The following is a 72,089-nucleotide window of genomic DNA, read 5'->3' as shown; positions in this document are numbered from 1 at the left end:
CAGTAGAGAACGATCATATGAATTTAAATTCTGATTCTCAAACATAGCGACTTTGCCAAACAGTGAACATTGATTTGTTTGATTTTTAAATTCCTGCCTCCAAACTGGGATATTTGAGGAAAATGAATACAAAGAGAGCACTGAGAAGACGGCCTTACCTCCTGTGGCTTCCAAGCATAAGTCTGCCTTTACAGTCCCACTTTGATCAGCTTGAGGTTTCCTCCAACTGTCCTTTTTCTTCATGCTCCTTAGTCTACCACTCCTGGATAGACCAATTCCAGTGTTTCTGAATGTGTTTATTTTCAGAAGGGAGGCAGCCTTTAATTTAGCAAGGACTAATGCAGAAGTCCAACAATCATCCAGCAATCTCACACTGGATATTCAGCCTGATTCCAGGCTCACTAGTACTTCAATCCTCATGCCAGGGAGCTTTCACTTCTTCAGTGAGTTAGTAGGGGAAACCAGCCACCCCCAATCTTAGTCTAGGGACTCTATAACAAGTAAGTGGACAGCTGCTTACTCAAACCCATTGCTGCAACCCTCTAGAACACTTCTTAGCTTAGCCTGCTTGTAAGCCTGTCTCACAGCCCCTTCAAAGGTTCCTCATGTGTACACATCTTTGTCTAGACTGCTTTTCTAGCACTATCTATTACTTACATGGCTGTAGGAAAGCCTCCTCACAGCTCTCACTCTGGCTTTTATGCAGGAGCCTTTCTTTTATTTGCCTTAAAGCCCATCACCTGGAGAAGCACCTAACAAGGCACAGGTGATGGGCCTGTCCATCCGGCAACAGGCACATTCTAAGTGGATTTGTTTAAGAACTGGAACAAATAATCCTGTGCCTGTTTACACAGATTTGCCTAGTTCTACTTGTGATTATATTACCTTGGTCAACTATCTCAAGTGGACGGTTACACACCTAACAAGGTCCTCCAACGCATAAGTCAAAGTGCCACCCCAGCAGCAGGGCTTTAGGTTCAATTTTAAATTGAGTGGAATCTGCTTTCATATAAAGAGGGGGTCAAGCTGCAAAATATGGTCCCAGGGCCATTGTTCAGGGATAGTTGGATCCAACCCATTTCTAGTTCTAATGATAGAGCTGTGCACTGTCCCCTCACAAGGGAGAGACTGATAGAACCAAACAGTTGAGGCTGTGGTATAGCAAAGGAGACAAGAGGGTTGTATTTTTTTAAGAGCAAGTGCTTTATTCTCTTTTTAATTGCAGCTGAGCATAAATCACAATACAATGTTATGCTAAATACTATGAAAGGGAAATTATTACCAGCACTGAATGATCATTAGTTTCTACTGCTGTAGTTAAAAGCAATTGAATGCAAAAGTATTTCACAGAACAGTACTTTAACTGTACAGTGCTGTAACCAAAAATATTTCTTGAAATTAAAAGGTGGGTGGGGAAAAACCATTTATCAGCACAGAAAAAAACCTAACCTTATTTGCTCTGTTTTGTTTCTATAGTATGGAGAGTCTGATTCTGTAAGCTGTAAAAGGAACACCAGTCAGAGGCAGGTATGCCTAGCTCCTACATAATGCTTTTCTTACAAATGGGGAAACTGAGGCAAAGAGATGCAGTGACTTGCCCATGGTCACTGAGCAGGCCAGTGTTAGAGTCTCCAGATTCCCAGGCTAGTGCTGTGTCCATGAGTCCAAGCTTCCTCTAACTACACATTATTATTAGACCATTTTTGAAGTGGTATAAGTATAACATTACCTGCAATAATTCACATAGAACATTAGATGGACAAACCATTTATAAACTAGACAAAATTAAATCTGCAGGGATAGAAGTGGCCAGATCTGGTCTGAATTGTCACAGCTCAGTTGAAGTAAATAGCGCTATGCCAATTTACACCACTTGAGGATACAGCCGTGAGCTCCAAAGCAGGAGGAGTAGAGCAATTGTCAACTAGTACTTTGGCTTAGTTTGGATAATGATCTGAAGTTGTGGGTGTTTCTCCAAAGCTTTTTCAACTACCTGAACTTCTTGATGTTGCAGATTTGGGCAGGAATGCTTCAGTAAACAGCTTCTTATTAGTATTGTGACACCTATCCCTCAGCTTGCTCCAGCAATACTGCAAGAAAAGCTGCTCTTATGCTTCCTACCAATGAAACTAGGAACTGAAGAAGTGTACATTGCCTTGGACACTGGAGCAGTCCATGGAAACATGTTTGCAAGGATCCCAAGAGCCCTCTAGAATATAAATATCCAAACCTTCACTTCCTTAAGTTTTGTGTGTGTGGCCTTGAGATGACACGAGAGAAAAGAAATATTGTTTGATTCAAGTACAAAACTGGGTTGCAGTTTATTTTCTTGGATGCTGAAGTCAAATTATTGTTCTAATAAATCTCTCTTTTGATCGCAGGATGAACCTGTGTCTCAGTCACTTAGTATCCAGAGCAGCAGTTACTCATTTTGCATTTCTGTAGCAAGAGAATTAGGACGAAGATCTATCTGAAGCAGGAAACATGATTAATGAATTTAGGGGAGAACGGGAGTTAAGTGGGTCATTGTGAAATGATTAGACATACAGAGGTGATGTTCTGGAGAAACTGTACCAATGACATGCAGCAGCTGGGCTAATTAGTTATATCTTTTCACATGGATTTATGAAATCAAACTGCTTAGGTTCACGGTAATGCTGGGAAAGGACTCATCACTGTCTATAGAGTTTAACAACATTTGACAGATGATGGGAGAACAACATACTTTCTTCGATGCTTCTTTTGGGCCTACAGACAGACTGACAAAGAGGACTGATTAATTCAGACTGCCTTTCAAGAAGTATTAAATATATATATATATATATATATATCACAGGATTATGTAAGATGCTTATGCAAAGTGCCTGAGGCAGAACTAACTAGAGAGTGTAAAACATGCTATGGCACAAGAAAATAAGCTATGTGTTTACTTTCTTCTCCAGTCTGTCATTGTAAGCTGGCAGCAAAATAGGCCAAGTTCTGTGAATGCTAAAGGGCTTCTCCATAGGAAGATCTATGATAGAGTCAGGTTACAAGGGGATATTTGTTCTATATAAGTCTAAACTAAACAATGTAGATCCAATTGTGCTCCCACTGGTGTTTTTCCAGTTATTTCAATGGAAGTAGGATAATACCCCTATGCTTGTGTATTATTGGAAAAATAAACCTCATAATGTGGAACTTTGCTGTGAAAGATTAATGTGAATCAAAGTGGTTAGACTCCTTCTGTGACAGTGCACTCCATATGATGTTGTTATGAAAATATGCTAATGAGTGTGAATATAATGTAACTGGAATATGTTTCATGTAAAAGGTCTCTTGTAAGATATCATTACAAAGCTTATAATCTACTGAGTGTGTTCATCCTATTTGTATAAATGTATCATTCTTGTATCTGAAACTAGAAATATGAAATATAATTCTGAAGTCCTATTGTAACTATGCAAAGTGTGGGCTATTAATGGTGGCTTGGAATCTTGATGGCTCCCATTAACCAGGACAATTGGTTGTAAATGTCTCTGTTTACTTGTAAGTCTTCCTGTATACTGTGTGCTGGCAAGTGGGTAATGAAGTCTTACAGTGACACGTGATCATGTCACCTGAACTGGAATCCATCTTTAACCTGGTGCTTTCCATTTAGAAGGAGGGGTGGGAACCCAAAGAGGGACAAAGGATTCCCACCTTGTGCAAAAGATATATAAGGGGGTGGAACAGAACAAAGGGGGCTGCCGTCATGAGAAATCCCCTAGCTATCACCTGAGCTGGAACAAGGACTGTACCAGAGGAAAGGATTGGGCCCAGACTAGAAGGCGGCTAGTCTGTCAAAGAAGCTTATTGGAACATCTGAGGGTGAGATTTACCTGCATTTAGTTTCCTACTGTATTAGGCTTAGATTTGCGTGTTTTATTTTAATTTGTTTGGTAATTTACTTTGTTCTGTCTGTTATTACTTGGAACCACTTAAATCCTACTTTTTGTATTTAATAAAATCACTTTTTACTTATTAATTAACCCAGAGTGACTATTAATACCTGGGGGGGGGCAAACAGCTGTGCATATCTCTCTATCAGTGTTATAGAGGGCGAACAATTTATGAGTTATAAAACGGATTTATTTGGGGTTTAGACCCCATTGGGAGCTGGGTATTTGAGTGCTGGAGACAGAAGCACTTCTTAAGCTGTTTTCAGTTAAACCTGCAGCTTGAGGGGGACATGATTCAGACTTGGATCTGTGTTTGCAGCAGGCAAGAGTGTCTGGCTCAAACAAGGCAAGGTACTGAAGTCCCAAGCTGCCAGGGAAACTGGGCTCAGAGGTAGTCCCAGCACATCAGGTGGCAGTTCCCAAGAGGGTTTTTAGTGATCCAACCTGTCACACCTTCAGCCTGCAAGAACCCAAATGTGGCACAGAAATAAAAATAAGTCTATAAAAGAAATAAATCTCTGCGCACACACATAAAAGAAAACAGGAAGAAATATACAGCAGAAATCTGCAATTAATGTTGTATTTATTTCCTTACCATATATACTATTTTCTTTAACTCTGTTTAATTGGGGATCTAACACAGTCAACAAGTTGTCTGTGTCCTCCAAGCTGGGACCCCACTGGGCCACCCAGGCAGAGGATCTGGGATTCCCAACTCAAATCTCTGCATGATTTTATTCAGCACTATCCACAGATTGCCAGGCTGGTTTGGGGGGAGAGAGCCTCAAATCTCTGTGAGATCCAGGAGATTGTTTTCAGAGAAGAGTCACTAGCTCCTGCCTAGGGACACTCAAAGAAACTGGAAGATCCATGTGGAATCAGCCTTTCTATGGACACAGATTATTGCAGGGGTGAGGAGAAGGATTATTTTAATCACTCCTTTTGCCCCAGAAAGTACTTTTGAGTTGGGGAAGGGGTCAAAATTCTGATCCTCTGAATCATGAACATCAGGAAGGAGACAGAGGATATGGCCAGCAATGACCAGGTATTGCCACTATCTTGCAGTCTAGTGGGACAATTATGGGACATAACCCAAAGGACATGGGAAGAATCCTGAGAGCAGCCAACCCCCTTCTAAAGCTCTTAAATCAATGAGTCTTTTATTCCACCCAGGCCACCACATCTCAGCACCAGGAGGAATGGGAGGGGCTCATATGTACAGCACATATGCCCCAAGGGGCAGACTAGAGAGCAGAATCCTGTAACCAGAAGCCCCCCTGCAGTGCAGACACCAGTCCTTCCAGCTACAGTCCAAGCCAGGAGTTTGGGGGAGACAGATAACGCTGCTTAGTGTCATCACACACAGTATTTAAATGGGAGCTGAGAGAACCACAAGGGTCTGCCTATGCCCAGTAACCTCTGTACAAAATCCTGGATGTTCATCACAGCTAAATCCCAGCTCTTCTGTGCCTTAAACTTGCTACCCACATCAGTCCCACAGGAGAAGAAGGAGGGGTGCCCTGTAGGTCTGACGAGCTATCTTACTAGGAGCTGCCCATCTAGCCACATTCACTGGTGTGGCTGTTTCCTGGCTGCAACATTAGTCACTGGAGGCCACTCAAGGAGAGGTCTCAACCTCCCTCCCTTCCTCTTCACTGTTGCCAAAAGCCTTCCTGACCCTTCAGCTACAGCCACCTCTCCTGAACCTGCCTGGGGCAATTTTTGAACATGAGCGTCAAACTGGGCCGTGATGGATTAATGAGTCCAGAGGCAGAACAGCAAGAGAGGAGGAGGCAGGAACTAAATAGAAGACTCCACTCTCTCTCGTGGGATTGGAGGAACAGTCACTGCCTTAGCTAGGTGAAGGTGCTGGGGGCAAGGGGGTCCATCTGAGGAACCCTGTTGTTTTGGGGAGATAGAGAGATAGAAAATGTTGCTGATTTGGGGAGGAGGGTAGCAGTTAATCCCACTCCAGTCCATGCCCAGAGACCAGCAGATCTCACAGGTTCTTGTCCTCACAGCTGCAGGGAAATATCAGGCCCTCCAACCCTTCAGACAGATGCCTGAAGTGCTACAGGGCTTGTACTAGATTGGAGAACTCAACCTCCTAGAGCCCATACTCCCTACTGCAGGTACCTTCCGTCTCACTGGAAATCAGGCAAAGAAGAGCAGGTAGGAAATTATCTGATGAAGGGGAGATACCAAACCCTTGGCATTGACAGGAGCATGGAGCTACTCTGGGAATCCCTGCCCCATTCCTTGTTCTTTGATTTTCTGTCCCCATCCTTCTCCCCTGGCTGTAGGGTGCAACTCCAGTCCTGGTCTCTCACCCTGGCACAATCCATCCCCAGAGTGTCTGAGCCCCACACAGACAATGGGATTCTTTTCCCAACCCCACCTCAGAGGAAGGGAACTATTAAAACCCCATCTCACAGACAATGAGGGTGATTAAGTGATAGGTTCTAGACCCCACCCAAAAACCTGGGGGAGAGCTGGGAACTGGATTGTGTCCCACTCCAGTGCCTTCCCCACAATGGCAACTTCACCTCTTTCCCTTTATTCTCCCCTCTCCCTTTGGCACTTCTTTTATGGGATTTTGAGCATGAAATGAACAGGAGCTTCTCCCCATTCTGTGTTGCAGGCTCTGGGATCTGTCCTGTCCTCCGACATGTGTGCAGCGCGCAGCCAGCCCAGCTCAGAGAGGAGTGAGGACAGGTGATCTCATCAAATCAAACCAAGAATTGCTACATCTCAGTGATGTTTAGATAGAAGACATCTCCACCATTGTGGAGGCAAGACCCCTTCACTCATGTGGGCAACTGGGGCTCTATGGATGGTGATCAGTCCTTGCTACATAGAGTGACTGGGAGCTGCCCCCATCCCTGGATCTCAGCCCTGAGATACAGACATCTTTATCATTGTGCCATCCTCATTTTATGACCAGGAAAAGTGTCCTCAGAAGAGGTGTCCTTGAACCTGTTGTTTCCTATAGTAGATTTCAGCCAATGTAGAGATTATTGTCTGTCATACAGTTTCTCTGATGCCCTTTCCTGCTCTCCAGCAGGACAAACCGACTGCTGGGCTCCCAGGATCCTGCTTTCCTGCCATTCCAGGGCTGAGTGGTAGTGCTTGTACTGCCTCCATTCCCACCATCAACTTCTTTTCCCATGGGAATCTCCAGAGAGAAATATTGCTGTGACGGGTTGGATCACAGAAACCCCCTTGGGAGCTGCCACCCGATGTGCCAAGACTACCCCTGCTTCTGTTTTCCCTGCCAGTTCAGGACTCCAGCACCCCGTCTTGCTGAATCAGACACTCCTGTCTGGCTCTAACACAGACCAAGGGTCTGAATCACTTGTCCCAAAGCTGCAAGGTTACCCAAAAACAGCTCACAGGAGTGTGCTTGTCTTTAGCACTCAGATGCCCAACTCCCAATGGGGTCTAAACCCAGATAAATCCGTTTTACCCTGCATAAAGCTTATGCAGGGCAAACTCATAAATTGTTCGCCCTCTATAACACTGATAGAGAGATATGCACAGCTGTTTGCTCCCCCAAGTATTAATACATACTCTGAGTAAATTACTAAATAAAAAGTGATTTTATTAAATACAGACAGTAGGATTTAAGTGGTTCCAAGTAGTAACAGACAGAACAAAGTAAGTCACAAGCAAAATAAAATAAAATGCGCAAATCTATGCCTAATCAAACTAAATACAGATAAGTTCCTCACCAGTTCCAGAATGCTCCCTTTCACAGGCTAATCTCCCTTTAGCCTGGGTCCAGCAATCTCTCACAACCCCTGTAGTTACTGTCTTTTGTTTCGGTTTCCTTCAAGCATCCTGGGGGGGTGGAGAGGCTCCTTCTTTAGCCAACTGAAGACAAAATGGAGGGGTCTCCCCCAGGGTTAAATAGACTCTCTCTTGTGGGAGGAGACCCCCCTCCTCCCTCCTATGCAAAGTCCAGCTCCAAGATGGAGTTCTCGAGTCACCTGGGCAAGTCACATGTCCCTGCATGACTCAGTCTTTACAGGCTGAAGCCATTGCCCACATGGAATCTTGCATGTCTCCGGGAAGACTTCTTATGTGGATTGGAGCATTCCAAGATGCATTGTTCCCTGATCAGGTACTTAACCTGGCGAATTCCTTCCTAAAGAAGCTGACCAAATGCCTCCCAAAGCTTACTTAGAAACCAAGCAAGCATACAGACCATATTCTTAACCTCAAGTAGAAAATGATATATATATGTACAAATACGATGAATAGATATAGTAGACCATAACCTTTACGGAGATATGTTACCTGGCACAGGCAGCACCAAACATATTCCAGTTATGTCATACATACATTTATAAGCACCCCCTCCCCATAAAGCCTTATGGGGTACACTGTCACAATTGCCTCCTCTTGGAGCCAGTAATTCCACCCAAACTAGCCTCATCTGAGCTGTTTTGTTTACCTGGAACTGAGGGCATCTTTTGAAAGTCCTTTGTGTGGGAGGGGCAGAGGAAAGAGACTGAAACTCCAGCAATTTCCCTGGAGAACACCAACCTTTCTTTCTGTGGTCTGACTGAGGTTCACCAGCTGTCATAGAAACAAACACCAAATGAGAGCTGTAGATTTTCCTGATGTGCCATGTCTTCAGGGGGCAAATAAGTAAGTAAAACTACACTTATATATACATACCTTTGGCATTGGTAGGGATTGAACCTGGGCCCTTCACCACCAGCAGCATAAGCACAGAGTCTGTCTGATAGCGTAAATAGAAAATGGAACCTCAGCTGAGGTTGCTGGACACAGAGTTCAATCTCTTACCTGCTGTGGGGGTTGCTAAAAGAAGTGGTGGCAATGGAATTCGTGATGGGAGGAGGAGACATTGGGAGATATGGTAACTTTGGTGGCAAGGAGGAGGAGGAGTCTGAACTGGGCATGGAAAAGGGGAATGTCAAAGATCAATACACATAGCTGACAAGTGACTGAACAGGCAACTCCTCTGTGAGAATCCTACAGGCTGCATAGTCAAGTTTCACTGTGAACCTCTGGGAGCCATGTAAAGAGTGTTCCGTTGAAGACCGTAATCTTCTCTAGCAAAAGGGTTCTGTTCTCCCAGGTACTCAGCTGCTGAAGCCCCCTTGTACAATGTAGAATCATAGGACTGGAAGGGACCTCCAGAAGTCTATTAGTCCAGTCCCCTGCACTCAAGGCAGGACTAAGTATTATCTAGACCATTCATGACACGTTTGTCTAACCTGCTCTTAAAAATCTCTAATGACGGAGATTCCACAACCTCCCTGGGCAATTTATCTCAGTGCTTAACCACCCTGAAAGTTAGGAAGTTTTTCCTAATGTCCAACCTAAACCTCCCTTGCGGCAATTTAAACCCATTGCTTCTTGTTCTATCCTCAGACATTAAAGAGAAACATTTTTCTCTCTCCTCCTTGTAATAACCTTTTGTATTCTTGAAAAGTGTTATCCTGCACACACACACCCCGCCCCCAATCTTCTCTTCTTGAGACTAAACAAACCCAATTTTTTCAATCTTCCCTCATCGGTCATGTTTTCTAGACCTTTAATCATTTTTGTTGCTCTTCTCTGGACTTTCTCCAATTTGTCCACATCTTTCCTGAAATGTGGCACCCAGAACTGGACACAGTACTCCAGTTGAGGCCTAATCAGCATGAAGTAGAGCGGAAGAATGACTTTTTGTGTCTTGCTTACAACACTCCTGCTAATACATCCCAGAATGATGTTTGCTTTTTTTGCAACAGTGTTACACCGTTGACTCATATTTAGCTTGGGATCCACTATGACCCCCAGATCCCTCTCTCCAGTACTCCTTCCTAGGCAGTCATTTCCCATTTTGTATGTGTGCAATTGATTGTTCCTTCCTAAGTAGAGTACTTTGCATTTGATCTTATTGAATTTCATCCTATTTACTTCAGAGATGTTTGGTAATGGGTGGGAGGATTCACCATGTAGGTATGCAGCACCTGTAGTGTCTGGAGTCCCCCTGCAGTTGTGACACCCCAGGCTAATCTCCCACTGACTGCAATGACAGTTTGTCTTGGGGAACTAGCAGTTCCTGCTTGGCAAACAGAGAAGGTGGTTACCAATTATTTAGACAGCTTCTTTTCTCCTTGTCTGTTCTTCTCAGCCCTCTGGTCTGTCTTGGATTCCCCTGAAGCAAGGCCTCAGTTGCCTAGAGACCCCTCTGGTTCACAGTCCTACTCGAGCCCACGTAGCAGAGTGCTTGGCTACTCTGTCTAGCAGCATTGCTTCTTCAAGTGTCAATTAAGGAATCCGAACCAAGTAATTTAATTTGCTTGATTTTTATACTTTTTTTCCTCACAGGAGTCACATATTTTAAAAGCATGCCCAGTGGGCAGGTGGTTACTAATTTTTACCCAATTAATACTTTAGGAGGAGACTGCAGAGTGGTGCCAACTGAAAATCACCCCACATTCACTCCCTTATCAATCATTCATTTCCTTCAACAGGGTCAAGATGCCCCAGTCAGCCCATGCTCCACTGGGGATGTTCTACGCGTATTGTTTGCTTTCAAGTGGACATATCTGCTGACTCAAATATCAGTATTGATCATACACACCACATGGAGCCAGTCAGTTTCACCTCCGGCATCTGCCTGATGCTAAGAGAAGGATTCTGCTCCCAGAATCCTCTTCTGCAGTTCAGTCATGTCAAGCCATGTTCTCACACCATTCATTCAGTATGGCCATCCCAACACTGGTGCCTGTGTGCAAAGACAGACAACGCTGATATTTTTATGAGGCTAACATGAGGCAAGTGCAGCTGTAGCCAAAGAAGTAAAGAATATAAGTGAAAGACCAAACCTGGGCCATATGCTGAGCTGCTGCAATCAACTTACCACAGCCAGAAGAGAAACGATAGGAACTCTCTGAAGTGTCTGGCAATAGCACTGAGAAAATGCAGTTTGGCAGCCAGGAGAGTAGAAATAAATATGAAATGAGCTTTTTTCCCCATGTGATGAAGTGTTTACAACTTGTCTCATTACTATCAAACTAAACTTTAAAATATCCTTCTATAATTTGAGGGTAGTCCATAAATATAAGAGGTCACTTTAGGAGCTTGAAGTCTCAGATTCAATCGCTATGCACATGCTTCTATCATTTGAGCTCAAACAAACAAACTCCTTAAGTGGTAGGAGTAGTAAGCTGTTATCCCCTTTGTGGCCTAACTGCCAGAGAGGGATGTGACAGATATGGCAATTTCCTGCAATATCCTTGAAAACCCTTACTGAATTAAGTTTAAGTGTCTTTGGGGCCATTGTACTAAATGCAAAGTGTACATATTGTTGAGGGCTGGGATTATATGTGACTTGAGTCCTTGACTTTGCAACTTTAATAATGTTCTTTTAATATAGATTTTTCTGGGTAATATACATATTTAAAATTGTCATGTGCCATCAATCTCTGGCAATTATTTTCTTGCTCTGTAGAAAGGGAATAGGTAGCTGAAATTTCTCTAAACCAGCCATTCCAGAATTCTAGTGTTGGAGACAATTAACAATTGGATCCAGTCATACAGGCAACTCACAGCTATTTGTAGAATCACAGGATTTTAAATTGCAAAACCAGGTTCTTATCCAGACACAAGAAATACAAAACTGTTAACATAAAAAGAGTGTAGGAATTTTCCACAAAGCAGTGTCCTGCTGCCAGGCCCACCAACAGGGGGGCAAAGGGGGCAATTGCCCACAGGCCAGGGTGATTTAAAAGGACCTGGGGGCCACTGCCGTTGCTGCGGTAACAGAGGCAGCTGGGAACCCTGGGCCCTTTTAAATTGCCCCGGCGGGCCGCAGGATGCCTAGGCGCATGAGACCACTCTGGGCCCCATGCTTTGGGGGGGCCCCATGGGCCAGCTTGGGCAGTCCTGGAAGTGACAGATTCATCACTTCCGCCTTGGGCCCCGCCCCCACCAGGGACGGCCCTGGCCCTGGGGCTCGGAATTTCTGTAGGTGGACCTGCCTGCTGGCATGCCACCTCCTCCATTGATGTTGTCAGATCCCAGAAACTAAATGGGGTTGTGACCTCTACGCCTTTGCACATTTGCCCTCCGTCCCCTCACAGCACCATCTATTGCTGCTAACTGGTATGGCATAATTGGCTGCAACATACATTCTACATTGGCTACAGCATACATACAGCTGCCCTGAATGGGTGGCAGACTTATCCAAATGGCAGTGGGGTAGTCCATTCATTTCTATTGTGAGATGAGCAGCCAGCACTATGTTTGCTTACTTTTCCTCTCTGTGTCCAATAATCTCACCAGAGAATCACCTCCATATTTATAGAAACTGGGTCATGTCTCTTCTGTCCCATGAGAAGAAGGCATATTCAAGCACTATTTCAAATTTGGAAGGGAAGTCATGTACCTTTTAAAAACAGAATACTATGTGAGGCTCACTGTAGAAAAAATAGTAACAGTTTTCACCCATTGTGGGAATTTCCAACAGAAATTAGGAGGTTATTGGCCTCTGCCAGGAAAAGGCAAGATAGGTCTGTTGTTGCATCATTGCTGAGGCCTATCAATTCAAGGAAAACAAATTTCCTCCTCTAAAAACTGGACTGTCATAATTGAACGAGCTAACTTATGAGAAAAAGACAGTTTCCACAACTAGGGAAAATATGGAGAGAGTACGGTCAGAGTCAGACATGTACACACAGAGAAAATATTCCCCCCTCTCCCCTTATTTTTCCATATGTATCAGAGAGCTTAATTGAAATGCAGACTGTCTTTAGGAGAATCTAAGTGAAAGAGGCTTCTTCTGTGCTAAACTCAGCCTTCAGTCTCCGCCAACTAAAAACAGAAAAACTGGACTTCCACCATGTGAGCTTTCCTATATACAGTTCCCCAAAGAACCTGGCTCACTCAAACTTCACTATAAACAGCAGCGTCAGTCTAGTCCTTCAGAACTACTGCTTGATTGCCTTGGGCTGCACTGTATTAACTACTCTCTGGCTTACAGTTAGGGCAATGCAAAGGCTTAGTGCTTCGGGGAAGAAGTTGAGAAGATATTGTATTTAGAGCTGGTGGTTGTTGTGTTAGAGTCGTGCCTTACTGAAGAGAATAACACAATGCCCTATATTTGGTATAAGAGGGTTAGGAATATTTGTAAGTGTGATGATGGTATTATTGGTGTTTAAATACTAATGAGAGCTCAATACATGTCAGCATATTAAATTATGATGATGCAATGTGAATAGAAGAAACTGTTTACTCTATAACCTATCGGCATGTTTCCTATACATCTAAATCATGACGATGAAAACTTAGACAATATCATGTGTACATATACAGGAGTTAAACAGCATGAAAAACCCACCAACTGTGCAAATATGGTAGGAAACCAGGGTGGGAAATGGACCAAAAAAGCACCTACATTTTCAAACCTGTGACTAGATGTTTTGAGTTCCCAATTTGCTGAACACTTGTTCTCTAACAACAGGCCTGTTTGATGCATTTGGAACCCAAAAATGGAGGCAATTGGAATTACTGGTTACCAGGGCTGTCAATTAATCGCAGTTAACTCAAGTGATTAACACAAAACAAATTAAGTAGATTAAAAAAATTAGTCACAATTAATTGGTTTTAATCTCACTGCTAAACAATAATAGAACCCCAATTTAAATGTATTTTTGAATGTTTTTCTACATTTTCAAATATATTGATTTCAATTACAACACAGAATACAAAGTGTACAGTGCTCACTTTATATTATTTTTTATTACAAATATTTGCACTGTAAAAAAGATAGAAATAGTATTTTTCAATTCTCCTCATACAAGTACTGTAGTGCAATCTCTTTATCATGAAAGTGCAACTTACAAGTGTAGAATTATTTTATTTTCACATAACCGCACTCAAAAACAAAACAAGATGAAACTTTAGAGTCTACAAGTCCATTTAGTCCTACTTCTTGTTCAGCCAATCGCTAAGACAGATAAGTTTGTTTACATTTACAGGAGATAATGCTGCCTGCTTCTTATTTACAATGTCACCAGAAAGTGAGAACAAGTGTTCGCATGGCACTGTTGTAGCTGGTGCTGCAAGGTATTTATGTGCCTGGTATGCTAAACATTCATATACCCCTTCATGCTTCCACTTATAGATTGAACTTATTTTTTTAATCTTTTTTACAGTGCAAATATTTGTAACCAAAAATAATAATTAGGGCTGTCAATTAATCGCAGTTAACCCAGACAATCACCACATGGGCAATAATGTGCTTCTGGTTTAGGAGATGAAGTTTTCACATTCTTATTGCTCAATTCAGCGAGAGGAATCCATGCCTTTCTCTGCCCCACCAGTCACAGCATTCACAGGAAGTTAAAAATTTCATCCGGACAACAAACCATTTTTTCTATATATAATTTGGGTGGGAGCTATTGGCACTTTTTCAGCAGTCTCTGGGGAGCCATAAGGATAGAGTGTTGCTAATGTATTTGGCTGTGTATTTTTCAAAATTGGCTGCTGAGTCGGGAGTGATTCCATAGTGCCAGATTTTGATCTGGTACATCAGACAAAAGTATTGACTTGAATAGTGTTACTCCAGATTTTCAGAGTCTGGCCCCACCTTTCTGGAGTTGCCATAGTATATAGCTAGAAAGCAGCACTTCTGCTGACCAAAGAGCTTAATTTTTACCTTTAGTTCTATATCTTCCACACAGGAAAATACAGAATTCCAAATATATCTATCTCCTCCAGAGTGTTTGTGTGCTTTAATGTTACTAATCTCAGACGTTCATTCCCTAGTACTATTTCCTCTATTTGATAGCAATAACTAGCAAGCTATTCAAGCAAGACAGAAAAATACCATGGAAACGTGTGTAAACATGATGTGCAGAATACTGGGCTGACACATTTTTATTAAGTCAACATGTGGATGATTTTTTTTGTTTTGTTTTAAATTTATTGGAAGGTACCAAGACACTATGGGACTAGGTGCCACAGAAATATTTAATCAAATAACGGAAATGAACCAACATGCTCTTTAACAAAATAAAACACAAGAACCTGATGCTTCAGAAAGCACTTAGAATGAAGAAAAATCCTCACTAACTTTTAAAGAACTGACAGTGTGTGCAATTAAGGTCAAGTAGTAAAAGTTATCACACTTGTGCTATTCCATGTTAGAGGCTCAGGAACACTGAAAATACCCCTTGTAAGATTAAAGGGCTAGGTAATAAACATCAAAGTGCAAATATTCAAACATGCATGTGCTGAAGTGCACATGTGCTTTTACTTGGGCATGTTCAGATTCCAATGCCCATGTATGGCTCCTAGGCAGACATACCTGTGTGTGTGCAAATTATTGGCTGCATACACCAAACGTCTGTCCACACACTTTAACATACACATTTGGAAATCTGACCCCTAGATTACTAGCACCTTCTGCATTTTTGAGTGTGAAAATCCAATGGAATTTTTTTATTAAAAACGTCTACAATTATTCCATGAAACAAAAGCATTAAAGTGTTACTGTATCAATTAAAGAGTGACACAGGTCAACTGAACTAATTGGAGAGGTTTGCAGTATGTCACTGAACTGAATGTACTGTGATTTTAAGTTTGGATTCCCTAAGAATACCTGTGTTTCAAACTCTTAAAATGAAGTTTTGTTCATTGGCATTACTTTTCATGACAGACTCAAGAGGAGTGACTGGTGAATGGTGCAATAGAGTAGAAGTCTACCTAAGCAGGGAGCAGGATTTGGTCTACAAACAAGAAGAGAAGAGAAGATTCCCCCAAGCCTACAAAACTAACAGAAAAATAATGTGTTCCTTCCTCCTGCCGCCATAAAACTAGCATGGTCATTTATTAACCCTGATCCTCATGTTTACAAAAAATGAGAGTCAGTGAAATAATGAGTGCATCTGCACTTCAAAGTGTGTTTAAAGGTCAGAGTTTTTTGAACATACATCATCCATATTTACTGGGAGGAGGGATAGCTCAGTGGTTTGAGCATTAGCCTGCTAAACCCAGGGTTATGAGTTCAATCCTTGAGGGGGCCACTTAGGGATCTGGAGTAAAGTCAGTACTTGGTCCTGCTAGTGAAGGCAGGGGGCTGGACTCAATGACCTTTCAAGGTCCCTTCTAGCTCTATGAGATAGGTATATCTCCATATATTAAAGACATTTTAGAACTGAAAACAAAACATTTAGAAAGCTTCAAATGCTGCCAGAAGGAATTTTCCTCAAAAGAATAAATTCCCAGGTCATAGTGAAGGTTTATAAATAAAACTTTTTGTATTAAAAAAAGTGTTTTAATTCTAAATGCCTTCAAGCATTGTATCTTCTCAGACTAAAACGAAGGTTTTAGGCTGTTTAAGGGTATGTCTACACAACTAAGGAAAACCTGTGGCTGGCCTATGCCAGCCAACTCGGGCACACGGCGCTCAGGCTGCGGGGCTGTATCATTGCTGTGTAGACTTCTGGGCTTGGGCTTGAGCCTGGGTTCTGGGACCCTCCCACCCTGCAAGGTCCCTGAGCCCAGGCTCCAGCCTGAGCCCAGGCTCCGGCTCCAGCCTGAGCCCGGACAGCTACACAGCAACGAAACAGCCCTGCAGCCTGAGCCCTGCGAGCCTGAATCAGCTGGCACAGGCCAGCTGTGGATTTTTCTTTGCTATGTAGACATACCCTAAGAGGCCCCAGAAACTCACTCTTGAGAGGAGCAATTCCAAAATGGGATCTACAGGGAGTTTCTGGGTCCTATGATGCAAATTCTCCGAGAACCCACTAATCTCCACTGCATGAGAAGAGAGGACACAGTACTTTCTGCTGTAAAGCTATTTTGTTAGTGATGCTTCATGTATCTTTATCAGCATCATTCAGTAGTACTCCTAAACCTGACCATGATGCTAGAGCACTGAAGTTAATGGGAGTTTAGTCAGTGACATCCAGAGAAGCAGGATCACACCATATGGCCCAAATATATTTTGTTCCTGACAGATTTAAAAAAAAAAAAAAAAACCAAAAAAACAATTTAGAGCCCAATCCTGCTGTTCCAATCAATTAAACTGAGTCTCTAATGGTAATATGTCTTTTAGGTTGAAAGGTACTACTGGCTTAACACATTAGGTGCTTATACATCACTGACCCCTAGACACCTGTTACTTTGTGCTGGTTAATGAACTCTCCTTCATCTGGTAATTAAACCTTTGAGGTTTCTTTGCATTACAAAACAGCTACACTTCGAAGGACATGTGGTCCTAAGTGAGGTGCTTTAGGGCTTGTCTACACTTACAGCACTGCAGCAGCAGCGCAGCTGCACCGCTGAAGCATTATGATTCCAGTGTTACAGGTGATGTGAACTGAGGTAGAAGCAAAAGTGACTTGTTCATAATCCCACAGCAAGCCAAAAGCAGAGTCTAGTGGAACCCTCCTCTCCCAACACCAACTTCTCAGTTCTAACTCAATTCACTGGATTAAGCTTCCTCCCAGTAATTCAGTACTATTCCATAATAACACAAGTGCTGTTCACAGGTGTTGTATTTTTACCAGATTATGGCTTTAAACTGTGATGAATAGCTTCCAACATGGAGTTGGGTACAAATGAATGACAACTTTATAGTTTAGGGCCACTTCACAACAGACAATGTCTCTACCAGTAGATGTCTCCACTGAGAAGCACTTAGGGTATGTCTCCACTTGAGTTGGGGGGTTGATTTCCCAGTTTGAGGAGACATGCTTGCACCAGCTCTCATTGAGCTAACGCGCTTGAAACAGAATGTGGATGAGGCAGCACAAGCGACAGGAAGGGCTAGCTGCCTCGAGTACATGCCCATTGAAATCCTAGGTACATACTCAGAGACATAGTCTGGGAGTGACTCTTAGCTCCACATTGGGAAAGTCCCTTCACCTCTCAGTCTCCTCATCTGTAAGAACAAGAATGTATGACAAAGTCAGTCCTGACGGATATAGGATGATGGTGTAGGGCAGATATATTAGCCCTAGCATGGTGAAGGCCCTGTTCCCTGTGAGCTGAAAAAATTTACCTCATGTTACCTAGAGACACCTGAGGCCAGTTAAGGTCTGCCAATAACCTTTGAACAATCCTCTTCTGGTGAGAGAGAGGAGGGGAGAGATGAGAGACATGCTGCAGCAGGGATAGTGGCAGCAGGAAGGAAAGTCTTCCTTTAGGTGGAAGGCTGGTCTCTCTATAGAGAAAGAAACTAAGTTAACAGCTGCTTGGGGAAGGACTAGCAGCTAGGAGCCTGCATAGTAGGGTAACACCCCAGAGAGGGACCAGGAAAAAGTATTTTTGTTTGCATTGTGAGTTGGGGGTAGGGGAGTTATGTTGCTTAAGGAAACGTCCTGGGCCTACCCCAAGGCCCACAATATAAATAAGGAAAAATAAAACCAGAGTGAAGAGGAAATCCCTCTGGAGTCAGACCGATTTACTCTAGAACACCCACTGTGCAAGGGAGAAACGCTGAAGCTGATGAGGTGAAGGAGGTACCCTGGCACAGATGACAATACTTAACTACTTCACAAAGGGTTGGGAGGCTCAATAAGTGGGCCTGATTCTCCACGCTTTTACACTGGCTTTACACCAAGTTAACATCAATGGAGAGACACCTGCAAAAAACATAGCAGAGTGGAGAATCAGGTCAAGTGTTTGTACAGCATTTGAAGATACAAAGTGATACCTATTCATATTTTCTGAAATGGTTGGGTGATTTTTAGCAGAGATGGGAGAACAAGTTTCAGACTTTCATATCAACTCAGACATCTTTGGTTCTAATTTTTTTTTTTTTTTGGAGAAACAATTATTGTGAGTTTCAGGTTAAACTACAAGAGGGAGCTCTTTTCAAAACAAAAATGGTTGAGTGGTTTGGCAACTGTATACAGCTAAGGATTTGCATATGCCCTTGAAAACTAGCTTAATGAGGTAGACTCAGGTGATTACATGTTATTGAAAGAGATTGGTTCCTCTTTTGAAAAGAATTATTTTCTATTGGTGAAAAATGTTTATTCAAGACCTTGGCACCTGCAAAGCAGATTCCAATACAAGTTCAAGATTTAGAAATTGCTGAATTAGATATACCGTAAGTTGTATTTTCTCTTACACATTGTGATTATCACTGTGGGTCTAATGAAGAAGATCAACAGAGTTTGTGTGATAAGTATTTTCCAAAGGGCAAGGAGGTCAATTTAATTTAAAATGTACAAAGTTTAATAAATTATAAACTGTAAACAAAAAAGGTATTGCCTCTAGCTGTTTTAAAAAAAAAACTACTGCACATAGTTAAAAACTAGACTGCATCCCAGAGAGTTTTCATTCTCATAACAAACATCAGAAGGTATATCATACCAATCTCATTTAGAGATGGGCCTGAAGAAAATCCTTAGATCCTTTGAACTTCGGTGAAGTTCTGATTCAAATTTAGCACCTGGTTCCTACCCCTCTAAGCATGGACACAGTAAGTGGTAGCAAATCTCAGAGCCAAGCTAGAAAGACTTGGGGTCATGCTATGGTGCTAGACATTTGGGATCTGGCACGAGCTTGGGTTCTGAAGGCTAAGGCGGGGGTTGGACTTCAGATCCCAAGATCCAACAGAAGCCCAAAAGTCTACACAGCTATTTTTAGTCCCATACCATGAGCCCAAGTCTGTAGATCTGGGCTATGAGACTCACTGCTACAGGCTGCAACTTGCTGTGTAAATGTACCCTAATAGGCCAAAGCTGATGCCAGATCCAAAAATCCCTAAACAGTTTGATCAAAACTTTGTGGCCCTATCTCTAGTATTATTAAATGTTCACTCCTGCTGTGTCCTGTGTAACTGCGAGATAGAAAGATATTAAAAATGGCCCAACACTGTTTTGTTTCAGTTAGGTATTACAACATAAAAGATCAAAGGCAGTTTTTCCTTGTACTCTACATAACATACATGAAAAGGTCCCTGTATACACATTGCTATTACTAATTATAGCAGTGCTCTTTTCACAAACAAAATCTGAATCTCAATTTTCAGTGTTTGCTCAGCATCTTACTAGCAGAGCTGTAGAGATGTAACATACATCAAAGATTTAGAGACACAAACTACCAAGCAGTGTGTTATCATACCCATGCCACCCCTCATCATGCTCTGTGTTGGATTTCAGTTGGTGTCAGACTAAGCTCTTAGGAGTTGATTCAGAAAAGCACTTAAGCACGTGCTTAATGTTAAACGTGTGCTCAATTCTCAGGACTTGGGCATGAGCTTTGCTGAACTGGGGCCTTGATGGTGTCTAGAGGAATGAGTGAATAAGCTTAGGGGCCTTAAACCAATAAGTTCTGCACTGGGGGCAGGGGAAAGGAGACATAGTCTGCTCAGAAATCCTCCTCACCAAGTTATCCTTAAATTTGGAAACCCCAAAATCAAACCTAGTTTAATTCTTAGGGAAAGGGAGAACAATTCATTCCCTTTAATTCAGTACAAAGGCCTAATCCTGTCAACATGTACATATGACAGGAACTGGATGATTTAAAGGGTTCAAAGTGGAATACAAAATCTTTCAGTCTTTAGGTTCTTCAATCAAAACTCAGGGTTCAGATGTTCATCAGTACATGACCTGTTGTCTCAGTCCAGCTCTTGGCAGAAGTGAGTCTTTCATACCCTGGGTGGCTGAGAGATGTCACAGATTGAATAAGCAAAGACACTAAACTGCACTCTCATTCCTACAGGAGGAGCCCCAGGTCAGTACAATACAGAGAAGATTGCCCAAATGCTATACCTGCTAACTGTGCAAAGAAGATACAGAAATTTCTGTCTCTAGTGCTATGAATCTGGCACCTTTAACAGCACTTAAAAAAAACCCACTAACTTATTTTCCCTACAAAGAGGAAGGCTCAGCTACAGAAAAGTGCTTCATACACTTGTAACATTTAGCTGACAAATTACTAGGTAATAGCGTGCCAAGAGGGGAAAAAAATTAAAAACTCTAAACAGTATTGGACCATTGATTATCTTTAAACATTTTTCCATCGCAGAACAAATTGCCTACAATTAAAAGTAAAAAAGCTAGTGGAGTTTGATTTTATTCATCTAGACACAAGACATTCTTCTAGATACTGTTTCTCTCTCCTTTGAGAGGTACTTTACCAGCCAAATATGGAGATTTTCAGGCACAAACAAAATCTTATTCTTTTAAAAACAGGCAAGTACTCAATTCATCATGTGAATAACTACCATTTAGAAAGAGGACACACAATGGGGAGCATGATGTGCCTGGTACATAAAGAGGACATCAAAGAGAAGACAAAATGACAAAAAATTAGAATTCTGTGAAACCTGCCACCTTTAGGACCATGCACAGGTTGTAGGTAACTAAGGATTGGTTGCCACCATGAATCAAAATTAAATTCAGACGCATATGTTACATTCAACTACACTATCAGGTTTCTAAGGACAACTTTAGGAACAAGCAGACAAATAAATGTAAAATGTGGAAGACTTCCAAAATAAAGAAAGTAATAAAAAATAAAAGTTAGATGCATTGTGATTTTAAAGTGGTAGATTGAACCTAATGGGTTTTTGTTTTGGTTTTAGCATTTCCTTCCAGCACTAAGCATTCTTCTTCCACATTCAAAGGCATAAAGTTGTTCAAAAATGGGCTAGTAGATATTAAGGAGCCTGTGAGGAAGATTTCCATTTTTTGCATACCTAAAGTTTCAAAAGAAAAAACAGAGGATCAGCAATGGACATCTGAAAGTTCCCTCTCACAGCTCTCTGTATGCTAGAAAACATATAGCAAGGCCCTTGGTGTTGAAAGGAAAGTAGCATATACAGCTTAATATGTGAGGTCTTGATTTAGCAAACTTTGCTGCAGAAAATAGAAGCTTCCCAAAGGTAGAATTTATCCCTAGTTGTGACATATTTTATTAATTTCTCTTTTGTACAAGTGAGTGAATTTTAGTGCTTGCAGGTACTGGATTGTCAAGTCTGGATACTCGTGCCTTCTATCCACAGAAGAGGTACAGTGTAGGCAGTCGTCATGCAATTTCTTCCATGGTACCCATGGATTTGCCTGGTTTGGTTGGATCACCTCTAGAGCGACAGCATCATTCAGTTCCCAGGCAGTGTCAATTGTCTCTAGTGAGCTTGGGGTAGTAATAAAGCTCATTGAAGGATCAGATTTTAGGATCAGGAGGTGGAACAGAGATTACAATTCTGGGGCAAATCCTGCTCTCTTTTACTGTGGTGTAAAATTGAAACAACTCCATTGATGTAAACTCCACTGATGTAAATGAAAGCAGAATTCTGCCTCCTATTTCAAATGTAGTTGACACGTTTCACACTTCCTGTTTAATATGTTCAAAAAGTGAATAAACTGTAGTTTTATAGCACTCATGTATTTTTCATATGATAATTGTCTAAACTTTTTATATTTCAAATGCATACTAGAAATGGTAAATAATATACACCATTACTTAATATAGATTCTAGGTATTTCCCCCCTAGGGGCCTTCTGGATAATGTGAGAAGAATGCAAAACAACTACAAATATACATTAATATATTTTTGTGTACGGGTAAGCAGGAAATTATTGCAACGGTTTAGCTGTACTGCCAAAACAGTTTCCCCCCAAGTGTCAGTAATTAAGCAAGCAATCTTAGATGAAGCTGAAATAATAGTCCTGAGTATTTACCTGCCCCCTGACAAAACAAGTGCATTCATTTCCTGGGTTGCTCTCCGTAAAGAAATTAGTCTGTTTTGAAAGCAATCAAAAATGGTCCACGTCAGCCTGCATTCATTTACAATTACTCACAACAGGATCATGTATTTAACTTCTCCCATTTAAACAATTTGTAGTTTTCAGCAATATCCAGGGGTTGTGCAGCTTCCCCAAATAAAAGATTTTTGCAGTATGCACCGGCATATTTGGATTCATCTGCCTAAATGAACTACTCAGAGACTGTGCTGTTAAGAGCACCAAGAACAGTGCACGCTGGGTTAGCACACATCTAAGACCAGATCTGTTACTTGAATATAAGTGGTTCCTTTGCTTCCACAAAGGGAGACATTCATTCATTTCTAAGGATAATGAACCAAAGACTATATGTTTCAGAGTAGCAGCCGTGTTAGTCTGTATCCGCAAAAAGAACAGGAGTACTTGTGGCACCTTAGTGACATGTTCTCTGTATGTATATATATCTTCTTACTATATGTTCCATTCTATGCATCTGATGAAGTGGGCTGTAGCCTACGAAAGCTTATGCTCAAATAAATTTGTTAGTCTTTAAGGTGCCACAAGTACTCCTGTTCTTTTTAAAGACTATATGCTTATTCCAAGCAAAGTTGTCAGACGGATTGAAAACTAGCCTGGGTCAAAAAATACTATTTCTCCCCCCCCACCCCCCGTAGAAGATTTTTTTTAAATCTTCCCCACCAATCATTCACCTCCCCCCCACCCAAAAAAAAATACTGTGAAAAAAATCAGTTTTTCAACTAAAATTTCATAGTTAATTTTTTTTATTATTATTATTAAAACTGAAAAAGCTTCTATGGAATTGTATGCAGTGTTGTTGTAGGCATGTCAGTCCAAGATTAAGTTTGTTTCATTTAAAAAGTCATTTTTGGTAGAAAAACTGAGAAAAAGTTTTCAACCTGGTCTACCGAATCTATTTTATTCATATAGATTCAGAGAAACATAGGGCTGGAAGACACTTTGAGAAGTCATCAAGTATAGCCTCCTGTGCTGAGGCAGGACCAAGTAAACCTAGACCCTAGATCTGTCACGTGTTTGTCCAACCTATTCTTAAAATCCTTCAATGATGGGGATTCCACAACCTACCTTGGAATCCTATTCCACAGATTAACTACCCTTCTACTTAGAAAGATTTTCCTAATAGCTAACCTAAATCGCCCTTGCTACAGATTACATCCATTACTTCTTGTCCTACCTTCAGTGGACATGGAGAACATAAATTGATCATCTGTCCTTTATAGCAGTCCTTAACATATTTAAAGGTCCCCCCCCACACACACACACACAATTTTCTTTTCTCAAGACTAAACAGGCCCAGTTTTTTTAATCTTTCAACACAGGTCAGATTTTCTAAATCTTTTATCATTTTTGTTGCTCTTCTCTGGACACAGTATTCCAGCTGAACCCATTCCAGTGCTGAGTAGAGTGGGACAATTAAGCCCAACTGCCTTTTTTGGTGAATAAAAGCCAGTCAGTATTCCTCCTTGAAGCTCCCACTGAAATGCAATACTTATATCCATCTCTCCAGCCTTAAACCAGAATGTACGGTAGTTATTTGTCATTATAGATCATTCCATCCCTCCCCCACCCATTTAATAATGTAATATACTTAATAATTGAAAACAGATGGATTCTGTTTTTAGAATTTTATATAAATGCCTATAAAAAGGGATTTTAAAACATTTCTAAACTGAATATGCTGCAACTTGGAGCATGGAAAGTAGCAATGCATTGTGTAATACAGTGGTTCTCAACCAGAGGTACATGTACCCCTGGGGGTATGCAGAGGTCTTCCAGGGGGTACATCAACTCATCTAGGTATTTGCCTAGTTTTACAACAGGCTACATGAAAAGCACTAGTGAAGTCAGTACAAACTAAAATTTCATACAGACAATGACTTGTTTACACTGTTCTATATACTATACACTGAAATGTAAGTACAATATTTATAGTCCAATTGATTTATTTTATAATTATATGGTAAAAATGAGAAAGTAAGTAATTTTAAGTAACAGTGTGCTGTGATACTTTTGTATTTTATGTCTGATTTTGTAAGCAAGTAGTTTTTAAGTGAGGTGAAGCTTGGGGGTACACGAGACAAATCAGACTCCTGAAAGGGGTACAGTAGTCTGGAAAGGTTGAGAGCCACTTGCCTAATAGATAACTGCATTTACATTCATGGAATCCTGCTTTAATCCTCCTAGGTAAGATTTTCAGTGAGTCCTGCTACAGGATCGCAGAACTGACAGACATCACATTACACGGTGACACTAAGTGCATGATGACACTATAGAACAAGGACACTTAATTCCAAACAAAGAAGCATCCAAAAAGAACATTGAGTTGCACTCTAAAGTATATGGTCTCTCAACTGCCAGAAAGATCCATTAAGCTCCAGACTTTTGCTGTTGAAAACCCATTTACCCAAGAAACTGACATTTACCCTTGACCTTGGATGAGCACCTTTCTTCCTCACTCTTCCTGTATTTGCCAAGGCAATCCTGGACATGCTGTCACCACATAATAGTACAGTGGCCCAATCTCATCAGTAATCATTCAGTTTCAAAGGGGGGTGGGGAGTACAATTTACTGCCAGAAACTACACAGAGAATAAAATCACAGTATATCAAGTTCTGAAACAATCAGATTTGGATGGCAAGGACACCATATCTCCCCTCTTCCACGTGGTGTAGCATGGAAGGGAGCTAAGCTATGGGATAAGTAGTGGGGCAGCTTCTGATGAAGGAAAGTGGGTCGTGTGGTATGCTCCTCCCTCTGCATAGCTGTCCCCTCAGCAAAAGATCCACACAGCTCATTGACTACAAAAGCAGGAGGGGGATACACTATGCACGTGTTCCCTTTCAAGAACTACAGGAAAGACATAGTGAAAGGGAGGTATAACACAATGCTGTTTAAAGCAGATTTAATTCCCCAACATGTTCTACATAGCCTCTGTCTTTCTACATCAACATCATACATCTGGATTAGACCTGGCACTTCATTGCCCTCCCAGCTGCCAGTTCTTTCTCCCCACCTGCTCCCTCCTGGCTGACTTCTCTACCTCTTTCTCCTGCAAAAGAGTCAGAACTGTTCTATGATATTCCCCCATCCCAGCTTCAGGACCTCTCACCGGCCTCTTTCATTCTTCCTAGGACCAGTGGCTGTGGAATCTTAACTATATACTAAAAGGCAGGGGTTCTCAAACTGAGGGTCGGGACTCCTCAGGGGGTCGTGAGGTTATTACATGGGGGGTCACGAGCTGTCAACCTCCACCCCAAACCCCGCTTTGCCTCCAGCATTTATAATGGTGTTAAATATATTAAAAAGTGTGTTTAATTTATAAGGGGGCTCACACTCAAAGGCTCGCTATGTGAAAGGGGTCACCAATAAAAAAGTTTGAGTTAGCCACTGCTATAGGGCTATCAGGATTGTGATGTGTTGAGGACTGTGCTGGAATTGCAAGGTATCACTTTAAAAGTGTGTGAGGGAGTGGCTCCTTGTCTTGCTTTCAGGCTAGGGGCTCTGTTGGGAACCCCTGTGATCTGTCAGTTTTGAAAAAGCCAGCCTAGAACAAGGTGGGATGAGTTGTGCCTTTCTGCCATAGGGAGCAGCCTGCTTTGTCTCTTTCTGTTTTTGGTGCGTTATGCTGGATTCTAAGAAATAAAGTAGGGTTATGTAGCAACCTTCCAGCAAGATAGGATAGATAGATAGATAGATAGATAGATAGATAGACTTCTCCTTGTGTATGTTGTGAACATAAACAGGGATGAGAGCACAGACTGTCCTGATATTGCATGGACAAATATGAGCTGGGCTACACTTCTCCTGTCCTGCACCAAATTTCACTCCCACCTCTAATCAGCAATACCACTAGTAAGCATAGCTTTTGGTTATTTTAAAGCAGTACTTTGCAAAACTAACAATACCATAGCTGAGTCTTATTATTGTTCCCTTTGGAATAAGTCCCAACATGCTAACAGACTTTTAGGACATTTTCTTACTTTGTTCTCCATTTTTTCTGCAGAACCCGTCAAAGTGCACCACAGTTAACATGAAAAGTTGCTGCAATGTTCAATATTTTCTGCTTTATATTTACTAAAAACTCTCAAAAATCACAAACACAGACTATTGGTACAGAATGTGACATGGTCTTTTCCCATTTGCTATTCTTAAATTTTGATTTTGTAACTTGATTTGAACTCACCAGGATTCATCTTTTTACTTCTCACTCTCCGGTCCAGGCTTTCTGTTTATAAAGGAGGGGACTGCAGAGTACCAGTCATAATGAACAAAATAATAGTATATTTTAAAAAATCCATATTAAAAATACAATAAGGGGTTTCTGCAAGCGGTATGATTTGTAACAGAATTATTAGACTGCTATTTCTCTCCAATTACCATCATGTGTGCTGTCCTTGTCTTATCTTTGTTACAAATAAAAAAAACAGAATTATAATAAATCCATGCATTTATTCAGTTTTAAAGGACAATTTTGAAAGCATGCACGACTTGAGCTCCATTTCTGAAGGTGCATAACTGCAAGACTAAATGTTAGCATTTACGCACCTAACCTGCTCTTGTGTCAACAGGCAATTATCCATTAAATCTAAATCCTAGCACTTATGGCAACAGCTGACTGCATGCATAAAACTGGAAGCCTTTTTAACAAAGAAAAGATTTCAGATCTTAAGTTTGCACAGATAATGTCAGGAAATGCAGAGGTCACTGTTCTACTTGTGTAACCCTTCTGCCCATCTAAGTTGGCAGCAACAAGGGCCGGGTTCTGTATCTAGGGGTTCCGTTTCAATAACACAATGCAAAACCGGCTCGAGCCCCCACCCAGTGACCTGGGACAATTACATACCACCCCCCTGGATACCTCTAAGAGGCAATACTTCCCCTCTCGCAAGCACGGAGTCTGAGTGTAGCAGAAAATGTTTAATAACATGAGGTAAACGACATCAGCATAAAATTGGAAAAACACCACAAACAGGATTCATAACACAAACCATGAGCAAAACCCACCCCAGCAAATTGGGCTGTGTCCTTTCCCTTTGGTTCTTGAATCCAGCAACCCAAAAATCACCCAGAGTCCCCAAAGTCCAACATCCCCAAAGTCTCTGGGGTCCAGCAACCACCCAAAGTCCCAAAAGTCCAACAACCCCCAAAGTCTCTGCCCCTGGTCAGTGCAGCCCCAGAGTAAAGGGGGGGGGGCACGCAGGGTGTTAAGAGGCACCTTACGTGATCCGAGGCTGGCCAGCCATCTGTTTCTCCGTGGGGGTTCCGCCGCAGCCTTTACCACGAGCCAGTCCACTTTCCTGCCATCCCACGAACTGCTCCGCTCTACAAGCTGCTCCGCTCCACTCCGCTCCGCTCACCGACCTGTGAGCCGTTCCAGCCGTCCCCGCAAACAGCTCCGCTCGCCGTTCCTTGGGCCACTCCAACCGGCCCCGCAAGGCTCCACACCGCTCGCTGCTCCTCCAGTCGTCCCCACAAATTGCTCCGCCAGCTGCTGAGCAATATAGCTTCAGGCTCCCCCACTAGTTAACATAGCCTCAGTGATCTCAGCTCTTAATAACATCAGCTCTTTTGTGATTTCAGCTCTTAGCGATTTCAGCTCATAGTATAGTAGGGGAGCCCCAGTGCTGGTGCACCATTGGCCCAAAGTGAATTCAGCTCAGCAGCCTGTAACTAGACTCCTAAGGGAATCAAAGTTAGCTCTGACATTCAACAGTGGAGAGAGGAGGTGGTGCAATTGGTGTTTCGGACCCTCAGAGGGGGCCCATACCATCAGGTACAAATACCTGTCCCCATCCTCTCTCAATTCACTGGGTTTTGTAACCCATGCTCCTTGTCAAGCAAGTGCTACTTAGGTAATGGTGAAGGACTCACTCAGTCCTTCTGTCATACAACAGTTCCACTGGCCTTGATTCACAGAATCAGGGTAACAAAACTTTATTCTTCCTGCCCCAATAATAGAGAAACTGGGGATCCCACACCAGCCAAAGTAACCACTTTCAGTTGCTGTGTTTCCTGCCAGGCGAGTGGGTGTGCCTATGCAAACAAGATCAGCCCCTGGAGTTCTTTTCCACACTCGCCATAATTCACCACCAGATGTCAGGGTAGAGCTCATCCTGACTCTGCTTACACTTGCAAGATGCCATCATTATTATTTATAATATGATAGCACCTAAGAATGCTAGTCATGGACCAAGTCCCTGTTGTGTGAGGTGCTGTACACACACACAGAGATGGCCCTGTCCGTAAATGCTTACAAGCTAAGTCTATGGTGCAAGTCACATATATTTCATGGCATATATTGAACAGCATAAATAGTAACACAGTAAGATACATAGCTAACCAGGTAAACAAGAAAAGGAAATACTACTTGTGCAACATGGCAGAATTAAGGTTACTATTGCAACCTCCTTACCTTTTAAAAAATATATAAATGATTTTAATTGTGCAGCCTTAAACATTACATTAACATATTTAATTTAATTACCTTTTTTATGGAAATGATAGACAGGGTTGGGGAAGGGTTGTTTATTTGTTGGCTGGCTTCTTTATTATGCATAAAGCATAACAGGATTTTTAAAGGTTTTGTTTGTTTTGTAATCTTTTAATCCCGAGAAACAGCAGAAATTTCAATGGCCTATTCTCCACTCTGTAAGCATGCCTTAGCTTACAGTGTTTCGATTTACACAAATAGTGCATACAGGGTAGTTCAGCATGCTGTGGTTCACATGGAAGGAAAATAAATTATCAATAATGGTTCTATTTAAAGTCACATATGTTCATTGAATCATAGAAATGCAGGGCTGGAAGGGACCTCGAGTCATCATGTCCAGCCCACTGCGCTGAGGGAAGACCCAGTAAACTAGACTGTCCCTTACAGGAGTTTGTCTAACCTCTTCTCAAAAACCTCCAAAGATGAAGATTCCACAACCTCCTTTGGAAGCTTATTCCAGTGCTTACTTCCCCCTGATAGTTAGAAAGCTTGTTCCTAATATCTAACCTAAATCTCCCTTACTTCAAATTAAGCCCACCACTTCTTGTCCTAATTCAAGTGGACATGGAGAACAATTGATCACCGACCCATTTATAACAGCACTTAACTGTTCTCAGGTACCCCTTCAGTCTTCTTTTCTCAAGACTAAATATACCCAGTTTTTTAAAACCTTTTCCTCATATGTCAGATGTTCTAAATCTTTTATCATTTTGGTTGCTCTCCTCCAGTCTCTCTCCAATTAGTCCACATCTTTTCTAAAGTGTGGCACCCAGAACTGGACACAGCACTCCATCTGAAGCCTCATCTGTGTAGAGCAGGACAATTACCTCCCGTGTCTTATGTATGACATTCCTGTTAATAATAATAATAGAATTATATTAGCCTTTTTTGCAACTGAATCACATTGTTGACTCATTCAATTTGTGATCCACTATAACCCCAGATCCTTTTGAGCAGTACAACCATCTAGCCAGTTATTCCCCATTTTGTAGTTGTGCTTTTGATTTTTCCTAAAGTGTAGCACTTTGCACTTGTTTTTATTGAATTTCATCTTGTTGATTTCATACCAATTCTCCAATTTGTCAAGATCATTTTGAATTCTAAACCTTTCCTCCAAATTTCTTGTAACTCCTCCCATCTTGGTGTCATCCACAAACTTTATAAGCATTCAAGCCATTAATGAAAATATTGACTAGTACAGGATCCAGGCCTGACCCCTGTGGAGCCCCACTAGATATGTTTCCCCAGTTTGACCATGAACCATTGATGACTACTCTTTGAGTATAAAGAACAGGAGTACTTGTGGCACCTTAGAGACTAACAAATTTATTAGAGCATAAGCTTTCGTGGGCTACAACCCACTTCTTCGGATGGCGTTTCAACCAGTTGTGCAAACACCTTATAGCAGCAATTACCCTGACGGGCCACAGGTTGCCCACCACTGCCTTATAGTAATTTCATCTAGACCACATTTCACTAGTTTACTTAATGAGACTATCATGTGAGACTGTCTCAAAAGCCTTTCTAAAATCAAGATATATCATGTCTACTGCTTCCTTGTATCCACGAGGCTGGTAACCCTGTCAAAGAAATCCATATATTTCTTACCAGTTACTAATTGTTTGCTCTATAACTGAATTTCAGAAGAAACTGTAGCACTTGAATCAATCTTCATTAGACCATGCTCTGAAACATTTTAGCAGCCTACCTGCATGGCCTCTGTGGTGGAGGCCACTCAGCTTTCCAGTTGCATATCAGTATGCATGTTAGCCTTCCAAACTTCTTGCCGTGTCAACCCATGTCTGTTGCTGCAAGATCTAGATTCTAGCCTGCTCACAGTTGTAAGTCATATGTAACTTCACTGGTGCCATTTACTGCTGTATGGTATATCAAAATCATTTATAGGCTACCAAAAAAAAGAAGAAGAAAAATTGCTGCTTTTTGCTACTCAAGTTATGAACTCTTATCTTAGCCAAATATCTGGTCCTTCCATTTCCATGGAAACATGAAGAATCTCATTAGTGTGCTAAGTGCCTGCCCATTCATTCATACAATTATCCTGTTCATTATAACAACAAATGAAGCCCCCAAAGAGTAATAAAAAATCCTCATGCTGTAAGTGGTTGTGATCAGAAGTACTAATTTGAAAAAGATATTTCTGGTGCAGTCATTAATTGTGTTTTGAAAGTGTAAGATCTTAGGGCAATGTGGTGACTTTGTCTTAAAAAGGAAGATGAGGAATTGATATAAATCACAGAGAAAATCATAGAGAAAAGGAAGCCAGATGTTCAAATGGTATAAGTCCTGATAGTTCCATTGAGGGTCTGGCATGAGATTTCTTTAATGCCAAATGAAGTTTAACTTATCTAGATCCTCCTTGATATTATTGCCACTATCCATGTTTCATAAACCTAGCTTCACAATCCAAGTTCAGCTCTCCTTGATCCTGTAGTAATATCACCATCATGAAGAGCTCACTTTGAGCACCAGCTGTGAGATCATGCTGGGTAAGCACTCACTATTAATATTGCATTTGGACAGGGGCGTCCCATTACTGGTTAAATCTGTACATCACACATCCGTGGCAAAAAAAAAAAAAAAAAAAAAGGGATCTCAAATTCAGTTTTATGTACCATACTGAGCCCTTCACTGAAAGGCAAACTGGATAAGGGTTTGTCCAATGATTTTCAAACAGCATTATGTTAATAATTATTAATGCTGCAAAAGAAGTTTGAAAAACCATATGGATTCTGATAGGTTTAAAATGTTTTCCAGTATTAAAGTTCTCTTATACCATGGGTGCCTTTGGTCTCCATAGATACAGACATCCCCTTTTTCCTATAACAGGCAGCATAGCACGGTCCATGTGGTGTTGTGTATTCTTCTCCATCCTATCCAGGCCTTTCAGTCTGGGAAGTAGTGGGCTTGGCACCTTCAGTCATTGGCTCATGAACAGTCTCTACACTGGTTGTCATTTAAGCAAGTCATTTTCTCCAGACACTATCCTAACTTCCTTTGCATTTTATGAAGCCCATCTTAATAGCTGGGGTTCAGTCTTTGGCCCCAATCCTACAAGTGACTGAACAGAGGCAGAATGCTGTGCCTATACAAATCCACACTGAAGTCACTTGCAAGAGTCGAGCCTGAGCAATTACTTGCTGTGGCCTCATTGACCCAGTGCTCTTAAGAAGAATTTTTAAGTGGCACTGCTCTTTTCCCCTGGGAATCTTCTCTTTGCTATTTCTTCTACCATGCCTCTGCTGTTTTCTTGCTGGGTGACCTCCATTTTTTCACTAGCTCAGAATCCAGTGCCAGTTGCATCACCTATTCCAGGATTAACTATAATTTGAAACATCCTTGTTTAAAATCCCAAATACTAGATGATCTCATATATTTTCTCTCTCCCTCTCATACTTAGTGCTTATAAAAGATTCCAAACTTTGTCTGGGCTTTTGGTATTCTTCGATAAAGCATGCCTGGTCACTTATTGTACTCCTTTTTAGAATGAAACTCAAGTTATTTTTAAAAAAAGATCACATTCCTCAGCAAAGACAAGTGATTTACCAATATTTAAGCATCACATCCTAGGACACACCTGTACTTCACTGCTGTGTGCACTAAACTCTGCTATAGTTCAGAATCTGCTCCTTCTACTCAGCTCATGAGCACGGATAACCCAGATATCCGATTGGAGCTCCAGCTGCTTTATTTAACATCCAATATCAAACAGTTTACAATGTTCAGTGACTTACGTTATAAAGGGGCAACCCATAATAGTGCTATTTATGAGAATACTTTTATTTCCTGGGTCATGCCAGACAATAAGAGTCAGTATTACAAGACATTATATTCACTCCAGGAAAAAAAGAATCATATCAACTAAAAAAGCATTACCGAGAAGTGAATACAGCCAGAAACTCATGACTAGGAACATCTCAATGGAGGCCAGGGTAAATGGCCTGAACCTACCTAGCAGATGAGATTGGACATCTGTCAGCAATTACTGTTGCTGAACCTCAAGGGCTTTGTGATCAGACAGACACTTGAGGTACAAATCGTGGGCCAATTGAAGTCAATGTCAAAACTCCCATTGACTTCAGTAGATCTAGAATTTCACCTTTAATTCTCAAAATAGTTCCTACTGCATTGGCCTGTTCAGCTGCTGAAGCGGATTCACCTTGTTGAGGCTGTGTTTGCTGCTCCTTGTGTTTTCCTATGATAAGTGACCGAGTCGACATGTATTATTTTTGTCAATACAAAAGCACTGTCAGTAGCTGTCATAACTATCAAGGGAAGGGTAACAACCCTCCTGTTTACAATACTATAAAATCCCTCCTGGCCAGAGGCACCAAAATCCTTTTACCTGTAAAGGGTTAAGAAGCTCAGGTAACCTGGCTGGCACCTGACCCAAAGGACCAATAAGGGGACAAGATACTTTCAAATCTTGGGTGGGGGGGGGAAAGGCTTTTGTTTGTGCTTTTTGTTTTGGTGGTGTTCGCTCTTGGGACTAAGAGGGACCAGACATCAATCCATGCTCTCCAAATCTTTCTGAACAAGTCTCTCATATTTCAAACTTGTAAGTAACAGCCAGGCAAGGCATATTAGTTTATCTTTGTTTTCTCAACTTGTGAATGTTCCCTTTGCTAGAGGGAGGTTTATCCCTGTTTTGTTGTAACTTTGAACCTAAGGCTAGAGGGGGTTCTTCTGGGCTCTTTGAATCTGATTACCCTGTAAAGTTATTTTCCATCCTGATTTTACAGAGATGATTTTTACATTTTCTTTTTAATAAAATCCTTCTTTTAAGAACCTGACTGATTTTTACATTATCCAAAGACCCAGGGGGTTGGGTCTTTGATCATTTTGTAACCAATTGGTTAGGATATTATTCTCAAGCCTCCCCAGGAAAGGGGGTGTAAGGGTTTGGGGGGATATTTTGGGGGAAGAGGAACTCCAAGTGGTCCTTTCCCTGTTTCTTGTTAAATCATTTGGTGGTGGCAGCGTACCAGGTTTTAACCTAAGCTGGTAGAAATAAGCTTAGGGGGCTTTCATGCGGGTCCCCACATCTGTACCGTAGAGTTCAGAGTGGGGAAGAAACCCTGACAGTAGCACTTCAGACACATCAAGAAAAGGAGCCAATATCCTCCTGGGTTTTAGTTACATGTCTTCATTGCCATGCTCTGTAGTGTTATGATGTATGGCTTTGATGCAAATGGCATGATTTTTATTTTGGTAGGTTACTAGCCATGTTTTGTCTGAAACATTGGGTTTTTTTCCCCCGACTTACAATGAGGGTAGCCATTTGTTATTTTGTCATAATATTTCTTCTGTTCTAATTTCCCAGCATATAGCTCTTTTGTAACTACTTCAGGGGTAGTAGCCATGGAAATATATGACATCTAACAAGTTTCTTGAGCTAGTCACCCACCACGCAGCAAAACCAAAGTATTACTACTCAGGGAACTAACCGTCCTGTGAGAACAACTCATAGTGTAAAAGTTAATCTTCCTAACTATTGGGCAAATACTTCCAAATAATGAATGTATTGAAAGAAATCAGATTTGCTTCATGAATTTTCATGAACCAAAAATGGAGCTAAGTGAATATTACTCCTAATGAATATTACTGTACAGGGCAAAGTACCATGTACAGATGTCAGCCCTATTTTCCTCTGACAGCCGAGTAATGATTTATGGTTCCCTCTTCTATAGCTAGCTTTAATTTCTTGACAAGACTCACAGATAGCTACAATTCTTTGCACACATGTCCTAGTGTTTGGCTATCAAACAGACATAGTTGTATATTCACAACATTTAGTATTGTTCAACCAATCATCCTGGACTCTCCTTTAGGAATATTGCTACGTTTCCAATGGGATAATTATCTAATTTCTGGGAATTAACATTCCTATCAATTTTGCAAGGGTACTTCTCTTCAAGAAGAAAGATCTGTTTCTCTTGGACATGCTTCCGGGATATTTAGGCCACCCATTTTTCATAATCTGTAACACTGTCAGGATTTCCAAATTTTCAGCAATAGCCTGATTTGTTGCAATAATGAATCAGGCATTAGTTTTAAGGCCAGCTGTGCTTTTTCAGAATCTTCCTCAAGTATTTGCAATGTTCCTACATCATTGACATCCAAAGGATATGCAGACAGGGTGCTGGCAACTACCAGGATATTACCAAGAATATACTGTGCTTACAGATTGTTCCTCATACAGAACTAGGTGGAGCCTTTGACATCTCACTAACACTATTATCTAAGTCTGTGGTGTTTATCAGATGAATTTAGTAATGTCTTTGCTAATGAAAGCTATAGGCCACTCCTTCATCTCTTCATTTTTCTCTCAGTTCAAGCTCTGTTTTTATTTTATTTTTTATTTACTGCCTCCTGTATCATAATAAATGTGAGCAAATACCATAGAAAGATACTAGTTTCTACTCAGGAATTCTATTTTACTCCCTCAAAATCTTTACTAGAGCCACAAAGTAAATTGTCCAACAAATGTTGTGAAGAGCCTTTTCCATGGAGCATATAAACTCCACACAGAGAGCTACAAACCAAAGAAAAGCAAATCCACTGGTCAATTGCAGTGATCTAGACAAAATGAAGGCTCCAGCAGATTAGGCCCCATTATTTGATTATTATTTTTTTTGTGGGCACTCTGCTCATATTCACAGTAAATTGCCCCTTTGTGGAGTGCAGCTATGGGCGCTCCTGTACTGCAGAGACTCAGGTTCATAAACTGTGTTCTGCTAAACTCAGTCCCTTTACATGTGTATGGGACTGGAATTCAGATTCTAATCTACTCGAGGTGTAGCCTGAAGGTGTGCCCCTGGTTACAGTCTACTTTAGGATCATGGTAGAACATAAGAATGGCCAAAGGTCCATCTAGCCCAGTATCCTGTCTTCCGACAGTGACCAATGCCAGGTGCCCCAGAGAGAATGAACAGAAAGGTAATCATCAAGTGATCCATTCCTTGTCACCCATTCCCAGCTTCTGGCAAACAGAGGCTATGGACACCATTCCTGCCCATCCTGGCTAATAGCCATTGATGGACCTATCTTCCATGAATTTATCTAGTTCTTTTTTTAACCCTGTTATAGTCTTCACAACATCCTCTGGCAAGGAGTTCCACAGGTTGACTGTGCGTTGTGAGAAAAAATACTTCCTTTTGTTTGTTTGAAACCTGCTGCCTATTAAATTCATTTGGTGGCCCCTAGTTCTTGTGTTATGAAAAGGAGTAAATAACACTTCCTTATTTACTTTCTCCACACCAGTCATGATTTTATAGACCTCTATCATATCCACCCTTAGTCGTCTCTTTTCCAAGCTGAAATGTCCCAGTCTTATTAATCGCTCCTCATACAGCAGCCGTTCTATACCCCTAGAAGCCTGATACAACTCCAGTCATCCTGAGAGACAATGGCAGAAAAGTTTTGGGAGCCCTTTTAGTGACGGATTCTGCACCTCTCGTAGTGATGGGTATCAGAGAAACCTCAAGCCTATGAGACTTTTAAGGTGAGTGTCCTGTACACTGAAAATGAATGTATACCATCAGGGTGACTATAGGATTTTCTAAAAATCATCTTTTGGGTGGCATAAGTGACAGATCTGCAAAGCAAAACTAAGGGATTTCTGACAGCCATGGTAAATAACACAAATTCAGTCCAATATATATTACCTCATCCACCTGGTCTTTCTAATGGTGAACAGCATGACGTTCTTAAACGTAGCACAATGCCTGATGGTGAGCAAAAGTCTATTCCGAGTAACTTTTAACAATTGCATGGAGTTGCAATATTTCACTCTGCAGTTTTGCCCACATTTCTCCTTTTACAAAGAAGAGGAATATCCCTGGGAGAACAGACACCAGACAAGCAGAGATGTCCAGCAGATTGAGAGCAACATAAGGTGCCTTTAGAAAACTAAGTGCTATTGATTAAGATATCCAACTCTATTTACTCTCTTACATTATTCCAGAATATTGACAGCATACAGAAAGGCGCTCTATCCTTATTGCATTATTGTTGCCTATAAGACTCCATTGTTGAGAAATTGATATCATCTGATGAATTCTATTATTCCTAGTTCAGCTCCTTGGGTATTGAAATAATTTTTTCTCAATTTAACACATAATTTCACTCCAAATTGATTTTGTTCCTTTGTCCAAAAGCAGGTTTTGGCAATAACAAAAGTAATATCAAGAGAGCAGTGTTTCGGGCTTGCAAAAGCATTAGTTTGTAAAGGCAGGTTCAATGCATGTCTCTCGCCCAGTGCTTTGAAAAAAATGTAGATGATTTGTTATTTGAATGATAGAAGTTCTGCAGTTAAGGAAGAGAACCACGCAACATATAAATCAACATACACCCATGCTTCACATATAACCAGTGATTTATGTAATTAAGGTGTTTGTTCTATATGCAGTTCTGGATAGAGCCCTTTACTATATTTTAATTGTTTTTTCTTGCTTAGCCACAGGGCTGAGATTCTGGAAGATTAACCCTGGCTCTACAACTGACATGCTAGGTAGACTTCATCTGTCTTCAGCATTTTTCCCCATTTGTAAAATAGTGATACCACCATACCAAAATGGACTAACTAGTTAGTGACACACTACAGTGTTGTGAACATCTAATGCAGTATAAGTGTGAAGTATAGTTACTCACATTTACCCTGAATATAGGGCTTTTTTGCATCTGCATTCTTGTGATCTTCGGTGTCCAGAATAGACTTAACCAGTTATAGAAGCTCCTCGTCCAGTAGCTGTATTTTGAAAATGTGTATACCGGTACATCTTGTGTATTCTTAAGGCTAAAACTCATAGGGATCCTCCTGAACAAGAGGATCTTGAGCTACAGGGGGAGCCTCCCTCATGTCAGCCTAGAAGAATGTATGCTAAACTCACCCCATCTCAATAGGAAGTTGCTTTTTAGAATAGTTTACATTGTCATACCAAAACACAGGCTGTTTATATTAATACAAGAGCTGGGTCTAAGATGCAAAATTCAGAACCAGATGCCAACATCCTCCAAAAGGTCAGGCGTGTTCAGACACTGGGTTTCATTTGGGCCACATCACTGAGATAGGGAAAAGCCACAAAATTTGGACCCAGACCTCGGTTCAGATTCTCAAATAGCCCATTTCATGTAATGTTTGAATCCAGGATTTTGAAACAGTCAGTAGTTCACACTGAAGCTACAGTTTTAAACATGCAATTTCATGTTTATTAAGGCAGCATGTTTGCAAACTTACTTTAGGAAATGCACATATGGGAATCTTTATATTGCTATTTGACATTTCCTTTTTTGCTCCCCCTTTTGAGCACATTTTTTACAGTGCAAAAATCTTAAACATGGTATCTGAACAAAAACAAATTTAAATTGTAACATGATGGACTTGCTCTTTCCTTGTATCATTACCCTACCGGAAGAAGAACACTGTACTAAATGCAGAGTAGTTTAATCTACAACATATGTGTAAACAAACTTTAAGCTGATCTCCCATAGCATATCACCACCAACCCAGCTACATAAATGGGAAGGAACAGATGACTGGTAAGAGAGAGATGAAAGGAAAAGGGTCCAACATGTATGGAAGAGCTGGTGGATCCATTTAAGGTTTAGTTCAGCATGAGCATTATCCCAGTCACAATGACTGCAAAATAAGTTCTGTGCTGCAGATATCCATTACAGGCACTATTCATTTCACCCCCAAGTTACATCCTGCCTCAATAAAAAGGGGATAGGTTATGCAATCTTAAAGAGCAAGGGGCATATAGTCTTTCTTGTTTCATTTGCAAAGAGTGATGCTGAATGCAGGTTAAGTTGAAAAAGTGGAACTTTATTAAACCCTGTACACCGCTCTGTCCATGTGGCTGAGTTGCTTCCAACCAAACTCTCTACAGTCCCCATTTTTCTGAGGTCCCAGTACCCTCAATAATAGTCCGTCCAGGGAACATGGACCCTCTGGCTACAGTTCCACTGATCATGATACATTCCTCATTTTTCATGTTAGTCCTTCCCTTCTATTTCTTCTCCATTACCCAATTGGATTTCAAATGGACCTGTAGAGCTCTGTGTAACTCAGAAGCCTGTTTCTTTCACCAACATATTTAAATATCGCTGGGCCACACAGTGAAAATGACTCTATGGTGAGGGAACTTAGGCAGCTCCATGCTCAGTGGGCTGGCTCTTGGGAATCCCATTCTTAGTTGCCTAACTCTCCCCCTACATTGCTGAGGATTCCACTGTGCAGGCTGGTGCCTAAAGCTACACATAACAACACTGAGCCTAGGTTACTTTTGTGGCTCTAGCCCCAAAACTGGACTTTATTGATGTTTTCTGGGCATTTTTCTAGGACAAGACTGACTAGAAGTAAAATCTGCAGGTGTCAATGGGGTAGCTGATAAATATAAGTGCTGAGTGATATTTTGGCGATGAGGACCATAAGAGTGCCTGTATAGAGAAATGTTCCCCAGATTGATGATGACCAGGTAGTATGAAACAGTTGCTTGGCTTCCAGGAAGTAGAGTGATGGCAACCAACTCCATTAAGGTCTCTTACTATTAAAACTTCTCAGTTGTGTTTTTGTTATTATGAAATAAGAATGAATGACATATTCAGAGACATCTCAATGGGAGATTGGTTGAGGGGAGTTAAAAGGGGGGTGGAATTCAGGATGGAGGAATGGGGGCTTCTCAGAATTGGCCTTGAAGATGGGGATATGCAGAGAGAAACTAGACTTAGATAGGATATCTATAGATTCCATTTCAAATAAAAGATAAACTTTGATCAAGTATTTGACTGTTCTCAAAGGTGTTGGAGGGTGGAAAATTGAAAGAGTTGTGGTCCAATTGCTTGAGCACTGGATTCAGGAGCTACAAACAGGCGTTTTAATCCTGGCATTGAGGGAGATTCCCTTTATGGCTTTGGATAAAGCCCTGGCTTCTTTGCTAAGGTATCCTTCTCCCAAAATATGGTTAATTCTCATTTAACCTATGAGGGTGATGAGAACCAATGTTTACCGAACACTTGAAAAAGAAAACCACAATATACAATAAATGTTAAGTATTATGGCCTGGTACAAAGATACAATGGCATTAGACTGTGTTTAAAGAAAGAGCTGGGACAATTTTGGTTCTGTTACACACCAGGCCAAATCCACAGAAGTCACTGGGGATGAGCCAATGTAACTGACAGCACATCCATCACAACCATTTTGCTAATTTTTGCATGTTTCCCTACTGCGTAAAGTGTGGTTCCATTTTTGTCAATGATGCATATACTCCAGATAAAGAATATTTTAAAGGTTAGAAAAATCCCTAATGCTATATTTTTCTTTATGCACTTAGCATACTATAGAAGAGACAGCCTTTCATCTCCAGCTGATGTGGCCTACCAGAAGAGTGACAATTCAGCCCACTGAACAGCCATCAGATATGTAAGCTGGTGCCTTCATTGCATTTCATAATCAATGTGTAATAACAAAACCATCCCTGGTACTATTTGAAGTCTCAGCAGAGAGGAGATGAATTCAATGAGGATGAAGAACAATCCTTTCTGGTTAGTGATGGTTGAGGCCTGCCGGGGGGAGAAGCCAGCTCTGTTGTTGCTTGTTTTGTACACAGATCGTGCACTTCAGTCTCCAGAGCTGAGAAGCTGACACCTTTCATGAGCACTGAGTTCAAGGACAGATTAAAAGAAACACTCTGGCCTTGCCAGTACCATTATATATTTTCCCATGGATCCCATTACTTTATTTTTGCACTACGTTTTCTTTCTAAACCATAAAACTATTCTTTTTCCAAGTTTCATTAATCATTTTATTCCTTTCATAAAGCAGCAAAGCTAGTCATCAGTTATTCCTGCAGCTGGAAGGAGTCTAACAGGCTTAATTCCACTTCCAGATAATAAATTCTTTGGGGTTTTTTCTCATAAGTTTGCTAATGGTGTCTCTCAAAGTGTCAGCTTTGCTAAACAGGCACTGTTAACACATTTCTGAACTAACTCAGTACCCGAGATGCAATTTGAAGTGCACTCTTTGAAGTGCACACTTTAAAACCCAACTTTAGGTCAAGTTCTGTCCTCCATTGCATCCCTTTGACTTCCAGAGGATTGCCTGGGTTAAGCAAAGGGCAGAATTTGGGACAAAATGTATGAGCAGTGCAAGTGCATCACAGTTAATGTGCACCCCAAAATACAAGTGAGGTAGTGAACTGCAGTTGGAGGTGTGTAAAAAATATATAGAGGTTCACTTCCATTGAGCTTTGAGATACAGTTGGGGTGTACACTTCAGTCACACCTCAGAGCGGCTGGACACATATGCAGCTCAACTAAGGGCAGAGTGTACCTCCAGTGTAAGCTTAGCAAGTTCCCAGCTATCCACCCTTGAGCTCACAGTGTTGAAGTGTATACCTCAAAGAAAGAAGTGGCAGTAGCCCCAAACTATGTTTCGTTTTGACCAAGGTCCTATGAGTCACTTGTTTGGAGTTCTGTTTGTTTCAGGGAAAGTTGTTTCTGTATCTTTCAAGACTTTGTAATAGTCCACTATATTCTACTATCAACAATTTAAACATATACATTTCAATAATGGGAAAATAACTATCGAATATTTTGTAAAACTGACCATATTTTTCCTTGGAGAGGGGATTTCCTCTGAAGAAAAACACTGTTGCGACTGCAAAAGAGCTAGTGTCAAGATTTCCCCAACGGTACAAGGATACTGGGACACACCGGAGAGGGTTCACCTATGGGATACAAAGTCCATCTCTGAAAGGGGTAGAGCTATAAGAAGAGTCATGGGGCATTCCATAGCAACTACTAAGTTCAGAGATGCCGGAGCAGTGAATATGTCTGAGGGAGTACAGTCTAACGTTAGATATTTAGTTATCACAGGCCTATATAGTATAGCTTGTCAGTGATACCATTATATTCATTGTTTTAACTTTATTACACCTTGACTTGCTTGCCACTAAAAAGCCGTGTTTTACCCAAGTACAAGAGTTCAAGAATGTCCGAATGTCATGGCTGCCACAGCAGGAAAAATAAAATGCTTGCCAAATATCAGTCCCTTTAAAACTAACCCCTCTTGGGGCTATTGCAGGAATTCCTGGCCTCCCAGAGAAGAGCACCACAATCACTGCAGATGGGAATACAGCTAGTGAGAGCCAGTGGCTAGTAAATCAAGTCCTGACAACTCTCCAGTAAAAGCCTTTTCTTTGTGTCTTTTAGAGGGAAGTGATAGATCTCAAGAAGTCAAGAGGACTTTGGAGCAGCTAAACAGTCAAGAAGTATTGTAATGTTTTTACTAATAGCAAAGAGGATATAGGCAGCTGCAATGAACTGAATAAAGATAAGCGAGACTTCAGACTGCAACATCATAGTTGACTATTTGTGAAGCTTATCAACAGCTAAAGAAGAAACCCTTTCAACTTGATAAAAAAATGAGCTCACAATCTTACTAGTATCTTATTACAACACATTACACCATGGTCTGAAACAAAAGCGGAGCCTGAACAGATTCTTTTTGTGTGTCAAGTTAAATTATATGATGGGTTTCTCACGTGTGCAAACATCCATTAGAGCTAGATTAAGTCTTCCCTCCTAATAAAAAAAATCAGGTTGCATTTTCTTCAATACATGTGATGTGTTTGTAGCACATTTCTGGCTGACTAGGAAGAGTTTAAGTAAACACACATTAAGTGCTAGGAGCACAAGAAGGATACAGAAAGGTCAGATGAATTATGTTAATTTTTCTCCACCTTTAAATGAATAAGTTCACACATTATGCAGAAACCATCCTACTGAGTGATCATGCTAACAGATGCTTTCTTCCCTTCCACAGTTTGGATAGAGTGTTGCAGAAGTGTTTTCACACTGTTAGTGTGATAGGTACTATCCATAAGAAGTGCAAGAAAAACTTGGTTTTGTATATCATAACTACCTCAAATGAGAGCATAGACAGATAATATGTTGCATTGCTATAGTGCCGGTCATTTGATTTGATGATTTAAACTAGAGCTGAATAAAACTGATTTTTCGGTTTGGGAGCCAAACTGGGGGAGGGGAGGGATTTTTGTTTCAGATAAAAAGAGCCACCCAAAACCTAAACAAAATACTGATCCAAAATGATTTTTTGGGGTGTTTCATTATTGGGTGGTTTTCATTTTAAAAAAAAATCTAAGTAAATTTTGAAACAAAAAGTCAAAATGGTTCATTTTGAAATGATCAAAACAAATTGTTTTGACTTTTGGGGAACAATAATGGCTTGGGGGGGGTTTGTCCAAAGCTATTTGCTGAATTCGACCTGAATTCGCATATAGTTTCAGAATCTCCCCCCTCCCCTAAAATGCATTTTTCAGCAAATTTACTATTCACTGAAAAAGTTCACCCAGCTCTAACACAAAAATAGCTTTCCAATAGGTAGATAAGGGTATTACAGAGTCAACATTTCATCCAGCATTGATGTACGTCTATCTCTAGAGTGAAACACAGCATTTGTTTAACAGTGCACATCTACACTATAAAAGCTTACAACGGGAGGTAAAGATATCCAGTTGAAACAGCAATTAATTTAGGCAAGCGAGCTGAGAGTGCACTTCATCAGGATACTGAGCACAGCCAAATGTTATGCAGAGTCCTGTCGAAGGACAAGGAGGCAGGTTCGGGTGTCAGTTTTACATCTCTTCTGATATTTAGCACCTTCACAGCTCAGTGGTCCCCAACCCCAAAGGAAGGCTTCATTGCCAACTCAGAGTGGACACTATGGGATCCCCTAGCTGCAGCTCACCAGGCAGTGAATACCTTTAATTCAGTATAAACCACTTGTCTGAAGGAGGCGTTGCCAGGTATTTGCTTCCCTTCCTTTGCATGTCCTGCCTCGCCCCTTTTCCTCTAACCCTAGGAACTGAGTACAATAGCTAACTAATATGACATGCCCCTTCCTCTCAGACATGAGACAGGGGATTTGATCCCCCTGTTCTGTCTGTATGCATTTAGTGGTTGTTGCTAAAATTAAAATCACATGCTACCTACATTTCTGTCCTACTGAAGAATAACAGGAGTACTTGTGGCACCTTAGAGACTAACAAATTTATTAGAGCATAAGCTTTCGTGGGCTACAACCCACTTCTTCGGATGCATACTGAAGAATGGTGTCCAGGGTTAGTCTCCCAGTAGCCCTTCAGTGCTGAAGGAACCTCCAACCCACCATTCACTTTGGTGTGCCAATTCAAGACTCTAACTTTAAGGCAATGGTGCAGGTTTGCTGCCCAATTTTTTCTGTTACCTTATGGTTCCTAATCCCTTTGCAGGGAAACCAAGTCACCACATCTCTCTTCCACTCTCTCTTTGAGATAGAGGGAGAGTAAAGCCTTCAAATGCCTGAAAACTGTCTTTAAACCCATTTCCTCCTCTGAGCCAGGAGAAAGCAAAACCTTTCAACCAGCTGAAAATAGACAGTCCTCGAGCCCTTTTCCTCTTCAAAACAGAGGGGAAAATAAAGCCTGTACACAAGAAGTAAACAAGACAGTCTCACAGTAGGCTTACATTTCCGTTAGTAGCATTGCCTCTGTATGGAACAACCTTTCTCCAGTCCAGCCCCATGATGCACTTCCTCTTATGTGGTCCAGGCTGGCTTCCTGGGATGTTAATGGGCTCCAGCTGTTTTGTGGCCTGCTCTTTAACCTTTTCCTCATCACATAGAACCCTTGAAGGACCAGAGCTTTCTAAGCCAATCACTCTCCTGCCCTTCTTGGGAAACAAGAAGGGTAATATACCTTTTCCACAGATGGAAAACTTAATTTTGGCCTGTACAATTCAACAGAATGTATTTTTAATAGCTGTGTGACTAACTTAATTCTCCAATATAAAGTATATGGTGTCTCTGAAAGGTGGACTCTAAGGTTCATGGCTTCCCTAAGGGCTACGGCTCAGCCTTGTTTTTAACTTTAGCATACCTTGGAGTCAGTTGGATCCCAAGATTTCAAGTGCAATGCTTCATCGTTCTTTGCTCTTCTCCAAAGTTATTTCTTGTATATTGTTACAGTACTTGTTTCTTTATGGAATTGATCTATTTACTTCTGTTCTAAAGAGTGCTTGCATGTAATTCTAAATCACGCACAAATATTTTCAGTTGTTTCGCCCTTCAGGCTGTTAATCAGTTCTATGCTATGTTTCCTGTGCTGTCATTAATTGCTTCCATGTAATCCTCAATTCTCATCTGAAAAATGTATATTTTTGTCTACACAACTTTATTACTCACTGCTTCTGCTACTGTGTCTGTAAATTATTTGGGGACATAGTTTGCATGACAGATGTTAAACAAAATTAAGTTATGTGGTATGGTATTACTTGATTACTTTGTTGATGTCTTTTATGTTTGCTCCCCTGTTACCTGTCTATCCATCTAGTGTACAGATATAAAGTTAAGTCTACCAAGGAAAGAAAAAGTAATTCCTGGAAACTTAACAGAAAACTAACAGACACTATTTTAAAATATTGTTTGCATATGGAGCAGATACAGAATTTAATGTGGTGCCTGTACATACTGAAAAGAATAGATCATCATTACCCAAGCAACTCTACATGGGAATGCAATGTAGAACGATAATATAGAAACAAAACCATCTACTCTGTTTTACAAAGCAGACTTTGCTTAATCCTTTGCTGTGATGGGATATAATATGTCAATTTACAGAAGCTGGTTTGTTTTGACATAAGCACTTCAACTCCAAATGTTTCCCTGGAATGACTTGTCAGCGCAATGAATCGAGTCTGCAATGACAAGGGGGGAAAAACATGTTTGATAGAGCTGGGAGAAGTGAGATGTAGGTGACATTGAACATCAGTAGCTGAAGTGAACATAAGGCTTATTAAATCTGACAACTCAAAAGAGAAAATGGGCTTTCAAGTATTAACAAAGAGCAATGAAGTTATGAAGAAGTAAACATGGCACAGCCAGTAGAGTTCACCTTCCTATCACAGCTCTGATCATCAAGAACACTGTTTATCTTTGGTCCTGAAAGTTCAAATGTCAAAGGAAAGTGTGATGCCAAGTTTACCAGATTTCCTGCCAGTGAGACATTTCGGATAAATTATACCGTGTGCCCCTTGGTATTTTATCCTCCTTCCAACAGGGAAGCTGACTAGGTTGAAAGATGTCAGCCAATTGGGACAAGGACAGTCTTGCCTAGCTGTCGAAGTGGGCAGCAGACCTACTGTTTGGAGCAGGTGTCAAGAACCAAGAACTAGGGTCAGAGCCGGAGTCAGTTGGAAGCTGGAGCCAAGTGTCAAGCTGGAGGTCAGGCATTAGACACCTGAGCAGAGGGTCAAGCCAGAGTCAGAAGTCAGAAGCCAAAGCCATGGGTGTGACGGGTTGGATCACAGAACCTCCCTTGGGAGCTGCCACTGATGTGCCAAGACTACTTCTGCCTCTGCTTTCCCTGCCAGCTGGGGACCCCAGCACCCTGTTTTGCTGAGCCAGACACGCCCGTCTGCTCCAACGCAGACCCAGGGTCTGAATTACTTGCCCCACAGCTGCAGGCTTAACCTGAAAGCAATTTATAGAAGTGTTCCTGTCTTTAACACTCAGATGCCCAACTCCCAAGGGGTCTAAACCCCAAATAAATCCATTTTACCCTGTATAAAGCTTATACAGGGTAAACTCATAAATTGTTCGCCCTCTATAACACTGATAGAGAGATATGCACAGTTGTTTGCTCCCCCGGGTATTAATACGTACTCTGAGTTAATTAATAAGTAAAAAGTGATTTTATTAAATACAGAAAGTAGGATTTAAGTGGTTCCAAGTAGTAACAGACAGAACAAAGTAAGTCACCAAGCAAAATAAAATAAAACATGCAAATCTATGTCTAATCAAACTGAATACAGATAATCTCACCCTCAGAGATGCTTCAGTAAGTTTTTTCCTCAGACTGGACACCTTCCAGGCCTGGGGGCACAATTCTTTCCCCTGGTACAGCTCTTGTTCCACCTCAGGTGGTAGCTAGAGGATTCTTCATGATGGCTCCTCCCGCTTTGTTCTGTTCCACCCATTAATATAATTTTTTGCATAAGGCGGGAATCCTTTGTCCCTCTCTGGGTTCCCACCCGCTCCTTCTTAATGGAAAGACACCAGGTTAAAGATGGATTCCAGTTCAGGTGACATGATCACATGTCACTGCAAGACTTCATTACCCACTTGCCAGCACACACATATACAGGAAGACTTACAGGTAAAACAGAGCCATCTGCAGTCAATTGTCCTGGTTAATCGGAGTCATCAAGATTCCAAACCACCATTAATGGCCCACACTTTGCATAATTACAATAGGCCCTCAGAGTAATATTTCATATTTCTAGTTTCAGATACAAGAGTGGTACATTTATACAAATAGGATGATCATACTCAGTAGATTATAAGCTTTGTAATGATACCTTACAAGAGACCTTTTGCATGAAGCATATTCCAGTTGCATTATATTCACTCATTAGCATATTTTTATAAAATCATATAGACTGCAACGTCACAATAGGTCAAGCCAGAGATCAGGAACTGGAGCAAGTAGGGTAACAGACAAGGAGGGATTCAAGGCAGGGGCAGGACAGAGGCAAGGCTGGGTGCAAGCCAGGAGCAGCAGGAGCAAGATAACACAGGAGCGGGCAAAGTGGTAGGCATGAGCATTGAGAAACCCACTTACTGCTGCTACTGGCTTAAGAGTTATCCTGCTGGCCTCTCCAGCCAATCAGGTGGTATAGCCAATCAGGCAGCCTCCTTCAGGCCAACTGTACTGATGAGAGTACCAAGAAATTAGTTCTGCTGCAGGCCCTGATTTCTGACAAAAGACAGACAAAAACATGTGTGTGTTCACAAATATAGACTAATTGTCTGCAAAATGCAATTATATTTCAATAAACTTCATTAGTGAAATACAGATAGAAAAGTAGTTATTGAAAGATTTCATTATCTTCATTCGTAAGCTCTGGAATACACCTAAATGTTTTGGGCCTGAATCTCCTCAAGATTGCATCACTAAAGTTAATAGTCCAGATTACCCACACTTGCTGAGCTGTGGTTAGCACAAGACCAGGGGGAGAGGGAAGCAAAGGTGACTTTAAGCCATCCTTATGTTCCCTCAATTCTGGTGTTGGCTGGGGGCTGGCTTGGTCCCTATCATAAATTAGAATAGCCTCAGGACAAAGAGGAGAGAATCTGTCCCTAATTCTCCTGCTAAAGATGCCCCTGACATGGGGGAGTTGGCAGCAGCAGATCAGCCAACATAGCTCCTGTGCCACACTCTCAGCAGACCACCAGCAGAGGTCATGTCCACGATAAGGAGGAGGTGGACACACCACTGCACTGAACATATTTTTTGACCAGCTCTGCTTAGAAACCATTGCTAGCTGACGCCAGTTAGAGCCGTCTTCAGGTGACTGTCACCTGGGCATAGGCCAAGAAAGGGGCTAAGAATCAGGGAGCCAGAAGTGGTTCCATGACAAGCTTCCCCCTTCACACTCTGCTGCACTCAGCAGAAACCCAAAACAAGTATAAAAAAAAATGATGATAGCTATCTAATATAAAAACCAAAAGTGGATCCAACTACAATACCCTTTCCCTGCCTCTCCCCGGGGACAAACCGTGGCATCAGGACCTACCATATGGGCACTACATGACACTCCATTATCATCATCAGTCTATCAAGACTACCCCTAACCACAGCTGATTTATCTGTACTCTCCAAGGAACTGAACTTCTGCCCAATCACAGAACCTGATATCATACTTATATGCGGAGAAGTAGAAGAATTCTATGACTCCTCCTCAAAGAATTCATTCACAACAATGACACCACCACCCACAATTGCCACATTCCCACCAACAATCATAAGAAAAAAGAATCATCTGACTGGAAACCCCACAGTGAGCGAAACCACACACTTGATCATGACATTGATTGCTTCAGGAAAAAAAATTGACTTAAATCCTTAAAAAATATCACATCCACCACAATCTCTCCACTGCCGAGAGTATAGCTATACCTTCCCTGAAATGCAACCACCAGATAGTGATCAAACCAGCAGACTAAGGGGGTGCCATCATAGTTCTCAACCGTGATGACTACATTAACGGGGCCAACTGACAACTGTCCACAACCACCTACTATAAAGAACTCAAAGAAGACCCCACACCACAATTCATCCATGAATTTAAGGATATCATCAAATCCTTCCCCAAACAACTCCAAGAGAAACTCTACAAACTCATCCTTCACAAACCCACCCCAAGGACCTTCTACATGCTTCCCAACATACACAAGTAAGGGAAGGCAGGCAGACCCATCATATCTGGCCATGGAATTCTTACTGAAGGAATATCAGGACTCATAGACCTATCCTCAAATAACTCACCACACAAAGGACCATCTTCCACCCAGACACAACTGACTTTCTCCAGAAACGGCAATGTTAACAATCTCCCTCAGAACACCATTCTTGCACTCACTGATGTCATCTCCCTATACACCAACACCCCTCACAATGATGGCATTGCTGCCTGCCTCAAATATCTACAAGACAATGGAGGACACTCAGATATCCACCCCAAACACTTTGCCAAACTCATCCACTTCATCCTCCCCCATAACAATTTTACATTCAACACACACTTTGTCCAAACCATAGAGACAAGCATGGATACTTGGATGGCTATGCCAACCTCTTCGTGGGCCATCTTGAGGAAGAATTTCTGGACAAATGCACCACAAAACCAATGCTATACCTGAGATACATGAACGATATTTTCATCATCTGGACAGACAACCTAAACGCCCTTATAGATTTCCACCACTACTTCAACAACCACCACTCATCCATCAAACTTTCTCTAGAACACTCCAAAACCAACATCAACTTCCTGGACACCACAATTATCTTCCACGATGGAAACCTATAGACAACTATATGCAAGAAACTCATGGCTCACCACACCTACCTTCGCAGATCCAGTAACCACCCAAACACACCAAGAAATCTGTTGTCTATAGCCCAGTACTCAGACACAACAGGAGAAAGTCCAGTATATATACCTTAACACACTTAAAAGCGCTTTCACCAAAGGAGGACATTTCAGCAGGAACGCAGATTGCATCATGGAATGAGACACCCAAATACCCCGAGAGCTGCTTCAATATGGAAAAAAATCCTCTGACCACAAACCCCTAGTTGTCACTTACCACCCTGCACCCATGGGTTTAATGGAACCCATTAAACAATGAAAAGTCATACCTGATGGGAACCACATCTTGAAAGAAACCTTTCCTGAACCCCCTTTTCTGGCCATTAAAAAAAACCCAATCTCACCAAGCTCATCATCTGAAGAAAGCTCCCCACAGAGCAGGACACCAACTCAAAGCAGCACCAGACCTTGCCAGAACAACAGATGCTAAACCTCCAGACATATTTCCATTGCTATGATGATCAATACCACCCACTACACATCTTTCAAGATCCATGGGTCCTACACATGCCTATCACAACATGTGATGTACCTCATCCAGTGCACTAAATGCCCCTGTAACAATTATCTAGGTGAAATGAGACAATTACTATGCTCTCAAATGAGCTCACACAGAAAAATGATAAAAGACAAAACCCATCATATCACCTTGGGGTGAGCACTTTTCACAAAAGACCATTCCATATCTGACCTCTTAATCTTCATCCTCAAAGGAAACTTGCACAACACATTCAATAAAGCCTTAAATTCATAATTTTGCTAAACAGTAAAAACCATGTTCTTAATAAAGACCCTGGATTTATGGTTTATTACAACAATCTGTAATCCACTAATTCCCCCATTTTTGTCCCGTGACTGGAGTTATGTTAACTGGCCACTTCACCTTGAATGGTCTCTTGGAACATGTATTAACTATTTATGCCAAACAATTTGTTCCACTTTGTAGTTAGCTAAGACACTCTGAGTACCTTTCCCAGACCTGAAGAAGAGCTCTGTGGAGCTCTAAAGCTTGTCTCTTTCACCAACAGATGTTGATCCAATAAAAGATATTACCTCACCCACTTTGTGTCTCTAATATCCTGCGACCAACATGGCTACAACACTGCACTCTACAGAAGCAGATATAAAGACAGTATAAACACAGAGGTAGGTACAAGAATTGAATAGGCACGGAGAAAGAACTAACTAGCTTTGAAACCTTAGAACCAGTCCCTCTATGACAAACTAGAAGCACTTTGGTGGACAACAAAGGGAAGCCTGAAATATATGTGCTGTATTTTTGTGTGGATAAATAGCTATATTCTACAGTGAATATATGATACTTATAAAACTGCCAGGCTGACAATGCTGGGAATTTTTGGAAATGTTCTCATCTTACTCCCTTGACCTGTATGTATGGCTCCATATATCAAGAAGTTACCACTAAACAGTTAACTTCTGTGGGGAAGAAAACAATTTTCTAATCTTGTCGGGAAAAAAATATCATCAGCATAAGGCAAAGTTTGACAATAGGATATCCTCCGGAATACCAACTATATGTTTTTATAGCTTGTGCAGCTGTTGTGTAAATTATTGGATTTGACCTATCTTCCTGACAAGCGCAGTATCTATCAAACAGCTGGTATAGTCTCCTAAAGCCAGCTGCATACAGTCCTCCCCTTAGACACAGACTATAGGATGCTGATTACTGCCTCTGCCACATCTGTATATAAACAATTATTCTCAGTGGAATTAGAGAAGAAGAAGATAGAAGAATTAGTTGTGTGGGTAAAAATTCAGATCTAGTGCATTCACTTCTCTATATCTTTTCAAAATAAAAGGGGGTGTTTCAAAACAGATGGGGAAGCGGGTATATAAGCCTACAAAATAATTAGAAAACAGTACTCTGAGTGAAATAAACAGGCTGTGGATCAAGTAGTGGAAGATCCTTCTGATACTGGGGGGAGGAAGAAAGGAACCTTCCTGTTTTGCAGCCCCTGACCTCGCCTAAGCATAGTTATAACTCATGGCTGCTAGCCACTCCAAAGGGCAAGGGGATAGAGCCGTGATAAATACCATTTATTTTTTACTGTCCCCCATCCCCGTTTCCAGTTTCCAAGATACTGGAGAGTTTGGTATTGATAACACAACTGCAGTGTCAAAGTTGTTGGGGGTGGAGAGGGGGAAGCTGAAAGGAAGGCAGTTGGGGATTTTAGCCGTTGAAATGGAGTGGGGTGCAGTTTGGGTTGTAAGATTAGCTGGCTGTTTCTGCTAAAATGATAAAATGATCAGTGAAATATTTACCTTTAAAATGCTCTCTGTAAATGTCAAGGCTGACCACCCACTGAGAGAATGAGGCAGTTCCCACTTCTCAAAACTGTTGTTTCAGCCTGCCTGCAGATTCAGGAAGACAAGAGTTCATTGGTTAATGTTTTAAAAGTTATCTTTGCAACTGGGAGGGCTACCACATTTCCTTTTTAATACAAGCTTAAATCCCAGAGCACGATCCTTCAGCAAGACATGGGTTCAGCTGCTAATTCCTGTGATAGAATTGCAGAATACTTAGGGTCAGATCCTCAACTGGTGCAAACTAGCATAATTTCTTTGAAGACAATGAAATGAAGGTGATTTACACCATCTGAGGATCTGGCCCAGGTCGTTTCAGCAAGCACCAAGGAAAGACATTCTGGAAAACAGGATAGGGGAAATGAACAGGTGATTGTACAGACAGACTGATCCAAATCCCAATGCCCCTCTGCTTGCTGGGGAGAATACAGGAGGGACAGGCACTCCTGCAGTCCTGAGGTTTGTTGTAGTGGCTATGGATAGGCTCTATTGGTGCTCCTTGAATTTTGGGTGGTGGAGGAAGGATTCCTTTCCTACCTCCAAAGAGCCCTGTGCAGAGTCTGTTTACTTGCGAGTGAGGAATCCGTCTTCTCTCAGTTGTATTTTTGTCATTCTCCTGTCCATGCTTCTGCCAACAGTGGGTGCTACTGAGAATTGTACAGCAACACATGGATAAATGCAGCAAGGATAGGCTGCCACACTTAGAGTATGTCCTCACTGCAGAATTAGTCTGGGCTCTTACTTGGGTGTTGTGTATTTCTCACAAAGTTTTACAAAAGTCCAACTTTAATTTAATGTGTTTCTCCCCCTCCCCCCCACAAACAATTTAGGGCTCTGAATCAGCAAAGCACATGCTTAAGTCCCAGTGAAGTCATCTGGGACCTGAGTACATGCTTACAGCACATGCTTTTGCAAGTTGCTATGGCATGTGCTGACCCCCACTGACTTCTGAGTGTCCCCATGTTGGCAGAGACATCCACCCACATGGAGTTCCTTGCTGGGCTCCGTTTTCTTCCTCTGCCTGTCAGTTTCCTCTGTCTAACTACACTATTTGTCCCGAGAAGGATGGTGCAGTGGTTAGGATGCTGGGACTTGGGACATCAAGGTGTAACTCCATGCTCTGCAACAGATTTAGGGTTTGTGTGCATGAGGATACTCAGGCCATGTCTACACTACAACCTTATATCCACACAAGTTATGTCGGCATATAGCAGCTATAGTTACTACATCGGTTGCGCGCATGCATATTTAGTTCCTTGTGTCAGCAGTACACATACTCACAGGAGCACTTATATCAGAGCAAAGGACAACACACCATGGGTAAGTATCCCACTGTGCAACTCGCCACCATCCAGTGCACTGTCTTTTGGGAAGTTTTGACAATGTATGATGGGGCTGAAACAAATCGTGCAGGGCTGACCAGGATAAGGGGTCAACTTCTGAGTTTGCAACTGTCTCCATCTCATGATGTCATCTGTATTCCATAATTTTCATGCTTTTTTCCTAAATCCCCCAAACTCAAGTGGCCCTCTTCGCTGTCTGCCATCCCCATCAGAAGTATGGTGCCTGCATTGTAAGCACATGGCACAAAATCTTGCAGTATTTGCAGAGCCACAAGAAGAGACATGGGGAACATGATGTTTTCATGGAGGACAGACTGCTGTGGGACATAGCAAGACTCAATTCAAGGTTGCTGGTAGCATTCATGGAGCAGCTGCAGATGGTGGAGCACTGGTTCTGGGCCCTCAAAACAAGCACTGGCTGGTGGGATCACATCATAATGCAGGTTTGGAATGATGACCAATCGATGCAGAGGGTTCACAGGGCTTCATTCCTGGATCTGTGTGTTGAACGTGTCCCCATAAACCCCTGCTAAAGCTGCCCCTGGGTATGATGTTAGCTATTCTCCAGTCATATGTCATACTTCCTGTGTGACCTTGTTCTTTGTCACTTAGGGCCAGATTTACCAAGGTATTTAGGCACCTAAAATTGCAGCTAGGTTCGTAGTGGGCTTTAGTGTCTAAGCAGGTTAAGTGCTGAATGCCCATTGAAAGTCAGTCAGCTTTTTGGCCCTTAGTATCTCTTTGCCTCAGCTCCCTATTATTAAGGACAAGTGGGGATAACAGTACTTCCATACCTCACAGTGTGCTGTGATGAGTAAAACATTAAAGATTGACAGGTGTTCAGATAATTCAGTAATGGGGGGCCATATAATTACCTAGGACAGGTAGATTGACTGTATTCACTCCCCTGTGAAACACCAGTCACAGTCTGGCTCTACATAATTACTTAACAATATACTTCAAAATAAAGTTCTGACCCGCACTCATTGCTTACTCTTTCATCAATTAATTATTAAGAATGATTAAATATATTGTACATTTGTAGAGTGTCTTTTACACCAGACGATTCCAAAGTTCTTTATTCTGGTAGAATGTCTGACTATTATTACCCTATATTTTCTGACAGAAAGCAGACTTTTTTATATTATCTGTTCTTGGATGAAATTTTAGGTGTCATTCCTGGCTCCTTAAATAAATAAATCCCTGATCTTGCCTAATTAATGTAACAAAGAAGCAAATGCTGCCATAGGACTGACTTGTACAAAAGCATTGTTCTTGGTCTCGGTCTCATCCCCCTTGTTTTATTTATTAGCTTTTATTTCACAATAACAGCTCAAGCGGTCCCACCAAAACATATTTGCTGCTCGAGCTGTGTTCTTTATCGATCTCAGTGTCTCGCTGGCAGCTGACACAGCCATTTATGGAAATGGCACATCTGTTTAGTTTAGAAGCTCAAAGGACCCAACTGCACTAATTCTGCTTTGACCTATCACAGCTAATAGGATGGAATGGTCATTTAATTATTGTTCTTGGCAGCATTCCAGAGAAGCATCAAGGAACAGACTGATGGGTTATGGTTCACTGAGTCAGACAGTGGTATGCAGCTTGCAGTCTTTTCAATGGGTAGCTCTACTGTTAGAACAGCTAGAATATAACCATCTACCTGAGTATATTTGCTCCTCCTGAAAATAAATCCACTACATCTTCCTTTCAAATTTGCAATAGTCTGAGAATTCCCCAGTACAACTATACAGAATTAGGTAAATAGGGCCCAGTGAAAATCCCATTCAATGAAAAGATGTCCATTGATTTCAAGGGGCTTTGGATGTGAGCAGAAGATACTGTTACATCTTTTGACCCAATCAGTCAGCCAAAGTTCAGAGCCTTGCAAATTGTTTCCACAGAAATTGATGATGGAGCCAGGTGTTTCTTTGATGCAATCCTGTTTGTTTACAAAGAATGTACAAAGTCCTGTTTCCCTGCACAGATGAGAAATTAAACAACCAGAGACAGTTTCTTTGCTTGCAACTTTTAGGCCTCTTTCAGCCAACACTGCCCAAAATCTTTCTGTAGGCTTTTCTCAGAACCATGCTCAATGCTTGGCCAAGCTACGTCTAGAGCTTCCTTGCTGCCTTCTCTCTGCATAGTGAATCATAGACAATTATTTTTGAAAAGCAGAGTGGAAAAAATCTGGTACTGATCCTTAAATCTGGGGGAAAAAATAGCAACCCGGGCAAGCACCAACTTCTTTCCCAGCCTCATTTAGGACTAACTTCTGCACCCTTATTTTCATTGAGCAGTACCTTATTCCTCAAGCAGTTCTGTTGAAATGAACATGAATAAAGCTGGCAGCCTCTGGCCCTGAGTCTCACCCCTTGACAACGCTGACCACTATTCTTTTCATAGTCACTACTGTTCACAAAGGCCTTCATCCTCATCCACCTCTCCACTTTTCCTCCTTCCTCTTCTTTCATTCCTATGTTCTCTAATGAGATCTGTCTTTTTAGTTGGGCACATCCTACCTCAACTCAAGTCTAGGCCTTCCTATTTCTTCCTCCCTTCTAACAGGCTTGTGTCTATCACAATGTTCAGAGCATCCCTTGGCCTCATGAAAGAAAGGTTACTTCTTTCCCCTATTCTTAAAAGCACTTGAGATTTAAGGTGTTGCCATCTTTTGTTCTTCCCATTGCTCTCTAAAATCTTGAAATAAGTTGTTTGTCTCACATTTTTCCCCTTAGCATCTCTAAGCATTCTACCCTGATCTTTTCCAACATGGCTTTTGTTCTGGTCATGAAAATAATCTTCACTAGATTTATTAATGATTTGTTTGGGATCAAATCTGATTTGTTTTCTTCTAGCCTTTTTGCTTTATCAGCTGTTTTTGATACTGCAGATTAATGTCTTCTCCTTCGCTGCCACAGCATAAATGGCTATGTCACCAGTGTTTTTCCTCCTACTTATCTGATGAGTATTTCATAGTATCCTGGGCTGATAATGTTTCTTCCTTTTATCTCTCTGTGAATGTTCACCAGGACTCTTATTCTCCTACTCTTTTCTCTTTATGCCTGACAACTGGCATCATTACTTCCACGCATAATACGCAATATCATTTGTCAGTTCACAGTCCATTGTCTTCCTCTTTTCATTCCTTTTCCTTGTATATCTTCGTTTTATTTCTACCTTTCTTGAACAAAAGGCAGTTAAATTAAGTCTGAACAAGGCAGTAATTATTTTCTTTTCCCCACCCTCCTGATTCTTTACTCTTTTCCATGTCCGATATTTTTATAATTGGCAATAATCCCTGGTAGGATGTGGATCTAAGGATGGTTTGGGCACTGGATTGAGCCTCAGGAGACCTACGTTCAGTTCCTGGCTTAGTCACAAACATTTCCTATGTGACCTTGGGCAAATCCCTTAATCTACTCTTTGCCTCTGTTCCCCATTTGTAAAACCCCTTCATCGCAGGGGTAAGGATTTCATCCTTACATTAATGGCTGTGATACACTCAGATAGCATAGCAATGGAGGGCTATATAAGCAGGCTATATATACTATTCCAGCTGTCATCACTGGGAACTTTAGCAATAAGCTTTTTCCAGCAAGTTTCTTTCTCCATCCACAGTATAGTTAAAGTGACAGTAACTGTGACATTGCACTCCACATGTTTTATGGAAATATGCTTATGAGTGTGAAAATGATATAACTGGAATATGCTTTATGCAAAAGGTCTCTTGTAAGGTATCATAACAAAGGTTATAATCTACTGAATATATTCCTCCTATTTGTATGCATGTATCATTCTTGTCTCTGAAGCTAGAAATATGAAGTATAACTCTGAGGTCCTATTGTAATTGTGCAAAGTGTGGGCCATTAATGGTGGTTTAGAATCTTGATGGCGCCCATTGACTAGGACAATTGGTTGTAAATCATTTATTTACCTGCAAGCCTTCCTGTGTACGTGTGGGCCAACCCAGGAAGAATGGAGACTGGGGGTCTTACAGTGACATGTGACCATGTCACATGATGCTGGAATCCATTTTAAATCTGTACTTTTCCATTTAGCAGGAGGGGTGGGGACCCAGAGAGACAAAAGATTCCCACCTTGTGCCAAAGTTATGAAACGGGGAGGGGAGGAGCAGGACAAAGGTGGCTGTCAGTCATAAGAAAACCCCTGCTTACCACCTGAGATGTCTGCTGAAACTAACAAGGACTATACCAGGGGAAAGGATTGGGCCCAGACTAGGAAGGAGTCTAGTCTGTAAAAGAAGCCTATTGGAACATCTCTGAGAGTGAGCTATTATCTGTAATCTGTTTCTTAATGTATTAGGATTAGACTTGCATGTTTTGTTTTATTTTGCTTTGTAACTTACTTTGTTCTGTCTGTTATTACTTGAATCCTACTTAAATCCTACTTTTTATACTTAATAAAATCACTTCTGTTTATTAATAAACCCAGAGTAAGTGATTAATGTCTGGGGGAGCGAACAGCTGTGCATATCTATCAGTGTTATAGAGGGCGGACAATTTATGAGTTTGCCCTATATAAGCTTTATACAGAGTAAAACGGATTTATTTGGGGTTTGGATCCCATTGGGAACTGGGTGTCTGGGTGCTGGAGAGGTAACCTGCTGAGCTGTTTTTGGTTAAAGTCTGCAGCTTTGAGACTGAGGCCCAGACCCTCAGTCTGTGTTGCAGCAGGTTAGCGTGTCTGGCTCAACAAGGCAGGGTTCTAGAGTCCCAAGCTGGCAGGGAAAACGGGCTCAGAGGTAATTTCAGCACATCAGCTGACAGTCCCAAGGGGGTCTCTGTGACCAAACCCATCACAGTGGCATAGTCGGCAGGATATGCGCACAACTGATTGCTTTGAGACACTGGTAATGATTTTAAGTGAGTTTTGAGTGTGGTGGTTGGAGAACAGACAAAGTGGTTACTGGTTTGTTATTTTCTGTTTGCTTATTTCGGGTAAGGGAAATAGGGACAGAAAAGTAATCAAAATGAGTGAGAGTGAAGCTCAGAAGAAGCTAGAACTGCACAGGTTGCAGATTGCTGAGAAGGAAAATGAACACAAAAGGCAGATGGAATTAAGACCAATGGAACTCGATGTGCAGTTTGCCTGGGAAAAGACTGCCATAGAGGGAGAAGCAGCTAGACAAAGGGCTGCACACCAGCAAGCACTGGAGTAAAGAGACAAAGAAATTGAGGCCCAGAGACAAGCCCAAATTGAGACCCAGAAGCATGAACTAGCTATAATAGAGTGGAAGAGACAGAACCCTTCAGCAGCTGGCTCGACTTCCCTCAAAATCCATGAATGAGAGTGGTTATGTCCACCATATGATGAATCCAGTGATATTGGAGAGTATTTCATCACCTTTGAGACACTGTGCACGCTCCATGTGATTCTATAGGATCAAAAGATGACTACTTTGGTTGCAATATTGATGGGGAGAGCTCTGGACATATTCAATAAGATGCTTACATATGCCTGAAAGTTTCACACTGTTTATACAGCAAACTCCTGGTCCATAGATTTTTACTTTGAGTTGTGCAGTGCTAGCTACACTGGATTTCAGCCACTTCATCTTATCCAAACCCAGGTTGAAAATCTAATTTGTACTTTGCCTTGCTATTCATAGTTATCCCCTCTTTTCTTCATGTCACCAGCTTTCAAGCCAACCATGCTGTCACTTTTAATTCAGTGCTTACATTTGATAGGACCATCAGGTGATGATCCTTTCAATTTAATACTACCTGCTTTCCTGTTCATTGTTTCAAATACCTTCTCACAACTACATGATGATTCATTACTCTACTGCCATTGCAAAACACTTCCTTAGGATTCAAAAAAGAACTAGATAAATTCATGGAGGATAGGTCCATCCATGGCTATTAGCCAGGATGGGCAGAAGATTTTCAGTAGCTTTTCCGGCTCTAACTTCTAAGGACATGATGTTAAAAAAATAATTTTCTGTCAGTAGGAAGTTTTTAACTTTCTCTTAAACACAATCCTTCATAACCAATACTGAGAGAGTGATTGAAAAAGTATGAGAATCATAAACTGGAGGAAACTTGGGCTTATAAACATCAATTTTGGCATGGAATGCCTAACTGAATACCTTTTGGTGCCCTACCCTACAAATACATAATAGAAGTCACAGTTTGGGGCAACTGCACCTGTATTTCCCCCTTACGGTCCAGCTAGGGCACCCCCTCTAGGCTCCCAGCTCCCGGCCTTTACGTCTCTTGAGCAGAGTCTCTTGCCTCTTCCCCTTCTGACTGGTTTTTCTCTAAGCTGCTATCCTGCAAGTTCCCCAACAAGTTAGACTGTCTAAGCAGGCCTGTGCTTCCTTCTCCTCAGAGGCTACGAACAGCACAATTGCCCACAAGTATAAGTTACCTCACAGCCCTTTCTAGGCAAGCACATTTATACTTAAGGTGGAAGTATTACAGAGAAAACATATCAAAACAATAAAAGAACCTAAACACATGCTAGTAAGTTTACTAGCCATCACCTCAACTCCAGCAAGAGCTCTGACAGGTGATCAGTCTTCCAAACTCCACCCAAGGTTGGGGGGGGTGGGGAGGGGTTACAAGCTCATAACAGCTCTTAGCTCAGAACAAGCATCCATGAATTTGTGAATCACAACTTTATACAGTTTGGGTCTTTGATCTTGGGACCCTGGGAGCAGCTGATCTGCAGCCAAGGTTCCCTCTTCAGGACAAAGCTTCAAAAACTGAGTTCTTGCTTAACCTAAGGGGGTTCAATTTGCATACACCTCCAGCTAGAGATTTCCTGGTAAACCTCAATTTAAAGCATGCAAACAGCAAAAGGGACTCTGGATTTTTTTTGTTTTTTTCCCCCCCTATTTGTCTCTTCTGGCAGGAATTCTATTTATATAGATTAACTTCTTCCATTTTTGCAATTCATAGAACAACCAACACACACACACATTTACTCATAGTGTTATGCTGTTTATTCTCTGCATCTTTATTAACACAAATACAGTTTATCAGTGTGAAGCTTCTGTTACATACAAGAAGCCTTATTTAGATGATGCCCTTAATTACCTTATATAACTATCACTATATCTTATGCAACTACAGTACTTTGGTTTATTTCATAAAGGTATTTATTTGGTTGGTTTGTTTATATTTTAAATCATTCAGTTTTCAGGTCTTCAATTCTGGTAATAAACTTGTTTCATAAACCACAAGACAAATGTGTGAGTCAAGAAAAAGCTCGTTTTCATGATTTTCAATCAAAATATCATAGGGAGTGACCTTATTTAAAGCTAGGAGACATACAATACAGCACATAATGAAATTCATGACACTGAATATTGAGTTAATTGACAGTGAGACAGTTTGCACTGGTAGTGGCTCCCAATCAAAGGTGTCATGGTCTTGTGTGTGTATATATAGCTGTATAATTATAGTTATTGTATAAGATAATGGCGTATTTTAAATACATCTTTTTGTATGTAACAGAAGCCTCACAATGATAAACTAAGACGGGGCTACCTAGTTTGTTTGGGATGGATGGGAACAGACAAATTTACAGGCACATGAAGCAAAAGGCGGATTGGCAATATCCCTGGGATGAAATCCTACCTTTGTTGAATTCAGTTCCAGCTCTGACACTGACCACATTTGCAATGATTCTGGGCAAGTTACTAAATTCTCTGCCTTTGTTTCCTAGTCAGTCAAATGGGACAACACTTCTTTGCCAACCTCACATAGATATCATGAACATTAGATGTTGGTAAAGCACTTTGATCACAAGAGTTATGTTAAGTGCTCAGTATTATCTTCATGAGAGTTGCAGTTCCTCCAACAAAAGTCTTGATATGCCCTTTTTGAAGACAAAAGGTCAAGTCTTATATACAATAATCTTCTGATGTACTTTAAACAATACAATTTTTATCTGAAACAGCAGGGAGGGAGGAAATCACATAAAAGAGCATATATCAAATTGATTTAGTTCATTATAGATTAGGTGCTTTTGGCAGATTGCCCACCTCTTTAGGGAACTGAAGAATCTGTTTAAAAAGTGGTTTGATACTTTGCTTTACTTTGGGCACTGCTCCTTGCTACAGTTGTAAATGTGATTGTCTGCTAACTGAAAGCCTTAAACTTCTAATCTATCCTGAGGTTACAAAAGCAATAATGGTAAGTGCTCTTGAGGGTTATCTACTTAACTGCTGTTGGCCAAGATGTGTTGGAGCAGCATCTAATGATCACAAAACCCATGTTCAGTATTAAGAGTTGGAGGAGATTCAGTATGGAACAGCTAATTAATACAGAGTAGGTTTCAGTTCCAATTATGTAGCTGCATGCTTGTCACATCAGACTAATTCTTGACTTTACAGAGAAAGAGATCAGCTTCTTCACAGATTTTATTTGGGCCAGTACTAGGAAAGCGTCATCCACTCTAACAGTGTGAACAGTAGAATACACTTTCCCCAGGTCTTGAAGTGTGTAGCCAAAGCTTCTCTGCAATCCAAAAAAACTGGAGAGGGACAAACAGCCATTCAAGAAAAGACAAACAGATAAATAAATCAGGATTCCCATTCGTAACTTCTGGCTGAGTAATAAGCTAATTAGAGCTAGTCAAAATTTTCCAGATTTCATTTAAAAAATATTATGAAAATGTATGCAATGGTTTCCGGGGGTGGAGGGCTAGGGAATTCAACCAGCTATAATGCCATTTAGAATGTTTTCATTTTTGAAAAACGTTGACAAAATTCAAGAAAATTCAAAATTTCAACAAAGCAGTAAAATGTCTGAAAAATATTCAGGGAACTTCTTACCCTTTCCTCCTCAACCAGCTCTAAAGTTAATGTAAATGTATCATATGGCCAGTAAAGTCTTTAGCCCCAGGTCTTGGGCCTCATAGACAGCCCAGTCAGCCAAACTAAAGACTGAAAATAAACCTTCCTCCCAGGCATGGAATGGGAGTGCAATCGCTCCATAGCCACTTCTTTAGCCTCAGAGCTGGAAGCTTCTCCTGCGCCTATGCCTTCACTTTTGTGAAGTAAATAGTTGGTAGATCCATGCACACCCACTCATAAGTCCCCACTGCACCAGGAGAGACAGGGAGTTCCCACAGATTTGGTCTCCACAGCATGGAGGAGGTGCACAGCTCCTACACAGGCTCCCCAGATGGTTCCATGGGGACAGAAATAAAAATGAGACTCTGGTTCTGCTGTTGAAAGGGCCCTTTGCACCTGCAGAGAAAGGTACAGGATTTGTTGCATTTTGAGTGGTTAGTACCAGCGTAAGGAGATTGCAGGTGTAAATGCTTCAAAATGATCACACAGCCCGCTAATACAGCTGGTGGAAATGTGGCAAGACGACTAATGTAGGCCTAGATATTTTCACAAAACACAAGTTTAATCTAAGAAAATGACAAATGACATAATGCAAAAAAAAAAAAAAAAAAAAAAAAAAATGCACACGTACAACCTCTAGGATTTCACTATAACAAGGTTGTTCCCTCTTAGTATCCAGTTCTAGTAAAATTATCTTCTGAGACAGAACCAATGTGACAGCCACTGGACCTCGGGAAGAAAAAAAAAACATGCAAAGGGACTCAAGACTCTGCTGTGTTGTAGCCCTGTCTAGCCTAAAGGTACGTCTACACTTACCGGAGGGTCCGGCGGCAGGCAATCGATGTTCTGGGATCGATTTATCGCATCTGGTTAAGACGCGATAAATCGATCCCGGAAGTGCCCCGGATCGATCCCGGAAGTGCTCGCCGTCGACGCCGGTACTCCAGCTCGGCGAGCGGAGTACGCAGCATCGACGGGGGAGCCTTCCTGCCGCGTCTGGACCCGCGGTAAGTTCGGACTAAGGTACTTCGAATTCAGCTACGTTAATAACGTAGCTGAATTCGAAGTACCTTAGTCCGAAGTGGGGGGGTAGTGTAGACCAGGCCTCACTTACTATCTCAGAATGTCCTGTTTTGAAAATGAGAAAATGCTGACTCACTCTTGCTTGTACTTTGGGGGAGATACAACCTCTCCACCAGGGCTGTGGAACCTCCACAGGAAGTGGAACCAATGAAGTTTTGCTGTACAAGTGAGTAGCTAGATGGAAGGAAACCAATGGCTTTTCTTCAGGGAATAGAACCCTGCCCCACATGAGCTCCCTTCACAGCACTGCACATAGGATAGGACATAGGGAGACTGAGAGAAGAAAAGAAGCAGGGTCAGAGGATCAATCCCATGCTAAAGAAATCCTCCTGTCTTCTGACCACAAAGAGAATGTGCTGTTGGGCTGGAGTAGCTTCCATTGTGCAGAATCAACTCCACAGCCTGCCCATGCTTTGGGATGGAAGATTCTTCCTCATGGTCCACCACTAGGTTCATGATTTGGGACTCAATGCAGAGATACTGCAACACTGCGTCAATTGTAACAGAGGTCACGTAAAACTGAAGGGAGGCTCCCACAGAATTCACAAAGCAAAAAATCTCTGAAGAGTCTTCATCAACAAGGGAAGAAAACTTCAAAAGGGAAAGTAGTGTACAATGTGAAAAGGAAATGCTGAGAAAGCTGGCTAAATATACACATTCTTGGTTCTCTAAAGTTCCTTCTATCCTCCAGGGGATTTGCTGCAGGGTGAATACCAGTGAACAACAATGAATTCCTGTGGGAAAGATGGAGGAATATTAATACGCCAAACACATTAGGAGGTTAAGACTCATATGTCAAAAGACACACAAATAGGCAAAGAAAGGGGGCAGGGGTGGGGGTGGAATGATTCCCAATAAGGAGAAAAAGAAATACAGTTAGCTTCCTTGCTTTCAACAATGGTTTCCTCTTCTGTCACAGCTCATGAGCTCACACTATATTGGGGTTGGAAAACATTTTCATGGCAATTTTTCAGGAGTATTGATGATGAAAGGGGAAAAAAGTCATGGAAATATAATTACCAAAATGTCAACAGATGTCACAAACACTTATTTGAACTTAAAATATGTTTTATTTTTCCATTTTTAGTGCATGCACTGTGATAAACAGGCAGCTGTAAATAACACCAAAGTTGCTCTGCAAGATCTTATGCTTCTAAACTCAATCTGGTCCTCCTAATCTTTAAAAAATGTCTATTTCTAACCTCGGGGTGGAGGAAAGAAATCTCATGATCCTACCTGGGACCTAACACTCACACTGGAAGCTTGTTGTTACTATAATGATGCCGATGAGCTCTTGCTTTCTATTATCCTCCCAAGTCTATTCCTCCACTCCTGTAAGAATCAGGGAGTTTGAAGCAGATGATCCAGAAATGGGAAATGGAACACAGAAATGGGGAATGCCAGCTGTATGAAGGATCCATGCAGGATTCCTTTCTTATATTCCAGAATCAGGGTTTCCACGTATGCATTTCATCTGATCCCTTGAATACCCAGAGTGAGAGAAAAAAGCAGATGGGATGCAGCTATACTGATTCTAATAGTTCCTTATTAGCAGAGACAATTTTGGCTGACAGATCTTCTCCAAATGCCAACTGAGCAACCAGACTATCCAGATATAGTATCACATAACTAGAGGCAAAATCTGCCTGCAGACCCAGAATGGCTACACCTAACATCCTGGATGTTGGCTGGATAAGTGTGACTGACAGACTGTTCGCTAGGGGTAAGAGAAATCCTTTTGAAAAGCAGGAAGCCTGCCACCAGGAGAACTATTCCTCAACGTAGAAAAGATTCTCTATTTGGCCAGACAGACATGACCTCAACCATTTGGAGGCCCCAAGCCCCAAGATCGTTGACTACATTCTGCACCTGAAAATCTCTGGACTCTCCATCAATTCAATCAAAGTCCATCTTGCAGAAATCTCATCATGATGCCCTCAGGTCCAGTCATGCTCCGTATTTGCTCTTCATATTGTTTCTAGATTTTTAAAAGGATTGATTCATACTTATCCACCAATCTGGGACCCCCCCCCCCCTTCAGATTCCATAAAAAAAGATTTTTATGTTAAAAAAAAAAAAAAAAAAAAAATCACCCCCAAACTTTTTTTTTTCTTTTTTGCAGTGTGAGCAGAGTTTACCTACTGTGGGTCAGATCCTCAGCCGGTGTAAAGTCAATGGAAGCATGCAGATTGACACCAACTGAGGATCTGACCAAACAGACCTAACCCTGTTTAACAAATTACAATAGCTATTATTGTCCCTTTTGTCATTTCACTATGTGTATATAGTGTGTGTTGGCCACTGCCAGACACAGCAGACTCTACTAACTGGAACATCAGCTTGTTCAGTACAACAATTCCTGTATTTTAATGACTGCAGGCATGGGGCCCGGGTCACTTGCAGATTTAAACTAGAGTAAATGGATTCTCTGTAACCTGAAGTCTTTAAATCATGATCTGAGGTTAGGGGTAACTCAGCCAGAGGTTAGGGTCTATTAGAGGACTGGGTGGGTGAGATTCTGTGGCCAGCAGTGTGCAGGAGGTCAGATTAGATGATCATGATGGTCCCTTCTGACCTTAGAGTCCAAGTATGCAATTTCTTCTAGATTTGAAGAAATTTCCATGGACCATCCATCTTGAAAGGCACTAAGCATAAATAGTCTATAATCTACTGAATCTTGGTATCGTTGACATAATTGCATGAACTGGCTGTGGTTCAAATATTTGACTACCATTCCTTATGCTTAAATGATGTGGCATGATTTCCTACATTTAATCTTGACATTTGGGGCCAGTTTTGTTATTCTTGGCAAACCCTTTTGTGGGAAGATTATCCAAACCCTCCCTTCACACCCTCCTGCAATGCTTCTTATTAAAGGAACCATAAATAACGTGGAGCTATTTATGATGAAATTGAGAACACTTCCCATAAAAGGCAGCAATTCAAGCATTTTGTCTTGTTGTTATAATCCATGTAAATCAAAGCAATATTTCATCTTCAATATATCTAAGGGTGGGCTTTCCTTTCAAGCATGGATGATGACTTTTTGGTCTATTTTGCTGCAGCTCTACATACTCTATGAAATCCCTACTTCTTCCCTTCCATTCTAAAAGGAAATATATGGCTTATGAAAGGTTCCTGATAGAACTCAAGTGTTAATTGTTACTTGGGAGATGAGGTCCCCTTGTCATTGGGACAGCTGCCTGTGTTGGGGTTCATACAGGGCCTGAGAGGCCAGTTATGGTGCCTGGCTGCACTTTGAGGGGAAGCCAGGCTTAACAAATCATGAAGCCCAGCTGGGCAGGCACAGACTGGTTAGTGTAAAGCCAGGAAGTTGAAAACAGAAGAGGCTGCAGGGAGAAGGTCTGTAGTCACTCCCTAAGGGAATGGGAGTTGGCCAGGGACAAGGAAGAAATGCATGGGGAGAGTCCAGCAAGAGGCCAAGAAGGGTGAAGTAGCCACAGGGAGCAGAGGAATCTCCGGTGGCAAACCCAGCGACAGGCAAGGTGATAGAGAGACAGGATAGGAAGGAGCCCAGGGAAACAGCTGCAGGGTGAGACTGTAGCAGTCCAAATCTGCTAGGTCATAGGTCCCTAGGCTGGAACCCGAAGTAATGGGCCGACCCTGGTTCCTGTACCAGCCACTGGCAAAGCGGCACAAAACCAGAAGTTGAAACAGAAGACTACCTGAGATGGCATATGAACAGCTGGTCTGGTGGGACTTTCTGGAGGGAACGATATAGTGACCAGAGTCATGGAGAGAGAGAGAAAGGAGCCATAATACGAGCAATTGACTGAAGGGGGTACCAGATGGGGCAAGCTAATTCCCAGACCCAGCCATAAGGAGGTGCACCTGCAGGGAGCAGACCCCTTCATACTGTCATGACAACCATTTATTAGTATCATTTATAGGGGCAGAGTATGGGCTGGTTTGCACAAGGGATTAGAAGGATATAGGGGCCTGATGTGGTCCCTTGCTTTACCTATCCAGATTGCACATAGCAGCACAGAGAGGACAACTCCTCTCTCAGGGCTGCAACATCCCCACCACAGAAGTGGGCAAGACAAGACAGGGAGTGGGTGGAGCTTCAGCTTCATCCCCAGCACACCAGCTAGGGTAGCTACTCCAGTTCACTGTCAAAGTATGTAGTGTGGCAAACCCAGGGCAAACAGCTACAAAGGGGGTAGTAATCAGTCCCAGGAGGTTAAAAAGGCCTCTCCCAAGCCACTGAGGAGAGAGAACCAAGGGGAAATAAGGTTCAGCTGGGCAAGGGGTTACTAGGGAACTAATTAGGTTCAGCTGGCTCCAACTGCTTGGGACCTTTTTAAACCCTCCCTGGCGTGGAAGGGGGGGGGAAGAGAGAGTGAGAGAACCAGGGAAGCTGCCAGGAAGTTAGGAGCAGCAAGGCTCTGAACCCTTCCTGCAAGGAAGGCTGCACTCTGTCCCCAGAAGGGAAGATAAACAAGCACAAGGGGCTGACTGAGAAAAGGAATAGCCAAACCCTGTGCTACCTGCAAGGATTTGCCTTGCCCAAGCCTGTGTCTCCAAGGCTAAAAAGGACTGAGCCTGCTGAGGAGAAGAAGGTACTTTGCCACAGTAGGTATAAGTCTGGCATAGGGAACTGGTATTGCCAACCTCAAAAATCATGAGTCAGGTCTCAAACTTCAAGAAAGTGGCTTAAAAATCATGAGATCAAAAAATAATAATTGTTGGGCTCTTTTTATTTGCCTTCTGGTCCTGGAACTTTTAGAGGTCATGGTTTCAAACTTTCTAGCTCACAATGGCTACTGAGGAAAGTTATTTTTTGAAAAATGAAAGCTGAGCTTCTCATGTAATAACCAGATTCCAGCAGCTGGGGCTTTAAAAAAAATTACCAAATATCCCAAGACTCATGATCAGATCAAGAGTGTTGATAACACTGGGTTACTTCCCCTGCAGTGCAAGGGAGAACAGCTTCTAACTCAGGGGTCGGCAACCTTTGGCACGCGGCTCGCCAGGGAAAGCCCCTGGTGGGCCGGGCTGGTTTGTTTACCTGCAGGTTTGGACGATTGCGGCTCCCATTGGCCACGGTTGGCCGCTCCGGGCCAATGAGGGCAGCAGGAAGTGGCGCAGGCCGAGAGATGTGCTGGCCGCCGCTTCCCGCTGCCCCAACTGGCCTGGGACGACGAACCGCGGCCAGTGGGAGCCGTGATTGGCTGAACCTGTGGACGTGGCAGGTAAACAAACCAGCCCGGCCCGCCAGGGTGCTTACCCTGGTGAGCCGCGTGCCAAAAGTTGCCGACCCCTGTTCTAACTCAAAGTGCCTTCTACAATCTGCCCCCCAGGCTGCTACTGGGGCAGCACAAAAAGATGTGGACAAATTGGAGAAAGTCCAGAGAAGAGCATCAAAAATGATTAAAAGTCTAGAAAATGACCTATGAGGGAAGATTGAAAAAATTGGGTTTATTTAGTCTGGAGAAGAAAAGAGTGAGAGGAGACATGACAACAGTTTTCAAGTACATAAAAGGTTGTTACAAGGAGGAGGGAGAAAAATTGTTGTTCTTAACCTCTGAAGATAGGACAAGAAGCAATGGGCTTAAATTGCAGCAAGGGCAGTTTAGGTTGGACATTAGGAAAAACTTCCTAACTGTCAGAGTGGTTAAGCACTGGAATAAATTGCCTAGGGAGGTGGTGGAATCTCCATCATTGGGGATTTTTAAGAGCAGGTTGGACAAACACCTGTCAGGGATGGTCTAGATAATACTTAGTCCTGCCTTGAGTGCAGGGGACTGGACTAGATGACCTCTCGAGGTCCCTTCCAGTTCTACAATTCTATGAAAAACAAAATCAAGAGAAGATCAAACTAAACATAAGATAAATTATATTAAAAATCCCATGCCTGTGTGTCACACTCCATAGCCTAGTCCAGGTAAGGAGCCTATAGAAGATGTTATATTTTATGATCTCTTACATTTGTAGAGTTCTGTCTTTTGAAAACTCATAATTTACTGGTCATTATTGTCCTGGTAAAATAGGTGTGACAACATTGTATGTAAAGTTACTACTGTATGGTGTTACTAAAACACATTCTAGATCTGGGGAGTGGTCAAAGCAGTTTCTCAGAGACAAATGGCAAGCTGATGCCTCAGCCAGGTGTGAACAAGTTCAATGAGCCATTTCCTGCTAAATGGCCATTCTTTGGCAGGAAAGGGAGGGTGGGCAAAAAAATTTAAATTTTAACAAAGAAACAGCATGGAGTTCCCATCCACACAAACTGCCTGTCACCATACTCACAGCTGGAAATGCCTTTAAAAAGGGGGGGAGGGAGGGGAAGGACTATAAAAAGGAAAGAGAAACACCCCAAGGGACTCCACCCCTCCACCTCGCTCTCTCTCTGTCCATCCGAAGAAGTGGGCTGTAGCCCACGAAAGCTTATGCTCAAATAAATTTGTTAGTCTCTAAGGTGCCACAAGTACTCCTGTTCTGTCCATTGATTCATTGCACCAGAAGGAACACAGGAAGCAGCCATCACACAGAAGAAGGGGTCCTGGCCTAGAAGTTTGGCCAGTAGGACTATTGGGAGCACGTGGTGAGAGAAACTTTGCTTTGAATTTAACATTTAACTGTATTTGTGTAAATTAAATTCATTTAAATTAGGAACCTTATTAACAACCACATTTTACTATCTTCATATATTATAATATGGATGAACGCTTGGCAATTTGAACCTTTTTAATTTATTTAATAATGCCCTTACTATGCTATTCACTGAAAAATTCATAATCTTCATTCAATGAACATTTTTTCTGACTAAGTGTGTTGGCTTCTTTTCCACTGTGGTAGCTGTATAAGCTTTTTAGTGGAAACCTTCATACAGCATAAGATCATCGCTAATGGAAATAATTCACAAACTAAAATTAGAGCCTCATTATTCAGAAGCCTTTAACATCTCCCCCCCGCACTAAATTCTGTTGTGGAACGATTAGATTATTCTGCAGAGAATTCAAAACCAATTACTGTTTTACTTCACAAGAGGTATTGAATTATACATAGATTCTAGCTATTTGAAATACTGTGCAGATCAGATGAACTGGTGCTCCCTTCTCTTGGTGGATTTCCCCCACCCAGCTCACCTATGGCCACTCAAATTTGCTCTAGGCCACTATGTTTTCAGGACATCCTCAGAAGCATTGCCTCTACAGTAAACAGCAATTCTTTCCAGCCAGAATATCATAGTATAATCTAGTCCATGTTTTAAACTGTGGCGTTACTCCTGAAAGCAGCATTCAATATATTATACTTCCAGAAAAGATAGCCAAGGCAAAACTGCTTTAGGCTTATCTACACAGTAGGGCAATGCACACTATGGAGGTGAGATTGCTATGTTGCACATTGAGGTATGTTGCACATCAATTGTTTTGTGTAAATGCATACTAGAGGTTCCCTAGTGCTCTTTAATGTAGTGCAGTCTAAATCACACCTCCATAGTATACATTGGTGCCATAGGTCCCCAAGGCCTTAGTCGTTAGTTGATCACCTGATCAACTGACCTGGCTCTCCTAACACTCGAAGTTTAAAGTCACCTATAGTTTATTAGGTCACTAAAACACTCATTTAGCTAATAACTAATTGTCTTCAAGTCTTGTCCTTTTGATAATTAGCCTCTAAAATTGTACATGCACTTTTGCAATAGTTTGCAAGCACAAAACCCAGAGTTTGAACATGCAAATCATACAGTTAAACAACGTCCAGCTATTCAAGCATGCTACACTTTTAGATGCCTTTGTAGAGGTCAGGCTGAAGCCTGCTCAATACTTTTCCTTTAATCAAAAATTATGAATTAATACCAAAACATTTTCCTATGCTCTAACAGGGCATACGAAACATTGAGGCTGATGAGGAAAGCCTTTGAGACCATACCATCCAGTGACAGTTTTTAATGGCAAATAGAAAGAAGGAAACCATTCAGGAGAAGGAAGAGATCTCAGGCTGTAAGGAGAAGGTTTAAGAACAAACCCAGATTGCTACCTCTTTATAGTGGCCTGGAACTGGTGTGCCTAAATGCATAGTGGGCACGAACTCCCCTCTCCCCTCAGCAGGAATGCTGCGGGAATCTTAGTCTGAGGGCTGATGAAAATTGTAGGCCACTCCAGCAAGGATACATGAGTAACTGCCTTTTCTTTGGAAAGGGAAAGACTGTGGGGGGGCTGGAGCTTCTGAGTGTCTGTCCAAGAGACTCTCTCGGTTTGGGTGTGGGGTTCAGATTCTTGGTTTTATTTCAAGAAAGAATCCCAGAGAGAAGGAATTCTGAACTTCATTACAAGATGCGCTCAGGAAAACTTGTGTTCTCAGAAGGA

The sequence above is a fragment of the Terrapene carolina genome, unplaced genomic scaffold (assembly GCF_002925995.2).
Source record: "Terrapene carolina triunguis isolate 2854851 unplaced genomic scaffold, T_m_triunguis-2.0 Scaffold180, whole genome shotgun sequence".
Classification (NCBI taxonomy): domain Eukaryota; kingdom Metazoa; phylum Chordata; order Testudines; family Emydidae; genus Terrapene; species Terrapene triunguis.
This window is presented reverse-complemented; position numbering follows the sequence as displayed.